This window comes from Pelobates fuscus, chromosome 3, assembly GCF_036172605.1.
Source record: "Pelobates fuscus isolate aPelFus1 chromosome 3, aPelFus1.pri, whole genome shotgun sequence".
NCBI classification, from domain to species: Eukaryota; Metazoa; Chordata; class Amphibia; order Anura; family Pelobatidae; genus Pelobates; species Pelobates fuscus.
Genome location: NC_086319.1, coordinates 62,965,444 through 63,037,532, shown reverse-complemented (window position 1 = coordinate 63,037,532; position 72,089 = coordinate 62,965,444). Strand labels below are relative to the sequence as shown.

The 72,089-nt window shown below is 38.6% G+C and overlaps 1 protein-coding gene across 1 annotated transcript; it reads left to right on the top strand.

Moving 5' to 3' along the window:
* Positions 1 to 46,496: 46,496 nt before the first annotated feature.
* Positions 46,497 to 71,692, top strand: NTS (neurotensin). The gene is made up of 4 exons (XM_063445164.1): positions 46,497 to 46,736; positions 50,919 to 50,980; positions 60,965 to 61,189; positions 71,507 to 71,692. Exons 1-4 carry the CDS (start codon positions 46,667 to 46,669, stop codon positions 71,654 to 71,656), a joined length of 507 nt encoding a protein of 168 aa, XP_063301234.1. The 5' UTR covers positions 46,497 to 46,666; the 3' UTR covers positions 71,657 to 71,692.
* Positions 71,693 to 72,089: the final 397 nt, after the last annotated feature.

Here is a 72,089-nt window from a genome sequence, read left to right as displayed (position 1 = left end):
GTATGTATTTCAGGCAAATCCCCAACTATTTTATATATATTTATATCTCCTTACTCCTTTCTCAGGCTGGAAGGAAGGAGGTCTAGGCTTGAGTTTCAGGGCCTAGGTCCTGGATCATGAAGATGGCTCCCACAGATGAACTGCTAGACTTCAACAGATAAAGGATGCAGAAAAGAAAGAATTTCCATGGCAAAACAAACCTTTTTAATGGTTGTACCACCGGCAGATAGTGGATGTGACTCACCTGCCAACTCCTATCAGTGGCTGGAAAAGGCAGGAGTGAAAGACAGCACTGAGGCACTAATCCTAGCAGCACGGGAACAGACACTCAACACCAGATCAATAGAATCAGGGATCTACCACACCAGGCAACACTCAAGGGGCAGACTGTGCAAAGAGGCCTCTGAGACAATCCAGCACATAGTGGGCAGTTGCTAGAGATGTCCCGAATAGTTCGCTGGCGAATAGTTCATGGCGAACATAGCTTGTTCGCGTTCGCCACGGATGGCGAACATATGTGATGTTCGGTCCGCCACCTATTCGTCATCATTGAGTAAACTTTGACCCTGCCCTTCACAGTCAGCAGACACATTCCAGCCAATCAGCAGCAGACCCTCCCTCCCAGACCCTCCCACCTCCTGGACAGCATCCATTTTAGATTCATTCGGAAGCTGCATTTTTTTTTTTTAGACAGAAGTGTGATATATTTGAGCATGCTAGGCTGAACGTGCGTATATCATGGCTAGTTGCACTGAGGGTATGAGTATATAGCAGTACATTGTTGTGAAAGATGTCTGTCATGTTTAGGGTGTAGCTTGCACGTTATCAACTGTGTATTTATATCAGCAGCTCCACCACTAGTTATAAATCAAGTGTGAGTCGCCCCATGAGATAAGACTAGTGAATAACATAATACATGAACGGTTAAGGTAAAGGCATGTAAGGAACTACGACAATAAACTCTTTAGGAGGTGTAATAATGACATGTTTAAATGCTTGCTTCTTTACGATTAGTTAATGTGCACAGAGCAGTTCATGTGATCAAAGGCATGGTGTGGAGGATCGGCTATAGTGGGACATGCTTGGCAGGCTGCTGTTTACTGCTTGTGCTCATACGATCCCTTCTGGGCACCAGGTGCAGACCCTGGGAGTCCCTGATACCTGGAACAACAAAGGCAAGTCTCTGGCTGAGTGCCGGGTTCGCGGCTTGAGGTGGTGGAAACTTGTTTTGTCGGGTGGTCGGATCTTTCCCGGTGGTGCTTCACGTCCGGTGCGGGATTGTGGTGGCTTAAGGTGGAGGCGAGTGCTTGACGTGGGGCAGGCTCTGCATTTCTGTTTGTGCCTCCGGTCCCATCTTCAACGCCTTTTGCATTGGTGGATTTTAATGGGGACTGCTTCACTTAGCTGTGGTGGAGCTTGTTGGGGCTGTGGTGGAGCTTGATGGGGCTTCCTGCTTATTTGCTTCCAAAATTGATTAAAGAGTCTGTCCAGCTTAGACTCAATTTCCTGCCATGCTTTGCTGATACCAGGAGGACACGCGGCTGCCGTCATATTGGGAGAGTCGCAAATGATTATGTCAGCCTGGGTGGCTGTGCTCTGTGCGTCCATTAGCTCCAGACAGCCTCTCAGGGGTGGACCGGGATAACCCCCACCGGTCCGAGGGGGTGTAACGGAGCTCCTGCCGGGAAGTAGCTGCTCCTGGGCATCCCAGGATCGGGAGATCGGCTGCCTCTCCCGCCCGGTGAGCACCAGGCCACACTTGCCACGCGGAGTTAAGTAAGACTCTGTCGAGTTGCTGACCGCTATTAAGCATGTCGGGTCGGTCAGGTAGGAGTAATATTGCTGGGTCATCCCCTTCTGGGGTGAAATTAGCTTGTTGATAGTTGCTTAAAGTGAGATATTGAGGGAGTGCGTCTTTCCTCCATGATAGCTAGGCCCCGCCCTCCGGAAGCTGCATTCTTAGTGAGAGGAGGGACAGTGTAGCTGCTGCTGATTTAATAGGGAAATCGATAGCCAGGCTAGTGTATTCAGTGTCCACTACAGTCCTGAAGGACTCATCTGATCTCTGCTGTAAGGACAGCACCCCAAAAAGCCCTTTTAAGGGCTAGAACCTCAGTCTGCTTTTTTTTTTTTCTGTGTAATCTAATTGCAGTTGCCTGCCTGCCAGCATGTGTGTCAGGCTCACAGCGTATACTGTGCCCACTTGCCCAGTGCCACCACTCATATCTGGTGTCACAATAGCTTGCATTTAAAAAAAAAAATAGAAATTTGACTGTGAAATAATAGCAGTCAGTTTCCTTCACACGTGTGCGTTTCATGGCCTGCCAGGGCACAGTGTCACACCAGTGCAACTCATATCTGGTGTAACAGTAGTGTACATTAAAAAAAAAAACTATAAATTTGACTGTGAAATAATAGCAGTCAGTTTACTTCACACGTGTGCGTTTCAGGGCCTGCCAGGGCACAGTGTCACACCAGTGCAACTCATATCTGGTGTAACATAAAAAAAAAATAGAAATTTGACTGTGAAATAATAGCAGTCAGTTTCCTTCACACGTGTGCGTTTCATGGCCTGCCAGGGCACAGTGTCACACCAGTGCAACTCATATCTGGTGTAACAGTAGTGTACATTAAAAAAAAAAACTATAAATTTGACTGTGAAATAATAGCAGTCAGTTTCCTTCACACGTGTGCGTCTCAGGGCCTGCCAGGGCACTGTGTCACACCAGTGCAACTCATATCTGGTGTAACAGTAGTGTACATTTAAAAAAAATAAAAAAATTTGACTGTAATAGATTGAATTGCAGTTAGTTGTCTGCAAGCGTGTGTGTCAGGCCTACAGCGTCTACTCTGCAAACTTCAGCCATTGCACAGTGCCACTCATATCTGTTGTCACAGTAGCTTGCACGCATAGTACCACTAATCAAAAAAAAAATGACAGGCAGAGGCAGGCCACCCCGCAGGGGCCGACGTGGTCGTGGTGCTGTGATTCCCTTTGGCCCTAGAATAATGCCAAGTGTTCAGAGGCCACGTACCCTGAACTCGAAAAGTTCTGAGGACATAGTTGACTGGCTAACACAGGACACCCAATCTTCTACAGCTTCCGCTCGGAACCTTGACGCACCATCCTCCTCCAGCTTAGCTTTGGGCACCTCTCAAGTTACTACTCGCCCGCCTGCCGCCACCACCAACACTATCACCACAGCCGCTTCACTTGATCTGTCAGAGGAGTTATTTACACATCAGTTGGAAGAAATGAGTGATGCGCAACCATTATTGCCAGAGGATGTAGATAACAGGGATATGTCTCAGTCAGGGAGCATTACACACATGGACGTACGGTGTGATGATGATGATGTCGTACCCGCTGCTGCTTCCTTTGCTGAGTTGTCAGATACAAGTGAAGCGGTTGATGATGACGATGCGTCCGTGGATGTCACGTGGGTGCCCACTAGAAGAGAAGAAGAACAGGGGGAAAGTTCAGATGGGGAGACAGAGAGGAGGAGGAGACGAGTTGGAAGCAGGGGGAGGTCGTCGCAAGGAGCTAGTGGCACAGTCAGACAGCATGCATCGGCACCCGGGGTCAGCCAGACAGTACGCCAATCAACGCATGCTGTTGCCACCACCAGAATGGCGTCATTGCAGAGCTCAGCAGTGTGGCATTTTTGTGGTGTGTCTGCCTCTGACAACAGTTTGCGGTGTTTGCGGTGCGTTAAATGGGGAGTTTGGCCTGTCACTGTGAAGCGGGCGTAACCCTTACACTACCTGATCGATACAACATCATACCTGACGTTTTAAAGCACGTTATTCCAAACAATTTAGGAATGTTAGGTTATTTATGCCCTTTATGTATTAAAACCAGACTCTGCATCAACTATGTAATTTTCCATGGGAGTTTTGCCATGGATCCCCCTCCGGCATGCCACAGTCCAGGTGTTAGTCCCCTTGAAACAACTTTTCCATCACTATTGTGGCCAGAAAGAGTCCTAGTGGGTTTTAAAATTCGCCTGCCCATTGAAGTCTATGGCGGTTCACCCGATTCGCCCGTTCGCTAACATTTGCAGAAATTCGTGTTCGCCATTTGCGAACGGAAAATTTTATGTTCGCGACATCTCTACCAGTTGCAAGATGTTAGCAGGAACAGGATACACTGAGAAACACAACCTAGTTGCTTGGTATTGTGTACCAAAACATCTGCTCAGAATATGGGCAGGACCTGCCTATGTTCAGATGGTTGATACCACAAAGGGTAGTTGAGAATGACAGGGCTAAGATCCTGTGGGAATGCCATATCCAGACAGACAAGCAAGTACTGGCTAACCAACCTGACATTGTTGTGGTAGATAAGGAACAGAAGATTGGCATAAACTGACATAAAAACACTGAGGATAAATAGAAGCTCTTCAAACAAATATTAGACAGGTACATTTCTCAGTATGTACCATTGGGTAATAAATGTAAAAGAAATAGATTGAAACCAATGTGGCTTAGTAGAGAAGTAAAACTAGAGATTAAAAATAAGAAAAGGGCATTTAAAGCATTTAAATCAGACAAATCAGAGACATCCTATATAAGATATAAGGAAGCCAATAATGCTTGCAAAAAGGCAATTAAAGTGGCTAAACTTGAAAATGAGAAATGGATAGCCAAAATTCTTTTCAAGTACATCAATTCTAAAAAAACAAAAAAGGAAAGTGTAGGTACACTGGAAACAGAGATGGGGCTGTTAGTTAATGAAGACCAGGAAAAGGCAGACATTTTAAATAACTATTTTTCTTCAGTATATATTAATGAGGATCCCAAGGCAATAGATTTGCAAATGATTGCTGCAAAAAACTTGCAGATAACTTGTGATTCGATGACTCAAGAGAAGGTGATACAGCAGTTAAAGAAAAATGAATGTAAATAAAGCTCTGGGGCCTGATGGTATTCACCCATGAGTATTTTAGGAGCTAAGTGGGGAAATACGTTTTTTTTTAAATTATTTTGTTTCAGGTATTGTGCCGGAGAATTAGAGGAAGGCACATGTCGTTCCTATATTTAAAAAGGGTTCAAAATCCTTGCCTGGAAATTATAGACATGTGAGCTTAACTTCTGTGACTGGGAAAGTATTTGAAGGGCTATGAATGGATAATATTCAGGTATTCATTGGGAAGAACTTTATTAGCAATAATCAACATGGTTTTATGAAACATAGGTCATGCCAAACTAACCTGATTGCATTCTACAAAGAAGTAAGTAGAAGTATAGTTCAGGGTGTTGCAGTGGATGTGATCTACTTCAATTTTGCCAAGGCATTTGATATGGTTTCTCACAATAGGTAAGTCTTCAAACTAAAAGAAATTGGTCTAGATGAATATTCTTGTTCTTGGGTAGAACATTGACTTAAAGATAGAGTAGAACGAGTTGTCATTAATTGTACATTTTCAAGCTGGACAAAAGTAGTAAGTGGCATCCATCAGGGTTCTGTTTTGGACCTCTTCTATTTATATAACATATTGACATTAACATATTTATAAATTATCTTACAATGGGCATTGAAAGCCATGTTTTACTGTTTTCAGATGACACAAAACTTTGTAAAGCAATAAAATGTGAGCAGGACATTGTTTTGCTGCAGAGGGATTTAGATAGATTGGGGGACTGGGCACTAAAATGGCAGATTAAATTTAATGTAGAGAAATGCAAAGTTATGCACTTCGGGGCCAAGAATGCACAAGCAATTTACACCCTAAATGGTAGTGAGTTAGGGATAACCCCACACGAGAAGGATTTGGGAATTGTTATAGACAACAAATTAGGCAGCAATATGCAATGTCAAGCTGCAGTTGCTAAGGCCAGTAAGGTTTTGTCATGCATAAATAGAGGCATAAATTCTCAGAATGAAAATATAATTTTGCCTCTTTATAAATCGCTGGTAAGACCACACCTTGAATATCGAAAAAGCTAAAAGGTATTCAGCGCTAAGCAATAACTAGAACAGTCTAAACGTCTGTGAAATAACCAGAGCTGGGGTCTCTCATCCCGTCCACAAACAGATGAAAGTACAAGGAGTGGTGCAGCGCCTAAAGTGTCCTTAAAAATATATATATATATATAAAAGCAGTGGGGAAAAATAAAATAAAAATAGTGTAGTATGCCACTGTCCAAATAAATAGAAAAAAAAACAAAAGAAACACACTCACAATTTCCTGCAGCTAAAATTGTAGCTGTAACTTGAACGCCTGGGTGGAACAATCACCGCCTATTGATACAGTGTGGTTATTGGTGGTTTTGGTCACTCAAATGGTGGAAACAAAAGCAGCTCTGCGGATATGGGCTTAGGATATTATAGTGTAGTGCCCAATTGGAAGTATAGATGGTGGTCTCTCCCTCCAGAAAAAGAAGGAAAAAGAAAAAACAAAATAGTGTGTACCGTAAGGCACAGAATACAATTAAAGTGATCAGAAATTTACTCACATTTGAGGGAGAAGATGTGGACTGCTCTTTCCCTCAGGCTTGGGTGGTACAATCCCCACCACGGATATGGTAGTTCAAGCTGAATAGCAGCAAAGGTTGGTCCAATGAAAAAGTACTTTTATTTAAAGGTAATTAATATGAAAATATAAAATAAGAACTAATACACTCAAAGTGAGGTAGATAAAAACAAATAATAAATACACTTAATGCATTTCACCTGGCAAGAGGCTTTCTCAAAAGTGTTTTACAGACATTGGGAACCTAAGCTGCTTAAATGGGGAGGGGGGGGGGGGGAATAAAAAAATACCAGTTCTGTTACATCACAGGACACATGACCGGAACTAATTAACATAATGAATTATGAAAAAATATTAAAACAACTAAAAACTTAGCAAGGTAAAAAAGAAGGGTAGTGGGGAGCAGATGGAATTGGAATAAGTAAAAAACATATGTTTTTAACGCTAAAAATTACTTTATTACTAAAAGAAATGTATTTATGATGTTTTTACACATCACATTTACTTTTCTTTTAGTAATAAAGTAATTTTTTGAGTTAAAAATTCTAGCTTTTACACATCACATATACATTTCTTTTAGTAAACATTGGAAGCAAAAAGGTTATGGTGGGGAAAAAACTGTGATTGAAGACTTCAGGTGGAAGGGGTTTTCAATCACATTTTTTTCCCCACCATAATCTTTTTGGTTTTTCTTCCCAAGCACTACCAAGCCTCAATAGCAAACCAGTAACCAACCTCATGCTGATGATTTGAATTAACAAGGAAACATGTCCATGAGTGGTTCACTGACTTGGCATCTTTCCCTAAGTTGTGTATCAAAGCTGTAGTATACAGCAAACACAGACTCAAAGGAATCCATGTTTAAAATGGAATGAGGCAAACATTTGATTCTTTGTTAAACTAATTTGCATATACCCACCCAAAATCCTTTGTAGTAGTAACATCACTGCAAATTTGTGATTTCTGTGGGAAAAGTAAGTCTTATGACTTGACTGATATATATATATATATATATATATATATATATATATATATATATATATATATATATATATATATATATATATATATATGATTTATTTTTTGATCTGATTACCTACTTACAAGTCAATACTTCCATATGATATTTTTTTTATTTCAGATTAGCACACTTGCTTATTATTATTATTATTATTCACTGACTGGGAAACTGTTCAATTTAAATGAAAATGGGCAAAATTGAAACCACAGAGTAAAATATATTTTCTGAGCAAGCTATATACCTATTATATGTCAGTAAAGGATTAATTTAATTAATAAGAATGCTGCACATAATATTACACACACTTCTGTCCATGGCACATGGGTTTTGGTAATCTAAAATATATCAAATTAAATGCCAAAACATTCTGCAGTGTTGGTGTGAGCAGGTTTATATCTTCAATCTATCAATTGATAACTGGGGCTCTTCTCTGTCAGCTGGGTAGTTGTGCTCAGCCAAGTTGTTTCTAGGCTTAACGATTCTGAACGGAGACCCCAAGGGTCTGAACAAACTCTGACAGGGTCTCCCTACATGTCCCCAAGCCAACTGTGATTGATGCTAGGCTTTGCCAGCTGCCCAGCACTGATCACAATGTAATCGGCTAGGAAAGCATGCTTTATTTGGTAATACATAAAAATGTTTCTTTAATACTGAAAAAGCCATTAGATGCCAGCAATATATCACTCTCTACTGGTTTAACTTGGAAACCCATCTGCTGATAACAGTACTGCAGAGAGTTTCCTCAAGGTTAGGGTGGATTGTAGGGTTAGGGGTAGAGTTAGGGGTAGGGTCAGTGCTAATTTTAGGTGTAGGAGTAAGGTAGTAAGGTAGTTAGTGTTTAGGTAGGGTTAGTTGTAGGGTTAGTTTTAGGGTATGTTAAGGGTAAATGCTGGGCTTGGGTTAGTGATAATGTAGGATTACAGGGACACTGCGAATACAATGACAACTTCATCTACATGAAGATGTTATGGTGTCAGATGGTCCCTGGGCACACTCTTAGCTTAAGGTGTTAAACATCCTTCCTCAAACGTTTTAACCCCAAAGTTGCCTCCAGCGCAAATCTGCATCCGACTTCTGAATCTGCGTTACCGGAAATGTGGAGTGCTTTCTTAAAATTAATTGGCAGTTACTAATTGGCTTAGAGTGTCAGCTGACTGTTCCAGCCAATCTGCAGCGCCCTTGCCTGGTAACACTCCACACTTCATGTAACTTAGATTCTGAAGCCATACGCCACCTGGAGGACCTAGAAAACAGCGATGGAGGCAATCTTTGGGGTTAATCTGCACAAGAATGGTTTAAACCATGAAGGGATGAGTGTTTCTATGGGCCACCTGAAACCATGTAAGCATTGGGTAAGGAGTATGGTTGGTATAGCATTAAAGGGTTAGTGGGTTAGTGTTAACTACTAAACATTAATCTAGATCTTAGATATAAGCCATATCAGATATAAGTCATATAAGTCAATTAACACTCTGGAATGATTTGTAATTTATTTTTTTATTTTTTATTATTCAGTTTCATTGGGTGTGTTGAAATTGTAATAAGCAAAAATATGAAAAGAATATATATTATCATAATATATATAAGAATATTTTTTACAATTTTTTACATGTGTTTTTCACACTTAATGTTTTGTTAGGTATATATATAGAATACTAAAAGAAAGCCCTTTCTGTCCTTTAAAAATCAATATATAAAATATAATGGTTACCTAAATCTCTTAAATTACTGTGGAACTTACACCTAGCGCCAATTCTAGGTTTAATTTTCTTCAGAACTTGAACAATTACCTGCATCCTTATCCCCTTAAGGACCAAACTTCTTGAATAAAAGGGAATCATGACATGTCACACATGTCATGTGTCCTTAAGGGGTTAAAGGGTTAATATGATCAGAAAACCTGTGGTTAAACTCAATGGATATTTGTAATCACTACACAAAATCCAAGAAACAAAAAAAGAAAATAGGAGAACTGTCACTGTATTCATATCTAAATTATAATGAAGCATTTTTTCTGGCTGAATGAGTACTTATATAACCCACAATGCATTTTCAACTCGCATGCTCTTCCAGGCATCCTCTTCCAGAATGTCATACATATATACGTGCATGCGCACATTCCTTTTTTGGTACAGATTGCATTCACCATATTCTCACAGCATTTGACTGACAGTGATTTACATTGCATGCCAGATTGTGCTATGACAACATAACATATGATTTTAATCCATCACCCCAACACACAAATCCCTCCCCCCCCAACAAATAACACAAACCGATTTGGTGAAAATGACTTGGAAGCAACTATCCCACCTTTAAAGATGTGACAAGAGTAGTATGCTGGCTGTGTATCAAAATATCTGTTCTATGATTGCTTTTTTTTTTTCAAAGAATCGTCTTTTGAAGTCAAATCTGATGATGGACGCCAACTGAATTTTGACTCAGATGGAATTGACTTTGATGTAATTCGCAACAATAACTCATTAGAAATGAAAATTTGAAACCTTCTGCTCTGCTATCTTTGTTAAACTTCTGAGCACTTTCCTCTTGATACAAAAACATTTGCTTTGTGCAAATTAATTAGCACATATTTGTTTACTTGGAGCATCTGGAACTATTTCAGTATATTCATATCAGATACATTTTTTCACATGATCCAAGATTGCCTATTCCACTTAGAATGTCTCTAGATACACATTTTATCAGAAGAAGGTAAATAGCTTTCCAAAAACATGTTTTACTTGCTAATCAATCTGATATTTAGCTGTATAAGTAATGCCTCTTTCCAGAATATTGCAACATTTATAGTAATTAGCTTAGCTATGCTTAGCACAAATATAATAGTTAAGTATTCTGTCTCGGTATCACTCGTTTTCAATCTTCAATGGTTCACAAACATTCCATATAAAAGATAGCACAGTGTTATTAACAGCCTGGAGAATGTTAATTATATTTTATAATAACATAATGATCGTTTATCAAGATCATGTCCCTGAGTGAAGGTCCAGTCAATTAGGTGACAGTCTAATAAAAAGTGGCCACAGGTTCCATTATTGAAAGCTCTTAATAGATCTACCATACTCAGTGTTGTATAAAACTGTATATAAACTGTAGAAGGCATCAATACTGTATAATTCACAGCAATTAGTTATCTACATAAAGATATAGATATCTACAAACATCACAATCAATCTTAGGTTTGCAAATTGTTGCATTTTTTTGGGAGCTCAATGTGAATCCAATCTGAATGTCAACTATAAGAATTACCAAACTGGAAAATGTATCCAAGTCAGCTATGTTTTTAGTTCAGCTATTGTTTTAAAAAATGTTAAATTATTTTTAAACTATTTTGAATTGCAAACAATTAACTCTAGAGAATAACTCTGTATGTGTTTGTTCAATCATAAATTATTTTTTTAAAGGCACATAGTACCTTTTATATTAGAAGGACACTACACTTTCTGTAGTTGTTCTGGTGTCTATAGCCTGTCCCTGTAGGTTTTTAATGTAAACACTGCCTTTTAAGATATAAGGCAGTGTTTAAATTGTTTCATAGTAGCACCTCTAGTGGCTGTCAAACAGACAGCCACTAGAAGTGCTTACTGAATCAGTGCTGCACAATGTGCAGCACTGACGTTAAACACCTCCACGCTCTGTATGGAGATGCCGAAGGTTCCCCATAGAGATGCAACTGACGATGATTTGCTGCACATGCACCATAGCCTCCCTGTACTCTTCTACGGGAAAGCATTAGATTGGACGAGATCATTAATTTTGATGATCTCAGTCAAGCAGGTGGAATGGGGAAGCGGAGCCAGCCACTTGAATAAAGTTAAGCTTATTACATTTTTAACGGGGACAACCTAAAATGGGTTTTTAACACTATTGTGACAGGAATAAATGTTTGCATTCCTGACACTATAGTGTTCCTTTTAAGAATTTGTTTTTATATTTTTTGCTGTTATAGTTTTTAATTCAGTGTGTGTAAAATAAAAAGAAAGAAAACAAAAGTGAACAGATTATTTTTTGCAGTTTGGTCTATAGTAATTTTTGCACACCGAATACAGCTATGAAAGAAAAAAAAAAATGTTTAGAAGGTTTAGGATTTCCTTCTGTTTTGGAAGTGTTTGGCCATTTTACCAAACATGTAATACTGTTTCTAACTGAATATTTAAGTATTTTTCATGGTTTTCCCTTTGCACTAATATGGACATTGCCTTCTTGGAGGCCCTTGATACTTCAGCCTGGCTACAGTAGCAAAAAGCCAAGGAATTTCACACATTTAGGATGCAGAGACCCTTGTTCCATTTGTAGCTGGCTGAGGGTGCTATATAAAGTCTCTTTTCTACAGACCTATTATGACCATATGTCAAATTGGCTCCTTTAAAACTTGACCTACCCCACTTAAGGGTTGTGAATAGAAAACCCTGTTATTCCCATGACCCTCTGTGTCAATTTATTATAAAAATGTATGACTTAAAAATGTGTTTTTGTGACATGCAAACTTATTCGGTATTTAAAGGGACACTATAGTCATCCAGACCACTTCAGCTCAATGATGTAGTCTGGGTGTCAGGTCCCTCAGGTTTTAACCCTTAACATGTAAACGTAACAGTTTCAGAGAAACTGCTATGTTTACGTTTGGGTTTAATCCAGCCTCTAGTGGCTGTATCCTGGACAGCCACTAGAGGCGCATCTGTCACGCTGGAGGCGAATTTGGCCTCCATCACGCAGAGCGTCGTTAGGAAATAGAAATCAACACTTTTTTTTATTAATCTAGTTACACTCCCCTTGGCTTTCAAGCAGACAACAGGTTTCGCTACTTCCTCCTTTGGTTAGCTCAGTGGAGCTAAACTCAAGAGGCAGCAATTATCCAGAACACCTGTCCTGCAAAGACTTCTCATTGAGCTGCATTGGAAAGTCTATGATTGGACAGCCACATAACATCTTAGTGGGGTTAGAATGATTTGAGTTTGCAAAGGCTGCAGACAAGAGAACTGCAGGTTTTGCAAATTAAAAAAAAGGGGGGGGGATCAAAATCTCTTATTCTAAGTAAAAACATGAATGACTAAGTTAAATATTCATATTTATATATTCCTCTTTCATCTAGGAAAATGGTTTCTCATAGATGATATATATGCAGAGAATTCTGTATGTCACTCAAAGAACAACACAATCATACTTATGTGAGTTCTCTGCATATTTATTCTGCATCTTTCAAAAATGCAAGTCAGTTTCACAGTTGCTATTGCTATTATATAGAGTCAACAGCTGATAGTATTGCAGGACTTGATAGTACATGAAAAAAACATTCTTGAACTGATTTTAGCAATTTGAGACCCCTGTAGGATATATGAATTATCCTCAGGCAATAAAGAAAAGTAGCTGTGCAAAATTACCCGACACGCAATTGTAGCTCGGAAACCAAGGCTTAAGGCTAAGAGTCCCTAAGAAACATGTACTTTTGCCCCCACTTATTTTTTGCTTAGTGAATGGTGACTGACACTATAAACAACTTATATCTAATAAAGGTATACTATATTCATATTAGATAAACACAAATTTACACAAACCAGGTGTGTTTTGTTTTTTTCTAGGATCCCAACATTAATTTGTGTGTGCATCTTGTATATTTTTGAAATTATTAAAGCATTTGTGATGGAGCTCCAGTACTCTGACTAGTACTTCCGCCAAGTCCACTTCCTCGTAGCAATCCGGGATTCTAGAGAACTCGCTGAGGCTTGACTGGGATCCCTAAACGCCTTGTCAACCCTGGACCAGGCTACTAGGATTATAGCCTTGGACACTCTTTTCATCAGCAGAGCAATAATCAGAGCTATTGTCCCAAACACCAGATGACACTTGATGAAGATTAAAACAGCAACTAACTGTAATATACATAGCATACATGTTTATGCCCCCAACAGCCTCATTTACATACAAAAGGGTGAATAGAGCACTAGAGTACTTGGAAGGTTGGGGCCAGACAATAGCAAGGGCTATACATTCAACATACCCTGACCCAATACTGGGCACAAGGTGCCAAAACTCAAGAGGAATCTGGGGACCGACACATAGCGTCTGTCTTCCATCCCCAGTGATGGTGACTACTGTCACATCATAAACTATTCAGATGTTTACCAAGTCAGTATTTAATGAATATTGCTCAATATATTTATTTATTCATTTATTGTTTATTTTTATATCTTGTAACATTTTATGACAAAGCTTTAGTGTTTAGTCTCTTGCTCTTCTTACCTATTGTTTTTGATTTATTTGCAAATGCTCTGTTTCTAAAAGAACAAAACTATTGAAAAATGTTGCAGGAAGAAAAGCTGAAGTCTTTAATTAGGTTCATATTCCACATTTATTTTCATGTACAATTATATTAATTGCATAGTGCATAAAGAATATTCAAGACTCGACAACGTGAAGAAAAAAAAACATATTTAAATAAGATATATGACACCAAGATATAATTAAGCAACAGCTCTAATCTATTTACAGAAAATGCCCTTTACAGCAACTTTTCTTCAGCTGCCCAGCATGGGTAATGTGAGGAGAACAACAATTAATGTATTATTCTTATCAAATATTTAATTACAGGCGATACAGAATTGGAGATACAGAATTGTTTATTTAAGTCATAATTAAAATTATCATATGAAAGCATTTGAGAATCATCTAATTGCACAAGATCATGTGATCTTAATAACTTGATACCCTACAGATGATATACAGCAGGAAGCAAGTTATGGCCCACACATTTGTACCATGTTTTATATTTGAACAGTCATTGTAAAGTAACTCAAGAACGTGATTGGTAGCCATATTGCAAAGGATAAATGAGCAATCAGATAGGCAAGGAATGGTCAAATACAACAAAAGGTGCCATTATGAGGTAAGAAATTGAGTGCATTTGTAAATATATTTAAAGTGGCACTGTCACCGTCTGGGGACTTTGCATAATTTGCATCGCTGCTGGGGGTATGTTAGCCATGAGGCAGGCAAAGGTGACTTCTACTTACCTGAAGCTGTCCCTCATGGGTGCTGCCATCTTTTCCCAGCAGCTCTTCAGCACTTGGAGTACAGCATTGCGAGAGTACAGCAATGAGGTATATGAAGGATCCCGTGAGACTGTGAAATTCTCCATAGATAAAGCCAATTCTCTGCAGCCGTTACTGGTGATGGCTGGGGCATTGACACATTTAGACGGCAGTAGCTCTGCCAAGTGTCTAGAAGTGTCAGGCATGGGAAATATACAGAGACAAAGTTTTTCCTATTTTTTCCTAGTATATCACTTAACTAGGTTGGAATTTTAATGAAATTCTAACACATTCAATATAAGTATTTCATAAAGATTGTATCTTTATGAAATACAAATTTGCTTGGGGTAACAGTGCCGCTTTAATTCACCTATTTATATTCTATACTTGTGCACAGCAAAATAATTTTGTTCGGCTGAATTGATTCATCAACCCCCAAAAATATTTTGTTTGGGTAGTCTGGAATTGTGGAATTTCTATTTGGACAAATTTTAACCATGCTATTGTTTCAGGGAAAATAATATTCAGACAAACAAAAAGGGAGAGAACATGGGTCAATGTACTGCAAAATATATTCATAACAGACTTGTACATGGCTATAAATTTGGCTCAGCCAAACCATTTTTCTCAAAAACAGAACAGTTATCAGGATACCCCAATTTCCGCCAGTTCAGTTTAAATGTCCGTTCAGCGCAGCTGAATTTTGGTACTGAAAAATTGGTTTGGGAACTGACCGAAAATGGCATGAAAATGACTCAGTGTGCTTCAAAATATGTATAATAATACTATTATTATTATTAGTAATAATAATAATAATAATAAATAATAATAATAATAATAATAACAAAGTATTTAACCAGAAAAGGTACATTCAGATTACTCTGGTTTTCAAGTACGTCCTAGGGATATTACCTTAGCCCAACATCCAGGGATTGTTACACTATGTATATATTTAGCAGTACACAGATAGGAGCATTTTCCTGCCATTTGGTCCACAGGTCAAGTGAGAACATTTAACCCCCAGAGAGAAAAACAGGCGAAGCAGTAAAACCAATATACAGCTTATTTATAAATATTTTATAGATTTACTATGTAATATAAAAATGTCTAAACACAGATTTTTTTTTAACCTTTTAGCCTTTTTTTTAAACGTCTATTTCTTGCTTCTCACCTGATCTGTGAATAAAATGAACATTTAGTGACTCTCCCATAGCCATCAATTACCTTTTTTTGCCATCAATTATTTCTTTGATTTTGGTGCCACAGGCGGATTTAACAAACCAAAGCAGACATGCTCGGCCATTGCACATTTCGGTTGGTTCATAATCCAAGTACATTTCGGCTTGGAGTTGGGGAATTTGTCCGATCATCCAACTGGTCCAAATTCTGACCAATTACAGAAATGAATCTCCAAGTATAATGCATAATATAAATTTTATGTATATTTTGAAGTATACTCAGCATTTAGTTCATAGATCAAGTGAGAAGAAATAACTAATAGAAAGAAAAAAGGAAGAGCAATGAAAATATCTATATTTATATATATTACATACTATATATTTATTAAATATGTAATATATAAATATTCAAAAATAGATTTTTTTTTTACTCCTCCTCCTATTTTTCTTTCGATCTCTTTCTTGTTCACCTCTCACTAGATCTGTGAATATAATCAACATTTAGTGCCTGTCTCCTGATTATCAATCATCTTTTTTTTTCATCAATCATTTTTTGGCAGGACAGAACTCTGAATTACAAAATTAAAGGGACACTATAGTCACCTGAACAACTTTAGCTTAATGAAGCAGTTTTGGTGTATAGAAAATGCCCCTGCAGCCTCAGTGCTCAATCCTCTGCCATTTAGGAGTTAAATCCCTTTGTTTATGAACCCTAGTCACACCTCCCTGCATGTGACTAGCACAGCCTTCCATAAACACTTCCTGTAAAGAGAGCCCTATTTAGGCTTTCTTTATTGCAAGTTCTGTTTAATTAAGATTTTCTTATCCCCTGCTATGTTAATAGCTTGCTAGACCCTGCAAGACAAGAGCCTCCTGTATGTGATTAAAGTTCAATTTTGATATTGAGATACAAATATTTAAGGTAAATTACATCTGTTTGAAAGTGAAACCAGTTTTTTTTTTCATGCAGGCTCTGTCAATCATAGCCAGGGGAGGTGTAGCTAGGGCTGTATAAAAAGAAACAAAATGATTTAACTCCTAAATGACAGTGAATTGAGCAGTGAAATTGCAGGGGAATGATCTATACACTAAAACTGCTGTATTTAGCTAAAGTAATTTAGGTGACTATAGTGTTCCTTTAACAATACTGTTAATCTAAAAAATGTGTATATCTTATATCACAGGGTAGTGGAATAAACAATAAAGTGGTATTTCCTTTATGAGAAGTGATTTGTGACAACGAATTCCTTGGATTTTAGTATAAGGATAGGCACAGGTGGAGCATAGAGGCATAGGAGATTTTGTTAATCAACATTTCCTTTGCCACCCAAGATAGAGTTCTCATTATTGTAGCTTCTACTAGAGAAACTTAAGCAGATAATAAATTATAGTAGGTGTAGGGTGGTATAGGTTAATGAAATCAGTGAGAAAGAGGTGTTCATAAATATAAGAGTCAGCTAAGCTAAGCTAATTATTGAGCACTTTTCTTCCTGCCTACCTCACTTCCTCTCCTCTAGCCCTCTTTCCCTTATACTTGGGGATTTTAATATCCCAATCAACAATCCCAACTGCACTAATGCCTCTCGTCTGCTCTCTGTAACCTCCTTATTTGGCCTCATGCAATGGTCTAATTGAGCAAGTCATACAGCGGGAAATACTCTTCACCAACCGCGGTACCGTCTCTAATCTCTCCAATATTCCTTTTCCTCTATCTGACCACCATCTGCTGACTTTTGATATCAGCACACCCAGGACACACACCCAACACACATAAGCACTCCACCCTCAGCATATCAATATCACAGAAAACTCCAATGTCTTGAACTTGAGCACTTGAGCACATACTGTTGATCATCACCAGCTTCTCATCCTCTGTAATCTCGGTCTATGAGATATTGCTCTCTCCTGGTGCTCCTCCTACCTCACCCAGCCCCCTTTTAGTGTTTCTTTCTCTGACTCTGCCTCTTTCTCCCAACCTCTCTCAGTTGGTGTCCCCCAAGGTTCAGTCCTTGGTATATATATTGCCTCCCTTCCAATATCTCTTCTATGCAGATGACATGCAAATCTATCTGTCTTCCCCTGATCTCTCACCGCCCCTCTTGACTAATATCTCTGACTGCCTCTCTGCTATGTCTAATTGGATGGCTTCCCATTTCCTTAAGCTCAACTTTTCCAAAACAGAACTTCTGGTCTTTCCTAGATCAAGTGTTGCTACTCCCGTTTCTGTCTCCTTCCACGTTAATGGTGCTACCATCAGCTCCACCACGCAGACTCACTGCCTAGGTGTTCTCTTGGACTCCGACCTCTCCTTTACACCTCATGTCCAGTCGATCGCCAAATCCTGCCACTTCATCTCAAAAACATTGCGCACATCCACCCCTACTTAATGCCAGATGCGGATAAAGTGCTGGTCCATGCCACTTTCCTCTCTCACCTTGACTACTACAAACTGCTTCTCAGTGCTCTTACATGCTCCCAACTTGCCCCCATTGCAGTCGATAATTAATGCAGCCGCGAGGCTCATCCTACTGTCCGTCTGCACATCCCACACCTCACCCCTCTGTCAGTCCCTGCATTGGCGGTAAGATACAGGGCTTAATTTTAAATTCTGGTCCTTGCTTTCAAATCTCTACATAATGCTGCTCCCACCTTTCTATCCTCCCTAATACACAAGTATGTTCCGATTAGGCCCCTACACTCTGCCAAAGACCTGCATCTGTCCTCTGTTCGTACTCCCACCTCTGATGCTCGCCTTCAAGACTTCGCAAGGGCTGCACCGTTCCTGTGGAACTCCTTTCTATTTTCCATTTCTTCACAAAATCATTAAAACTAATTTATTTATAAAAGCATATCAATTAAACTGTAATGGCTCAAAAAAAAACCACCTCACCAAGTCTTCATTGAATACTATTCTACCAATCTACTTCCCTAATACTTCCCTTACCTTTTGTGTCACTTTACCCCACTCCCTCTAGCATGTAAGCTCATTGAGCAGGGCCCTCAACCCCTCTGTTTCTGTGTATCAAGCTTGTCTGTAACAATTACATGTTTGTTAGTCCACCCATTGTGAAGCGCTAGGTAATTTGTTGGCACTATATAAATATAGTAATAATAATAATTATAATAATAATAACTACACTGAACAAAATTATAAATGCCACACTTTTGTTTTTGCCCCCATTTGTCATGAGCTGAACTCAAAGATCTAAGACTTTTTCTATATACTCAAAAGGCCTATTTCTCTCAAATATTGTTCACAAATCTGTCTAAATCTGTGTTAGTGAGCACTTCTCCTTTACCGAGATAATCCATCCAACTCATGCTGTCTAATCAGCATATCAAGATGCTGATTAGACAGCATGATTATTGCACAGGTGTGCTTTAGGCTGGCCACAAAAAAAGGCCACTCTAAAATGTGCAATTTTATCATGCAGCACAATGCCACAGGCCTTTTGTGTACATAGGAAAAGTCTTAGATATTTGAGTTCTGCTCCTGAAAAATGGAGGCAAAAACAAAAATGTTGTGTTTCTAATTTTGTTCAGTGTATATGGTATGGTGTTTTTTTGGTGAGCTTCTGCCCACCAAAATAATGTTTTCTCTATACAAAAAAAATACATAACCAGGCTTAAACGATTGCAGAAAAAGTATATTCAAATAAAACAACTTACTTTAAAAACTATAATGGTATATTGTGTAAACGTCCATCTGAATTCAGCCTTCAAGTATCTGATGTATTTCATATACCACCACCTCACTGAAAGGTTGTGTTAAAAAAGTTTATTAAATATGTGTATCAAATTATGGGTAGTGCATTCAGCTAAAGAGCATTTCCATGCTGTGGACATTCTCAAATGCATAGTCTCATCTGCAAATGCGTCCTAATAACTGGTGGTCCTACCAGGTGAGATGAATCAAAATAATTATGCCAATTTCAAGACATAAAAGTTGTGTCCATTTACATACTATATAGACATTACAGTTATTGGGAACACTGTGCCTGTTCATTCTGTTAAGTATATTATTAAAATGCTCTTAAATTTTGGCATGTAGTGTCCAGCTGTTGTGCAAATGCACGGAGCTCCATAGGGGCACTGTAACAGATAAATTACAAATTGACTTGATCATAATAAAATGTATTAATTTTTAATTTTCTCCCACTAGAAGTAACCTTAAAAGAGGTTGGCACAGGTGAAACAGTTTCCACACCTTTGCTTGGTTGGCACAGGTGAAACAGTTTCCACACCTTTGCTTGGTTGGCACAGGTGAAACAGTTTCCACACCTTTGCTTGGTTGGCACAGGTGAAACAGTTTCCACACCTTTGAAGTTCTGGAAATAAGTCCACTAAAAGTAGTTGGCTTTTTAGTTGTAGCCAAAACACCTGGAGCTATTTTGTGTGTGTGTGTGTGTGTGTGTGTGGGGGGGGGGGGGGGGGGAACAAAAAAAGAGCCAAGGCCAGGCGAGCAGGAGGTGTGTTCTTCAAGGGTCCATTAAACTTCCCATCCATTTCTGAGAAGTGCAAGAGGATAAAGAAGTTCATATTAATAAAAGGTACAAATTGGGACAAAGAGGAGCAACGGTATCCGTCCAAGGGTTACATGTCTTCAGGAAGTGGTCAGTGGTTTAATTCATAGCTGCAGTCAACTTTTCCAATATAATCATATACCAAATATTCATCAATCTGGACTTGGGAGGGTGTAGTTGCCTTCCAGCATTTAGTTAAACTAATCCTTAGAGCAGGGATGGGGAACGTCCAGACCGGGCCTTAAAAGAACACGGCTGGACTAGCTGGGAAATTTCCCTGTGTGCTGCTGAAGCTGGGGCTGGCTGGGGGCTGCAGGCATCATAAAGGTATATATATATATATTTTTTTTTTTTTATATATATATATATATTTTTTTATATATATATATATATTTTTTTTTTAATTTATAATCTTTATTGTTTTCTTAATAAAATTATTTTTTTTTCTCTTTTTTTTTTCACAGTGGACAAAAGACAATGTTACAACATGCATGAGGAAAAGTAAAACAAACAAAATAATACATAAACACAGGAAGTATAGAAATCACATCCAAAATTTACATATAGTTTGTATATAAATCCTGTGTGAAAAAAAAAGAAAAGAAAATAGAAAAAAAATAAATAAATAAAGGAGCACATCGAGAGACCATTTACCATTGATTGAATTTAAAATTGCAATATGTATTATTTGGTATATATCCTATAGAAGGGATCAAATAAATTATATCAATATGGAGATAGAAGACATTAAGTTATATGAAGCATATTTCTTTTACCCCCTCCTGTCTTCCAACCTCTCCGCTAACGCTTGACCAGATCAGAAAACTTAGCCTTTAAGGAAACCTTTTGAATGTTTAATCCCTAAGGGGGGTTTAAACCTTAATTTTCTCCAACTTGGAGACCCAATTTTCCCATTGTTCTATTCGTGGACTGAAATTTTTTTCCTGCCTTAAAATCCCTATCTCTCTTCTACAATGATTCTGAACTTGAGATTTTATCATTTCCCAGTATGGAATATCTGGGAGTTTCCAGTATCTTGCATGATATGCTTTAGTCTCCGTTAGTATAAGTATAATTAGCTCTTTTTTAGGCAATGGTTAGGCCAACCGAGATGAAGTATCATTGACTTACAGGTAAAGTCCAAGTCAACCTCCCCTTCTTCTCTACAGAATTTAATTACCTTCTTCCATAATTGTGAAATTGATGGACATGACCACCAGATATGAACATAATCAGCCTGAGATGACATACATCTCCAGCATGTATTTTGGGTATCTGGATATATTTTTGACGATTTATTAGGAACATAATGCCATCTATTAATAATTTTGTAATGGCTCTCAGTGATATTTAAACAATGTATGGCTTTAGTTACTGCATTATTTGCATTTATCCAATTTTTTCTCATGATGATCTGTAAATCCTTTTCCAAGGACTTAAGAGCTGGGAAGACTGGGATAATTTTAAATAGGTCACACAGGTTTGCACATCTTGATACCAATTTTTTATTACTCTTAATTTTTAGTATATTTAAGAAAGATTGCAAACCTTCTGAAGTTTCTTCCACTTTGTGTTTATTTATGAAATGTTTTATCCTTAAATATGTAAAGTTTTCTTTATATGGAAGGGAAAAAGATTGTCAAATTTTTTTCAAAAGGAACAATCTGATTTTGTTGCGTAATCTGATCAATTCTATGAATACCGTGAGCTTTCCAAACTCTAACACTTAAGTCTTCAATATTAGCTGTGAGGATATTTAATGGCAAATCTTTAATAATTTTATCTACAATCTTAAGTCTCTTTTTTCCAATTTTTGCAGTGTGACATTAGATTATTAATAATTAAACCCGTATAAAGATTATCTTTATTGTGAGTTTTCCAAAATATGGATAATAAATCCGGGACATTCATTCCTATCGCTTTTATTTTGGCCCAAGCTTCCTCCGTAGAACTCTCTTTCAAAGTTGTAACTATATGAGCACATGTCTCGTACAACTCCAGCATGTTAGGCAAACCCATTCCTCCTTTTTTAGAATTTAAATTCAATATTTTTCTACTGACTCTAGAAACTGAGTTTTTTTTTGTTTGTTTTTTTCCAATGTATCTTTTTATTGGTTTTGTACATAGGAATGAAAGGATATAGAGGTATACATGTACATCCATGAGTAAAGGAGGGTGGCAAATGGGTGTTCAGAAATACATTGTTACGTTACAACATGACAGGCAAGTAATGCTACGACATTATGAGTTACATATACACATATAATATACAACAACTGGTAAACAACATATGGTAACCACACATGTCAAGAGATGTACAGTAAAGCTACTTATAACACGGTTAGATGATCATGAGATCAGATACATAATATCTGGAATTCAGTCTTGGTACAAGGTGTGTGGGTGTTTGCGGACTGTATAGCAATAACGATTACATAACAATATGCATAGCATTTACATAACAATATGGATAACATGCTGATTTATGAGAACTGATGAATCACACAGTAATTATCACTATTTTGTGTACATGAGGAGGTTACTCTCCGCTTATATAGCTTATCCGATGTAAATCCTAGTACCCTTTACAATAACGTCTGCTACTCATAGAATGTAGAGAAGAAGGAAATAGTACATGTTGGGGAAAGTAAAGGAAGGGTGTAGGTCTCATTTGGAGTATGATCAGATACCGAATCTTAGGTGATGAAGTGTATAAACGTGTTTGTATACAGAAATGTAAGTGGGTAGGTATCATGAGTAAGATGCCACTCATATAATGGCTAGAAGGCATACCGAGTGCCCGGCTGGATTATCATCTGGGCGTCAGTGCACGCCTATTTGAAATAAGATTGTGTGAATTCTTCCCAGTTTTGCCATTTAGTGAGGAAGGATGAAACGCTACTCGCTTTTGCCCACTCCTTTTCGTGGTGATACGTGGCATCTACTCTAGAGATCACTTCCGAAATAGTGGGGCAGTGCGTACTCTTCCAGTGGGCTGCAATGCTTATTTTTGCGGCTAGTAAGATATTGAGTACCGCATGTCTGGATGGAATGTCTTTCAGGTTGGGTATGAGGTGCAGTAGATAATTGTCTAGCGTGAGGGAAATCGTTATACCACACACTGAGTGTATAGATTTTTGTATCGAAGTGCAAAATGTTTGTAATTCACCTCAATGCCAGAAAATGTGTTATATAGAGCCTGTATCTACATTACATCTCCAACACAGTGGCAACGTCGTGGAGTAGACTTTGTTAAGTCTGAGAGGCACCAAGTACCATCGCATTAATGTCTTAAAGTAGGCTTCCCAGTGTGTAATGCAATTGGAAGATTGTTTAGTGTAAAGGATGGTGCATTCCCAAATTGATAACGTATATGTACTACCCATAGTGGTTTCCCACTTGAGCATATAAGGTAGTTTGATTCCGCCATGAGATTCAATCTGTGCTGTGTAGCATGTAGAGAGAAATTTAATTGAAGAGTGTAGTTTGTTTGTAACGATCCACTTACTACCTATTGTACTGAGTGATGATGGATGTATATAGGAGATTGATTTGGACATTAAGATATGTTTTATTCTTAAATATAGGAAAATATCTCAAGGAGGTATTTTGAAGGAAGCTTGCAGTACAGGGAACGGACGAATGCCATCTTTGTCAAACAAACAGTGGACATGTGTTATGCCAAGGTCTACCCATTTATATGTGGGAAGGTCAGGGAAAATGGAAGAGAGGGCAGAAAACGGGGCAAGATAAAGTAATTCTTCACGAGGCCACAGCGATTGGATCCAGTTTGACCATTGGATCCAGTTTGAGTATATCAATAAGGTCGTAGCTGGTAGTATTGCTGGATTGCTGGGGGAGGAGGACGTCCATAAAGTGTTAGCAAGGGACAGGATCTGACCACACGAAGAATCGAGATCAAGCCATATAGGATTTGTCCTGTCTGTTATAATATCCAATCCCTGAGCCAGTTGTGATGCTCTATAGTAATTTTTGACATTGGGGACATTAAGGCCTCCACGTTTAAGTGGGCACCACATTGATTGCATGGATACTCTTGGGGGCTTTTTTCTCCAAATATGGGCGTTAATGGCAAGTTGAAAACGTTTGAGAATGGTATTAGGGAGGGCAATAGGCAGGGTTCTAAATAGATATAATATATGTGGTAAAATCATCATTTTTATGGAGTTTATTTTACCCAGCCAGGAAACGTTAAGTTTGTCCCATGAATCCATTTGCTTAGATAAAGAGGATAGAACTGCTATATGGTTTTCCTTAATAATAAGTGCTCTAGAGTGGGTGATTTTAATGCCCAAATAGGAGATCGACGTAGTTCTCCAATCGAAAGGGTAGCTGGTTTTCAAATTTTCCACTGTTGGCTGTGTTAAGTTTATGGGCAGAATTTGGGTCTTACTAGTATTGGTTTTATAATAAGATATGGAGCCAAAGGAGGTTAAATTATGAAGTAGATGAGGGATTGCATCTGTAGGGTTAGTGAGAAATAAGATAATGTCGTCGGCAAAAAGTGCAATTTTCCTTTCTCCCGCCGGGGTAGGTATGCCAGGGAGCATTGTGTCTTGTTTTAATTTTCTCACTAGGGGCTCCAAACAGAGGATAAATATCAGAGGTGAGAGTGGGCAGCCCTGCCTGGTCCCATTTGTAATACAAAAGTTCCTGGAGGTGAATCCAGTATTAAAGACTCTCGCAGATGGAGATGAATATAGTGCCATTATGCTAGTTATGAAGGATTGTGAGAAGCCAAAGGCGTTAAGTGTAGTTTCCATGTATTCCCAATTTAGGCGATCAAATGCCTTTTCCGCATCTAAGGCCACTAGAACACCACTGTGATTATGGTGGTTTGCCCAATCTATCATAACTATGCAATATCTCGTGTTATCCCCTACCTGTTTTCCTGGAACAAACCCTGCTTGCTCCTCTGAGACCAGTGTTGTTAAAAGGGGTTTGAGCCTGGCAGCTATTATGTTTGCATATAATTTTACATCGGCATTGAGCAGGGAGATGGGACGTAAGTTGCTGCATATCGTCGGGGTTTTATTAGGTTTGGGTAGTGTTATAATATACGCCTCCAGCATTTCTCGTGGGAATTCGCTAGATTGTTTGACTACATTAAAAAGCTTTGTAATATGAGGAACGAGTTGGGTCGCCATTTTTATATAATAATAATTTGAAAGGCCATCAGGACCCGGAGCTTTGCGCTTGGGAAGGGAGTTTATGGCCTGTGCTACTTCTTCCTCTGTAAACGGGGCATCCAAAGTATAATTGTGTTGCTGGGTGGTCTGGGGAAGCATGATTTGGGAGAGATAATTAGATATCTCTGGTTTGTTGGGGGTATGTATTGTTTGGTTTTGATTACGTTTTTTGTGTATGATTGAGCGTGTAGCTCGTGAATTTTATACTGAATAACAGCAATTTGTTTTGATAAAGTTTTGGAGGGGGAGTTTTTGTTACACTGTTCCAATGATGTCAGTTCACGGTGTAACAAGGTATACACTGATTGGAATTGTTTTTTAGCGGTAAATCCTATTTTGATCAATTCCCCCCTAATGACCGCCTTGTGTGCTAACCATTGAGTTGCAATAGAGGTATCCCCAGTGGAGTTGATGGAGAAGTAGTTGGATATCTCAGAAATTATTTTCTGATGGCTAGTGGGGTTATCCAATAAGGATTAATTTTGTCTCCATTTACCCCGGCCTTTTGAGGGATACGGTACCGCTAGTGTGATAGTAATAGGAGCATGGTCAGACCATGTCCTATGGCCAATGGATTTGTCTAATAAATGCGGAAGAGTCGATTTGTCTAGGAAGCACATATCAATTTGTGTATACGTCATATGGACTTGTGAGAAGTATGTGAATTTTTTTGCCAAAGGAAAGAGGTTTCTCTATGTATCATATAAATCGTGGGAATGTAATAGTTGTGAGAGAAGTTTGCTGTTGTGGATAGACGTTTTATTGGGCGGTCTATCTTTAGTGCGTTTGGTATCCAGTGATGGATCAAGAGTGCAGTTGCAATCTCCCCATATAATAACGTGACCTTGTTTCATAAGTGATATCTTTTTTATTGTTTTATTAAGGAACGAAAATTGTGCCTCATTGGGGGCGTAGATTGAGGCTATGGTAACTAGTATGCCATTCAATTCGCCTACCAAAATTAAAGATCTACCTGTCTTGTCTATATACGTTTTGTGGGATGTGAAAACCCAGTCTTTATGAAAAATTATCGCTACACCTTTGGATTTGTTAGGAGCATGGGCATAGTAGGCTATTGGGTATTTCATTGAACGGATGAGGGGTGCATTTTTTTATGCTAAAGTGGGTTTCCTGAGCACACACTACTGCTGCTTCACTGTCATGCATGGTACGTAATAAATGTCTCCTCTTAAAGGGGCTATTATGGCCTCTGGCGTTGATCGAGAGAATTTTCATTGAGTGATGTGTCATAGGAGTGTTATTGAGGGGTTTATGATAGATGGGACGCTACGAATCATTAAGTGGAGATTTGTATGGCCTATCTGTAGAAGTATTTTGCGGCAACTCGATAGTGATACATCAGGATACATTTAGGTGGTATCTTACTAATTGACCTGCTAGGTATAATGGAGTTTTCCAGACCTATGGGGGGGGGGGGGGGGGAAGAGAGGCAGAAGGAAAAAAGAAAGAGAAATAGAAAAAACAAAGGTATTTACATATGGCTTCCTTAGTAGGAAGGCACACAGAGGTCATCTGTGGGGTAGAAACTAAGAGGCTATCCCAAAGATGACTAGGAGGGACCCTGGTCTCCTCCCAACCTGAAATTGAAACATATTAACAATATAAACGAAAACTCGTGAGAAGTATGTTGGACATAAGCTTACTTGTCTAACAGCATTGAACGTTACAGCCAAAGCCATGAGCCAATGAATCAATGGTAACAGTGATCACACCTATCATTCGCAAGAACATATTTTTCCGTGGTAAAGTAAGATCATAGAGTGACTTCGTGCAGCGGGTTAATAAGTAGCCCGGTACTATAGTTTACCTTTTCCCTTCTTCCTTTTTTTTTTTTTGGTTTATAGTTAATGAGTATATACAGCAATGTAGTCCACAGAGATGGCAAATTAGACGGTTATAATGCGTGAAATGCGCCCGGATACGCCACTGACTTATACGCTATCACTTGTACAGCACGCAAAAGTTAAGTATCCACATTTCTACCCATGCATGTGCATGAATGCTTGAGAGCACTGAAACGGTACTTTCGTGGTAATAGGGTATAAGACACACATGTTGCAAGTGAGCACTTTGGAAACATTTGTGATCATTTATGTGCTTGTTTCGCAATTATTTAAAGTGTTTGGTAGTCTGTTGGCATTTGGGTAGTCAGTTACTTAGCCAGAACACGATTATGTGGACCAAAGATCGGGAATAGGGCGGTAAGAGTAAGTTAGTTTGACAACATATACCTGCACGTGATTCACAGACACAGACCGTGTAAAACGGTGCAACGTACAATACTGTAAGCGAATTGTGTTACAATGCAAGTTAGTAACCAGCTACCAGGGAAACGTACATAGCTGCGATATTGTATAGGTATCGTTAATAAGTTGAGTCTCGTTTGATTAAAGTGGAAATGACCTGAATAAGTATTCAAGCATTACTATAAGGTGTAGCTCAAGGTTGAAACATAGAGTTATGCTAAATCTAGGATTGTAAATGTACAAACACAACTATATAGTAATCATAGAACAATCTATGTAATTGGCTAGCATATTCCACTAGGGCACCTACATAGAGAATGCCATGGATAGGCTAGCTTAGATGCTAGATGAGCAAAGGTATATTAACATAGCACACATTACTTCTCAGCCTGAAAAAGTTAGCGTTTGACATCATACCATAAAACGGCAATAATGCATCGTGTGACATGGTGTACAAGATGTTGTCAGCATATTGATATAAGATTATCATGCATTTATACTGATAGTAAACGGGTACCTGTGCATATTGAATTACGCATAACTTATATCAGTAGAGACCTGCTTGATATTCATTATACAGTTCATGGCTTCTTAGGTGATGTTTTCACCATTTGTTATTCTGCTTGCAGTTTCCTTGGAGAAGTGTTGTTTGTCGCACTTTGAGGATCATTTGTGAAGTTCCACATGCCCCACTCTGTTAGTAACTTCAAACCTTCTGCTGGGTCATTTACAACGTGGTTTCTTCCTTGATTCCATATGATCAATTTGGTGGGATAACCCCATCTGTAAGCCACATTGTTGTTTCGTAGAGTCTTTGTGATTGTAATAATTTCTCTTCTTCTTGCCATCGTCGATGCCGATAGATCTGCGAATAGCGCTACACCTTGGTGGGGATCAGGTAGTGTCGCCATCTTCCTTGCCGCCGATAGTAAAGGGTGCTTGTGAGCATAATAATTAAATTTTACAATTACGTTTCTTGGGACCATAGCGGACAAGCGAGCTGGCCTTGGGAGTCGGTGCATTCTATCAAAGGCCCACTTGGAGTCCGGCAGGCCCGGAACCAGCAGATTGCAAATAGAGAGAATGTGGGCTAGAAGAGCGTCGTGAGATAGGTCTCGGGTATGCCTCTGAAGAGGGCATTTTGCCTCCGTGATCTGTCTTCAATGTCTGCTAATTTCAATTTTAGAGATTAATTTTCCTCAGACAGCTTTTGTATTTTGTCCACTGCTTCGTTGTGGGCCACACATAGTTCCTCCGTTCTGTTTTCGAGGTGACTAGTTCTGTCACCGATATTCGAGATTTCTCTTCTCAAATCACCATTTATTCGCTGGAAGTCAGCTGTAATTGTGGCCAGGAGTTCTTGTAACATTTTGTGGAGGCTTTGCTCCGACACAGGAGAGTTGGAATTGGTCGCAGGACTCGGTTCGTGATCAGATAGGCCATCTGATAAATTAGAGGCCTCGTCGCCATCTTGGTTTTCACGACGGCATTCCGTCTTCTTTGATCGAGCTGAGTCCGAGATTTTTAATTGTTTAATGGGTGGCATAGTATGATCCGGTAGCTGCGTTCTCGTGCAGGATGGTTCTTCTCTTAAATTAACGCTTATAGTTATGCTTTCAGTAGCTTAAAGGTCGGAATGGAAGCGGAGCTCCTAAACCATGCGACCACTCTCACCGGAAGCTGGACACGCCCCCCTAGGTTGTTTTTTTTAACCAGATATATTTATCTAAAGCAGACTGGATCATTGTGAGCCATGGTTTTCTAACTTTTAGAGGAAGCATACAAAATATGTAGCTCCATTTCGGGATTATGTAGGATTTTATTAAGTTTATCCTGCCTGTCCATGAGATCTCTGCATTTCTCAGATCTTTTAATTGTTTATTTATTTGTTTCATTAGGGGCAAGATATTATTCTCTACTATTTTATTTGGATCCCTAGAGATTTTTATTCCTAAATATTGGATGACTTTTACCCATTCAAAGTCATAATTTGCTTTAATTCTTGCTTGCATATCTTTAGATTGATTTTTTTCTAAAAACATGGTTTTATCTGTATTTAGGTTAAAGTTTGAATATTGGCCAAATTCTGATATTACTTTTAATAATTCCTCAATTGATGTCTCTGGGTCTGAGATGGTAACTAAGATGTCATCCGCATATAATAATGTTTTATATACTTCTTGGCCTATTTAAACTCCTTTAATCTTTGGATTTTCTCTAATTTCACAAACCAGGGGTTCAATATATATATCAGATAGAGTAGAGGGGAGAGGGGACAGCCTTGTCTTGTTCCATTGCTGATTTTAAACCAGTCAGATGTAACTCCCCTCCCTATGGTTCTAGCCATTGGGGCATCATATAGAGCCATGATAGCATCTAAAATCCATCCCTCAAATCCAAAGGCTCTCAGAGCCGCCCTCAGGAAATCCCACCTGACCCTGTCAAAGGCCTTCTCTGCATCCAATGACAAGGTCAGGAGTGGGATGCCCGACTCATGAACAGCATCCATAATATCCACTATCGTTCTTACGCTATTAGTGGAGTATCTATCTCTAATAAAACCGACCTGATCTTTATGGATCAGGTTCGGTAAAATAGTTTGCAACCTGTTTGCTAAAATACTGTGAGTATATTTTAATGTCTGTATTTAACAGTGAAATAGGGCGGTAGTTCTTTATATATTCTGTTGGTTTTTCTGGTTTATGTATTGGAATAATATTTGCATATAACATTTCTTTTGGAATGTCTTTTTCCTTTACTATGTTATTAAACAAATCTTTTAGATGGACTAATAGGATATCCTTAAATTGTTGGTAAAATACATTTGAGTATTCAAATCTGGGCTAGGAGTTTTATTTTTTTAAGTATCTATTGCCTTCCCAATCTCTATTTCTGAAAAGGGTTCACTAATGGATTTTAATTGTTCGATAGATAATTTTTTCATAGATTTATTCTTCTCAAAATATGAATCTGGCTTATTTTGTTGATTAGGTAAGTTATAAAGGTACTGGTAAAAACTATTTAATGCTTTTCCTATATTTTCTGGAGAAAGTTGGAGCCCATCCTGCGTTATGATTTTCTGTATAGTCCTATTCATTTTTTTCCCTTTAATTTTATTTGTAAGAATCTTATTTGAACGATTACCTGTATAATACCATTTTGTTTTTAAGTATTCTATTTTTTTTAGAGTTTGCTGTAATAATATTTCATTTATGTTGTCCTTTGTATTTGTAATTTTATCAATTGTTTGTCTGGATGGACTATTTTTATTTTTTTTTGATAGCTCATGTAGAGAAGTATAAAGTTCATTCAGGGGAATTGCCTTATTCTTGTTTCTAATAGAACCCATTTTAATAAAGCAACCCCTCAAGACTGCTTTATAGGTGCACCAAACTAATGAGTCGGATGTGCCTTTGTTTTTGTTCTCCTCAAAAAATTGATTTGTTAATTCTTTTATATATTCAATGTCCTGAGGTTTGCTTAAAAGGCGATCATTTAGTCTCCAACTATTCCTTATTCTATTCTCTGAACTTAATATACACTGTGTGCAGAATTATTAGGCAAATGAGTATTTTGACCACATCATCCTCTTTATGCATGTTGTCTTACTCCAAGCTGTATAGGCTCGAAAGCCTACTACCAATTAAGCATATTAGGTGATGTGCATCTCTGTAATGAGAAAGGGTGTGGTCTAATGACATCAACACCCTATATCAGGTGTGCATAAATATTAGGCAACTTCCTTTCCTTTGGCAAAATGGGTCAAAAGAAGGACTTGACAGGCTCAGAAAGTCAAAAATAGTGAGATATCTTGCAGAGGGATGCAACACTCTTAAAATTGCAAAGCTTCTGAAGCGTGATCATCGAACAATCAAGCGTTTCATTCAAAATAGTCAACAGGGTCGCAAGAAGCGTGTGGAGAAACCAAGGCGCAAAATAACTGCCCATGAACTGAGAAAAGTCAAGCGTGCAGCTGCCAAGATGCCACTTGCCACCAGTTTGGCCATATTTCAGAGCTGTAACATCACTGGAGTGCCCGAAAGCACAAGGTGTGCAATACTCAGAGACATGGCCAAGGTAAGAAAGGCTGAAAGACGACCACCACTGAACAAGACACACAAGCTGAAACGTCAAGACTGGGCCAAGAAATATCTCAAGACTGATTTTTCTAAGGTTTTATGGACTGATGAAATGAGAGTGAGTCTTGATGGGCCAGATGGATGGATTGGTAAAGGGCAGAGAGCTCCAGTCCGACTCAGACGCCAGCAAGGTGGAGGTGGAGTACTGGTTTGGGCTGGTATCATCAAAGATGAGCTTGTGGGGCCTATTCGGGTTGAGGATGGAGTCAAGCTCAACTCCCAGTTTCTGCAAGACACCTTCTTCAAGCAGTGGTACAGGAAGAAGTCTGCATCCTTCAAGAAAAACATGATTTTCATGCAGGACAATGCTCCATCACACGCGTCCAAGTACTCCACAGCGTGGCTGACAAGAAAGGGTATAAAAGAAGAAAATCTAATGACATGGCCTCCTTGTTCACCTGATCTGAACCCCATTGAGAACCTGTGGTCCATCATCAAATGTGAGATTTACAAGGAGGGAAAACAGTACACCTCTCTGAACAGTGTCTGGGAGGCTGTGGTTGCTGCTGCACGCAATGTTGATGGTGAACAGATCAAAACACTGACAGAATCCATGGATGGCAGGCTTTTGAGTGTCCTTGCCAAGAACGGTGGCTATATTGGTCACTGATTTGTTTTTGTTATGTTTTTGAATGTAAGAAATGTATATTTGTGAATGTTGAGATGTTATATTGGTTTCACTGGTAAAAATAAATAATTGAAATGGGTATATATATTTTTTTGTTAAGTTGCCTAATAATTATGCACAGTAATAGTCACCTGCACACACAGATATCCTCCTAAAATAGCTATAACTAAAAACAAACTAAAAACTACTTCCAAAAATATTCAGCTTTGATATTAATGAGTTTTTTGGGTTCATTGAGAACATGGTTGTTGTTCAATAATAAAATGAATCCTCAAAAATACAACTTGCCTAATAATTCTGCACTCCCTGTAAGATCTAAAATAACTGGATTGTGGTCTGACCAAGTGACTTCATGAATGAAAACCTTCTTTATTTTATATGTTAGTAATGCTGAACCTAAAAATAGGTCTAGTCTGGAATATGTACAGTGAGCCTTCGAAAAACAGGTGAAGTCTTTTTCTTAAAGATGATAGATCCTCCATAGATCTATCAATTCATATTTATTTACTAAGTTTGAAAATTGTTTAGGTATTTTTTTCCCTCTTTTATCCTGGGGGACACATGCCAATGAGTTTCTGTCTAAGCTTCCGTCCATAATACAGTTAAAGTCTCCCGCTATTAGCACCTTCCCTTTCTTAATTTTATCTAATTTGATCAAGACTTTTTGTATGAAAGAGACGGAGTTAACATTAGGTGCATAAATGTTAGCAATGGTAAAATCTTCATTCTGTATTTTACATAAGACTATAATATACCTTCCATTTTTATCCGTGACTTGATAATTAATTTGACAATCCAAATCATTAGTTACTAGAAGGGCAACTCCACATTTATTTTTATCCTCAAATGAAGAACTTGTTTTGATGTCAAAATTATTTGGAATAAGACGTTTTAAATCTTTCTTTAACCAATGGGTCTCTTGTAGAAAAATGATCTTAGCTCCTTCCTTTTTAACATATTGAAATACCATATTTCTTATATAAGGGTTATTCAATCCCTGTGCATTTATCGTCATAAACGTAACCATTTGAAACAAACAATACATCATAGATTAGTCTCACGATTTGCTCCGAGAAGAAAAAAAAAACGAAATATAAAACAAAAACAAAATAACAGACTAGGCAAGAAATATAACAAGGTAAAAACCCATAACCTCATATGGAAAACATATGAGACTCTTTGTCCCCCCCAGCACACTTGTGGAGACTCTAGACCCCATCTCATGCCCCCAAATGTTGCTAGCAAACTCCAAATTAAATGGAGTCATTAGAGGGTTACAACCCGCCTTCAGACATTGCGAGAATTTTTTTTTTTTTTTTAAAAACAGCGATTTATCTGAGTATGAAAGGAGGAGGAAAAAATAAATAAATAAATAAACAAGTAAATCTAATAAAAAAATATATATATATATAATAAAAAAATATAAAAAAATATATAAAAATATATGTAAAATAATAAAAAAAATCAATAAACAGAGAAATAGGAACGGATCTCTCAGTCCCTATCTCCCTCATCTTACTCTTTATGAAATCCATCAACTTTAAATGTTGCACTTTCTCTTCCCCATTATTTTCTCTCCCCCTTCCGTTCCCTTCCCTTCGTTCGTCCTTTAGCTCCCCTAATCGAGGTTAGCATATGGAGAGGTATTATCTTGTACATGGGAGAAGAGAGGTCACAATATCCCTCTTGCCCATCCTTCTTCCTCCCTATCATCTTTCACTCCACGACTTCCTCATTATGGTAGAAATAGAAATAGAATCTAAAATAAATATTCTATATTAACTAAATTCATTCACCCTTCGAAGACTATTATATAGTAAACCATTATAATATATAAAAATGTCTCACTGTGATAATACCCCTCTTATCAAATGTGTATCATTCTATTGGGCCCTTAGCTATTGTGCAAATCCCTTTGTATAATGAAGAAGATGCCCCTTTATTATTTTAAACCATTTTTAAAATCAAACTTTATAACAAAAAAAAGAAAAAATTAAAATAAAGAAAAATATAATGATTGAGCCCCTCCCTTTTGTCCATCTTTCCCTATTATACTAAGTCTTATGTGTTAATCACTATCTGTGTAATTGCATCAGTTAAATCACTCTAAAAAAAAACTTCACTTCTAAAATGTGAGTCTCCTTCTTTAGATTCCTTCATTTAAGGTATTCTCTTTTTGGAAAAAGTAAATTACTATAGTGTTTCAAAATTTTACATTATATAATTATCCATTTTGTGTAAAACCCCTTTTAAGATGTGTATTCTCTTTCTTTAACCCCTCCGTAGTAGTGAGGTGATATTTTTGTACAAGGGATGTCATAGTTACATTAAAGTATTCATACTTTGTGAGAAACGGGGGAGAAAATGAGACAAAGAAAGAAAAAAAAAATTAAATAATAAGTAAATAAAATTGTTCTCTCCCTCCTACGTTTGATTATAAATTGTTTTGAATCTCCTCCCTGCTTAGACTTTAACTTGTTATAGAACCTTTTGTATCCAGATATTAACAGAATCTGCATTATCAAATGATACAGTTTTTGCTTCATGCATTATTATGAGTCTTGATGGAAATCCCCAATAATGTTTAACATTCTTAAAGTCTCGGTTGCTGCTGCGAATAGACGTCTCTTCCTTCTTGTTTCGTATGATAGATCTGTGAAAACCTTCATATTTGTGTATTCGTCCTTCTTGCTTCCCTGTTTTGACGCTTTCCTAATTTCTTCTTTAAATGAAAATGAATTACAGCATATCATTACGTCACGTGGAACTTCTTGGGATAAATTTCTTGGTTTTGGGATCCTATGGCACCTTTCTAAGAATTTATAGTTCTCATCTATACGGATACCCATATCTAGAAAGTAGGCTTTTAAATAATCCTGCAATTTGTCTTGAGTTATATTTTCTGGTATGTTTCTTATCCTTAAATTTTTTAACGTAGAACGGTCTTCTTAGTTGGTCAGTTTTTGTTCCAGGTCTTGAATTTTCTGCAGGAGATTTTCCTGAGATTCTTTTTGATTCTTAATCACTAATTCTGTATTTTCCAATTTTTCTTCTACTATTTTAATCCTTTGACCAATTTCCTTTATGTCGTTTTATAAGTCAGAATTATTATTAATAATCTCTTGCTGTATGGCTAGGAGTTGTTGATCCAGGCATCTTTTTAAATATTCTGTCGTTATATATGAGGATTCATATTCTTTTATGGGTTCCGTCTGGACTGCTTTACTCTCCTCATTAATCATGGCAGCATCCTTTATTGTCATTTCTGTTAAAGATTTGTCAGTTTGTGATGTGAAGAAATGTGATAGTCTCTTTTCTACTTTATGATCTATTTTTTCTCCCTTGTCTTTACTCTCCTTTTCTCTATTAGAGACTGGTTTTTGATCTTGATTTCTTCTAGTGGACATTTTTTTTTTCTTCCCTTTCTTTACCCTTCTTTTTCTCCTTTTCTCCTCCAATATCGTTTTGTCTCCTTTTTCTATGTTTCTCCCTTCCCTTTTTCCTTGCCTTTTCTCTTTCTTCTCCTTCTTTTTTTTTCTTTTTTTTCCATTTCTTTATTTATATATATTTTCTTTATTTCTCTCTCTCTCCTTCCTTTTCCCTTTCTTTTTTAACTTTTCCTCTTTCCTTTCTTTTTCTTCTTTCCCTCCTCTTTTTTTTCTCTTTTACTTTTGCCTTTTCTTTGCTGCCTTTTATCTCATTTAAAAGAAAAGGGATGGAAAGGTGCACACAAGAGGTAGGAGCATGTATGATGTAATTCCAAAATAAAAAAATAAAAAAAAGTTCCGGATTAATTTACAGTGGCTTTCCCCCTGCTTAAATCCTTTACTTAGTACACCTATTGTCCAGAATGTTTTTTTCTCCTTTCCCTTTTCCCTTTTTCTTTTGGTAGGAGAAAAAAAAAAAGAAAAAAAAAAAAGTCGCTTCCACCCTTTTCCAGCGGAGGCTATTTTTAATTAAATGCACTGAGTAAGCTGCTTCAGTAAGCTTGCAACAGGTGATATCAGCATTTCATAGAGGTTTTTTAAGTTCTAAAGTCAAATGCAGAGATAAGGAGTATCACATTAACTTGGATTGACTTTTAACAGATTGACTTTTGTTATTAGGGATCAATCTAACAATATAAAATGCAGAAATAAAAAATATCCATTAACTTAGGTTGAGTGTTGATATTGGAGATCAGTCTGGTAGTGGCTAAACTTCAAGATATATTGTAATCAATTATACGCCAGTACAACAGCGGAGTACTTATTCATCGTAACAATGTGCAGAAGAAGGCAGGAGGAATTAATACATCTGATGGACGACTAATTTCAATGAGGGGAGGAAGAGATAGTACGGTACAGAGATTCAGTCCGACCGTTAGTTAAACTTTGAATTGAGAAAAATAAAAATAAAAAAATAAATAAAATTAAAGCTGCAAATAAAGGTAGGGGTTAAATCTCACCCCTCTTCACTGTATCTCGCCCCTCTTCACTGTATATATTACAGCTTTTGTATAGGTGTCTTTCCTTTTTTTTTTCTCGTTTTCGTCATCCTCCCCTCCTCTGTATTCCTCTCCACTCTTTGCCACTCTTTAGTTTGGCGCCTTTTTTTTTTCTCCGCTTTCAGCGTCTCCTTTACTGACTCGAGAACTCAGAATTCCGCTACTTGCAAGTATTACAGGGTCCAGAGGGAGCTCTCACAGGTCAAATTATCTTTTGCAGGTCGATTCCATCTCAGGCATTTCAAAGGCCAGAAAGGCTTTCATTTTCCTCTCGGAGCGCTGTCTCCTGTCTCTTGTCTTTGGCGGGTTTACCCCCTCCTCCCTGACGTGCATAGCGTGCGTCACCCTACGTCATCATCCCACCTGCATTTACATTAATACCGGTATATATATTTTTTTACTGTGCAAATTGCTCAGAAGCAGTGAGGTGCGGCATCACAAAGTCGCTCCTCACTATGTTTGTGTCAGTTTATGTTAGTGTATGTGTGTGTGGGTCGTTGCATGTGTGTTTGAGTCAGTGTGTGTTAGTGTATGAGTGATTGTATGTGTGTTTGTGTCAGTGTATGTGTGTTTGTGTCAGTGTGTGTTAATTTATGTGTGTATGGGTCATTGTATGTGTGTTTGTGTGTGTGTGTGTTTGTGTCAGTATGTGTCAGTGTATGTGTGTATGGGTCATTGTATGTGTGTTTGTGTCAGTGTGTGTCACTTTATGTGTGTATGTGTTGGTGCATGGGTCAGAGTGTGTGTGTGTGTGTGTGTGTGGAGGGATCAGTGTGAATGAAAAAGGTTAATTACAAATTCAATAGTTTTAGCTTGTCTGTAGTGAGCATGTGTGTCAGTGAACCTTATTATGTAGTTGTCAGGATTATAGTTGATCCAGCATGCAGAATAGTATCACACCTAGGACTAAGGATAACATCTAACCAGACCTTAGAATGGCTGGACCTGAGAATAGTCAAAATACTTGCCGAGGTCAGGGACACAGAACGAGACACAGTGATGAGGAAAGCCAGAAGTCAAGGATACCAGAAATCAGGGAAGTCAAAGCGCAGCCAAAGTCAAATACCAGAAAAACGCAATCAGGAACACACTCTCAGATAATCAGCTAGTGGAAACTACGACAGGGCACTGACAAAATGGTAATTTGGGTTTAAATAACCCTCCTTAGGCTGTAATTGGCTGTTTCTGACCTCTGATCCCAAAACGTGCGTCCGCGTCTATGACGTGACATTGCATGCACGTAGGCGCCATCTTTGATGTGGGCGGAGGTAAGTCTCCTATTAAAACCGGAAATGCAGCGGCCAACGTCTCTAGGATTGCCGTACTAGCTGGGGACCGGGATAGAAGGAGGTCGGGCAGCGGTGTGCCACAACCAAGGTAAGTATCTGTTTTTTCTGTCCGCGTAGCCGCTATGTTTCAGTTCTTTCAGTGTGGCCACGCCGACAGAAATGCGGGGAGCCGTGACAGTAGTTGGGTATATGTTTTGTTTAAAACCTAAGGGATTTTTTCACTTTTAGGCTCTGAGTGCTTAAATGTGGGACTAAGGGAAGGATTTTGTGAAGGGTAAAAGTTTTGATTATAAGTGCTGTTAATAGGTGTCCCCTACAGGACAGTTTCCTGTAGGCAGGTGCTTAATCTGCCTAATGGGAAATAAGAGCACCAACATTGGGTAAGGAACAAAGATCACATTACGGCATTCTGATAACTTAGTAAAGAGGGAATCCCAAAAAAGGTCTGATATTGAAACATCACCACCGGGCATGCTGTTACATATCCTTATCACAGCAGCACCAAATGTCAGCACTAATTTCAGCTAATCTAGAAAGATTGATATACCAGCACACAGTACCTTAATCAGAGTTGATGAAGTGATATGCATTGTGTTAGCGACAATATCTGTCCTGTCACGCTCTTCAAGTTCCTCTCCTAGATCAGCTTCCCTTTTGGCAGCATAGTGTGGTCAATATGGGTAAGATAGTGAATTGAAGTAGGAGTACAAAATGGAAATCAGTTCTGTTCTCAAATGTGAAGGTCAACAACTGATTTCATAAAAGGTAGACTCCCACTTGAGGTAGGCTTGTTAAAATGAATGCACAAAGTGGAGAAGTAGATCAGTCTGAAATATTTTTTTTCCCACCAAGTACACTCTTGTAACTACCTAGTCCTGTGCCACAAGGTGTAGGATCTTGGTGATTCCCTTAGGGATCCGCTGTTGGAAGGCTGAATGAGATATCCTTCTGTAAAAAGAGGATATATTCTGTTGCCTTTAAAGGAGAGCATACACAACCCTGTTTCTTCTACAGAATCCTAGAGAAAGCTGCAGTGCTGGTCTAGGGTAGGACTGTACTGTGACAGATTCATTGTGTAGGTCCTATGCCACTGATTATCGACCTTGGGGGATAAGTGTAATCTTTGTGTATTTCAGGTATAAAGTAAACTTCTTCAGTCAGTATTTCACTGTCTAAACACTCTATTAAATCTTGCCACTTTGACCAGTTTTTTGCTTTTTTTCTTCTAGATGTTGGATGATCATCTTTGTGAATCCCCTAAGTTGTGTTTTTCTATTCCTTGCATGATAGAACTGAGTTTGTAGACCTGGATGTTTTGAAGAGATTTCATAGTTTGAACCACAATATGTAGATACAAGTTGTTTTGTGCAAAGGCATTTCTGTGTGTTTTTATTTACTTTTATATGACATGATGCCCCCACCCAAGTGTTCCCTATTATAGGTTAAAGGAACACTATAGGGTCAGGAACACAAACATGTCTTCCTGACCTTATAGCAATAAAACCATCATAGAGCCTCCTTGTACCCCTTTTGCCCCACCCCTTTCCCCCCCTTGCCCCACTAAATAGAGCAAAATCTTACTTTTATTCCAGTCTGCTGCTGCTGGCTCTGCCTGCTTGGATGACATCCTCAGAAGTGGTAATCTGAGCCAATCCCAATACTTTCCCATAGAAACCATTGGATTGGATTGGATGAGACTGACAAGGAAGCAGATCAGGGGCAGAGCCAGCACAAGTCAAACACAGCACTGGCCAATCAACATCTCCTCATAGAAATGCATTAAATCAACACACTTCCAAGTGGAGGGTGGAGACAATGAATGGCAGGGCTGTACAGTGTGCACCACTGCTCCAGGAAGCACCTGTAGTAGCCATTTGAGGAGCGGCCAGTGGAGTTATCACTGGGCTGTAATGTAAACACTACATTTTCTCTGAAAAGACAGTGTTTATTACAAAAAGCCTGAAGGGAAAGGGATAGTCCACAAAAAACTTTTTTTGCTGTTGTATATAAATTTGGACTGATAAATACTAAGCAATTTTTGATACAAAATAGTAGTATAGTTTGAATGCAGGTCTTATTTCTTTTTATTTGATTTTGGATGGGACAGCTTTGTTATAATTCCACCCCATATGTGCCCTGTTGAAGGTTAATTATTTTGTAGAGGTTCACATTGAGACCATTTTATGAGCACTGGGCTTATTTCTGTGTGTCCTAATGAAATATAACATGGGAGCCTTTAATGCCCCTACAACTGGCTTGTGTAATTTTTTTGGCTTGGCACAAGAGCAGACTATATATGTTGACCTTGGTAGTTCCCTGCAGGCACATGAGGGCACAGCATCCTCTGAACCCTGTCAGATTCTATTGGAGTTGCTTCTGCAATCCAAAGAACCAAAATATGGTGCCCTGTACATTCTCACTGATGTGAAGGCCTTAAAGGAACACTATAGTCACCTAAATTACTTTAGCTAAATAAAGCAGTTTTAGTGTATAGATCATTCCCCTGCAATTTCACTGCTCAATTCACTGTCATTTAGGAGTTAAATCACTTTGTTTCTGTTTATGCAGCCCTAGCCACACCTCCCCTGGCTATGATTGACAGACCCTGCATGAAAAAAAAAAAACTGGTTTCACTTTCAAACAGATGTAATTTACCTTAAATAATTGTATCTCAATCTCTAAAGTGAACTTTAATCACATAAAGGAGGCTCTTGCAGGGTCTAGCAAGCTATTAACATAGCAGGGAATAAGAAAATCTTAATTAAACAGAAAATGCAATAAAGAAAGCCTAAATAGGGCTCTCTTTACAGGAAGTGTTTATGGAAGGCTGTGCAAGTCACATGCAGGGAGGTGTGACTAGGGTTCATAAACAAATGGATTTAACTACTAAATGGCAGAGGATTGAGCAGTGAGGCTGCAGGGGCATGTTCTATACACCGAAACTGCTTCATTAAGCTAAAGTTGTTCAGGTGACTATAGTGTCCCTTTAACTCTAATAAAGCCCTTTATTATATATGTCCTCCAGGTGCCTCCTCATATCAAGCAGCATGTTACCTTGACATGTTGCTGCAGTTTCAGCTTGTCAGTGTTCCACTTGAGAACATTAGGCAGAAAACTGCAACTCCTGCTGCATGTTAAAGTTTGCAAGTTTAGACAAGATGGTCTCTGTGTTATACAATATCATTGCTGCTAATTATATTGTATAACACCCAAAACAGCTTGTGTATGAAAACATTTTATGTTTATATTTCCCTGAGGAGGTCAATGCATTTGAACAAAAATGCATAGGGCTGCTTTTTATTTCTTTATTTACATTGTAACTAATTTTTACTTTTTTTGTGTGAATCTGGTTATCCTTGATCCAGTCTGCTTTAGTGATATGCCCATGCTCTTTTTAATCTGCACTATGTGTCTGCCTTCCTTTTTTCCCTACATGTCCAAATAACCATTAGAGTGGGGGAAGACATGTGTACCCATTATTGGGTGATAGACCTGTAATCAATTTGCCATCTGTGAGCACAACATTCCACTTTTTGTTTATAGGTGTATCATTATTACTACACTATATTCCGCTTCTTTGTGTGTTCGAGGTATTTATGTATGTATTTTGATATTATTGCTGCTAAGCCTACCTTAACCCCTTAAGGACACATGACATGTGTGACGTGTCATAATTCCCTTTTATTCCAGAAGTTTGGTCCTTGAGGGGTTAATTGTTATAGCAGCAATGATAGTGATGTTTAGGTACTTGGCACCCCTCAGATTGCAGTGAAAAGATTTTTAACTTTCCTCTGTTTAGCGCCAGTCTCGCTATGCTGGCCCTGCTTCCATGGCTGAGATCATCAATCTTGATGATCTCAGCCAATCCAATGCTTTCCCTTAGGAAAGCATTGGAAAACTGTTGTGCATGTGCTGAAAAACACTGTAGTGTGCTAATAAGCATCTCCTCATAAAGATGCACAGTATCTATGCATCTCTATGGGGAGCGTTCAGTGTTCCCATGCAGAGACATGGAGATACTGAATTAAAGTGCTGCACACCATGCAGACTTGAACTAAGAATCACCTCTAGTGGCCATTTGAGTGACTGTGCCTAGAGGTGCTACTAGGCAGCAATGCAAACACTGCATTTTCTCTGAAATGCAGCATTTATATTGAAAAGCCTACAGGGACCAGGGCCGGCGCTACCTGTAAGGCGGACTAGGCAGCCGCCTAGGGCGCCCCTTGGGAAGGGGCGCCGCCAGGAGCGCTGGCCAGCTTAATGCTGCAGCCGCCCGAGCGGTCTGTAAAGAGCCTCAGCGACTGCAGCTCTGCCCGGGCTGGTGCGTCCATGAGGGTGCACCGCCCGGGCGCAGCATGAGGAGAGGGACTAACAGGAGTGAAACGCTCAGCGCTCCCTCCTGTCACTCCCTCACTGTAGCGTGGCTGAGCCATGTATAGTCCGCGGGTACAGGGTACAGGGAAACAAAAGCTCCCTGTACCCGCGGTCCATACAGCGCTCGACCACGCTACATCATAGGTAGGGGAGGGGGGGAGAAAGAAACAGGGAGGGAGGGGGGGGAGAAAGAAACAGGGAGGGAGGGGGGGAGAAAGAAACAGGGAGGGAGGGGGGAGAAAGAAACAGGGAGGGAGGGGGGGAGAAAGAAACAGGGAGGGAGGGGGGAGAAAGAAACAGGGAGGGGGGGGAGAAAGAAACAGGGAGGGAGGGGGGGGAGAAAGAAACAGGGAGGGAGGGGGGGAGAGAAAGAAACAGGGAGGTAGGGGGGAGAGAAAGAAACAGGGAGGGAGGGGGGGAGAGAAAGAAACAGGGAGGGAGGGGGGAGAGAAAGAAACAGGGAGGGAGGGGGGAGAGAAAGAAACAGGGAGGGAGGGGGGAGAGAAAGAAACAGGGAGGGAGGGGGGAGAGAAAGAAACAGGGAGGGAGGGGGGAGAGAAAGAAACAGGGAGGGAGGGAGGGAGGGAGGGGGAGAAAGAAACTGACAGAGGGGGGAAGAAACTGACAGGGAGGGGGAGAAAGAAACTGACAGGGAGGGGGGAAGACATTGAAGGGGAGAGAGAAATTGACAGGGAGGGGTGAGTGACAGGGGAGGGGGAATGAGAGTAACAAGGGAGGGGGAGAAGAGAGTGACAAGGGAGGGGGGAGAGATTGACATTCATCACACACACACACACAATCACAACCAATGCACCCCTTACACACAAAGACAATGCACCCCTTGCACACAGAAAAACACACAATGCATTACACACACAATGCATTACACACACACCCACACAATTCAACCCTTACACACAATGCATCCCTTACACACACAGAAACACACAATGCATTCCTTACACACACTCAATGCACCCCTTACACACACTCAAAGCACCCCTTACAGACTCACACACTTCATCCCTTGCATACACAGAAACACACCTTGCAGCCCTTACACATACAAACACATATTCACACAATGCATTCCTTACATACAAATCAGGACATCCCCTACACACTCCACCCCCTGTGAACAAACTCATTGGTGGACCCTGGGAACCAGACCTTGAGCTGTGTAAAGGGCCCCAAAAAAATGGAGCTGCTTCACGTTCTCCCAGAACATTGATTTTTGTGACCACAGTTACAAACAGCCTCCATAGATCCTGTTCTACACCAGACCAGTGGAGCCAGACTGCAGCTAGAGCCCATCATCATCCTCATCTGGTTGTAAGTAGGCAATCTAGTATATTATTTGTGGCACTAATCTCTAATTTACCTCACATTAAAGAAACACTATAGTCCCCAGAACCACTGCAGCTTAATGTAGTGGTTCTGGTGTCTATAGCCTGTCCCTGCAGGCCTTTTAATGTAAACATGGCGGCACTGCAGCACTAGCGTTAGTTAACATGGCAGGTCATATGAGTGGGGCATTGTGATGTCACGGGGGGGGGGGGGGGGGGGTGCAAACTTTACTTTTGCCTAGGGCAGCAAAAATCCTTGCACCGGCCCTGACAGGGACACGCTATAGACACGAGAACCACTACACTAAGCTGTAGTGGCTCTCATTACTGTAGTGCCCCTCTAAAATGACTCTTGCTCCCCATTTTTCATAATGCAAGATTGCAAAAAGAAAAAGATTACAGTCACTCATTATAACAGTTTCTTATATTTCCTATTTTTTTATTTTATCCAGATACATAATATAATTTCGAATTGGCATAGCAAAAATAGCTGATATTTCAAGCCAGGCAATATTGTAGCTTTTTTTTGCATGTCAGTGTAGTCATATCAAGCATTTTTCCTGCTGTTTTGCCGTCCCATATGTCTTTCTTTAGTTTTGTTTCGGTACCAAAAAGCGTCAGAACGCAACAGCATTATTAAGTAATTTCTGCTGACCCCCCAAAAATATTTTTTTGCAAAGATATTTGAAAAAATAAAAAGAAGTCACCCTGCACAAGTCAATAACTTAAATACAATGCATGGGTTAATTCCTCCAGTGTTCTTCCAAATATGCTTCTATATATTTATAGTTTAAATATGCTGCGTGTAGTAGACATTTATATTTTTATTAACTGTCTTGATTTAAAAATAAACTCGTGAAATTCAAATGAGAAGGTAATTAATACAATTTTATTTAATACATGAATACTCATTACACATATTGACAGTGCAAACCTATATTTTAAGTGACACTAATCATTTACTTATCTGTTGCCATCTACTGGTAAAAACTGACACTGTATTTTGTCTTATTTGATAGGATAAAGACTGTACCCAACAATAATTATTTTTACCCTTCCATTAATGGAGCTAAAACTTGATAATCATACTTGTAGATGGACCATATCTCTTATTTGATTAAATATATAAATATATTGATCTTTGCAGTTTTCTGTGCAATGCTGAACATTTTCATATGTTAAATTATATTATGATTTGAATTTTTTTGTGCATTTGCACAGTTGTATAGATGTTTTTTTTTAAATTAATTTTAATAATAATAATATATTGGTCATACTTATGAGAATACAAATTATAGTACGCTATTAAAACACCTATACCGTTTCTGAATGTCAAGATGCAAAAAATCATTCAGAAATATACTGTATAATAAATACATTGTGATATCTATGGAGAGAATTAAAGGGACTCTTCAGTGCCAGGAAAACAAACCGTTTTCCTGGCACTGCAGGTACCCTCTCCCTCCCACGCCAAAACCCCTTCAGTGACTTACCTGTATCCAGCACCGATGTCCCTCGGCGCTGGTTCAGGCTCCGCCTATGCTCCTCACCCGCCATCAGCCGGCGGGGGAGACCTATTGCGCATGCACGGCCGGCGGCGCGGGAGTCCTAATGTGCACCGGCATTAGACCTCCCCATAGGAAAGCATTGAATAATGCTTTCAATGCTTTTCTATGGGGGTTTTGGCGATGCTGGAGGTCCTCACATAGCGTGAGGATGTCCAATGTCGTTATAACACACTTTTTGTGTTCTATGTTCTAGTAGACAGCCACTAGAGGAGGACTTAACCCTTCAAGGTAAATAATTCAGTTTATGAAAACTGCAATAATTACACTTGCAGGGTTAAGGGTAGTGGGAGTTGGCACCCAGACCACTCCAATGGGCAGAAGTGGTCTGGGTGCCTGGAGTGTCCCTTTAATGTTTAAACTTGTCTGCTGGTTCTATTTGACAGAAATTAGATCAGTGTGGCTAAAAGTGTTTGTGGATAAAAGTTGTCTATTAACTTACTAGTTCTGTATTACCACTGCAGGTAGTACCTGAAAAAACCTGTCCAGCATAATACTGGACAATCTAGCTGTGCTGAGAGTGATGTGAGTTACATACAAAGCAGTTTGATTGCCAGACTCTGTCCATGTTTTTAATTCAATTCCCATTGTATTCTTAGTATAACTTTATAGCTCTATACAATGAAAACGAAAAAAAAAAAAAAAAAAAAGAGCAGTTATTTTTTGTGTGTGTATGAAATGCAAAAGTGACTTATTTTAGATTTTCATGAATAATTAAACCCCAGTAAAACAAATCTAATGTAAGCAATGTAAGCATTAAATGTTTGATGTCCTTTCAGATAAGTTATTCATTATTAACTATCGATCTGCACGATTTACTCATTTTTAACGTCATTGTTTTGCGTGTGCAGCCATGAAGGCATGGAGAGGTCCAAAATAATTACCAACCTGCGTCAGGGGGACTCTATAGGGAGCTCCATTAGATAGCAGAGGAGTGCTGGGGACTTCTTACCAACGTGACATCACCTCCCTGCTTATATAGTTAGGGAATGGTCCAGAGCATCTCTTATGGCTCAGAGACACAGACAAGCCTAGTCAGCAAGAGGAGAGCTTCCTTCTCTTAAAGCTCACTGCTGTCTATACTGTTATATGGACTGTACTTTCTGATATATTTCGAGATGGCCGGCCAGAGAATCCAATTGGTGTGTTTGATACTCCTTGCCTTTACCTGCAGTGGGATGTGCACAGGTATGTTACCTGCAGGTCAATAATGACAGACTTTGCTTATTATCTCATGCCTTCACGAAACCTGCAATAGAAGCAGACTTTCCTTATATCTGTATTGCTTTGATTTTATTTTGGGATTGATGAAATTGTCAATGTGTTGTCTTTTTAACCCTCGAGGTCCCAGACAAGCATTTTACCCAGTTACCTTTCTGACACCCATTTGTTGAAACGTTTAAAAAGTATATTTGTGGCAGTCATGCTTATGGGCATATTCGGAAACAGAATGCTATTACCTTTTAAACTGAATGATACTTAAACGTCTTTTTAACCCTCAAGGTCCCAGACAAGCATGCTACCCAGTTACATACCTTTCTGACATTCCTTTGTTGAAACGACTAAAAAGTATATTTTTGGCAGTCATGCTTATGGGCATATTTGAAAAAAGAATGCAATTTATTGCCTGTTAGATTGACTTGTACTTAAACGTATGTTTAACCCTCAAGGTCCCAGACACGCATGTTACCCAGTTACCTACCTACCAGTTACCTACCTTGAAACGATTAAAAAGTGAATGTTTTGCTTATGGGCATATTTGGAAACCGAATGTTATTGCATTTTAGACTTATTGTTACTTAAATGTAAGTGACTACAGCAAGTTCAGCAAAACATCATTAAATCATAGTTGATGTGTGCACTACATACTAACGATCTATGAATTGTACAGAAAAAGTGCTACTGTAGCAGATTAAGCTGGTTTATATTTTACACTGTATATTTCCACTAGAGTATATAATAATGTGGTGGGTGTTGATTTATACATTCACTTTATCTCGTTTCCTCTCCTAGACATTATGTTTTTAGTTGCACTATATTAGGTGCAAACCCTGTATTTATCGCAATAGGGGCTGTAATTAACATTCGACATAGTTATGGTGCCGAGAGTTGGTTTATGGTGACTATCTTAATGGTGTCAGGCTGTGACTTCTGTCTTTCCTTAACCCCATAAGGATCTATAACATACCAAGTTTTTCACGAGAAATAAATTAATTTCTCTAACTTCTGATCTTGTGAAGTGGTCAGTTTTTGAGGGTACAATTGAATTATTGATAGCACACGTTTAACATATCTCTATTTGCTCAATATGTGTAATTCATAAGCTGTATCTGGTCCAAACAAACTATGGGAGCTGTGGGACATATTTTGAGACTCTTATGCCCAGAGGCATCTTCAGACCTAGATTTTAATGTAATCAGGGAGATTTGCCAAGGCAAACAGGTGCTATTTTGTGTGCAAAGACATTAATATTGAGATGCATCCTAGTGGTTTCCATGGTGACTGCTCCTTAGTGCTTTGATTCAGAATAGCACCTGTTTTTGTCTTGATAAATCTGCACAAATAGAGTTCAATTACAATTGCACCCAGCAGAGCTGAAAAGCAGTCATAAAACATGGGGAACATTTATCTTGGAAATTAAAAAAAAAAAACCATGGTATTTAACATTAAATTACCTGGATTCATGAGTCTTGTTTTCATTACAGCATTTGAATGCTTTTGATTTTAATGTTGGAAAAATAACCAACTTTGATGTTCAACTAGGATTATAGGTCCAGGCTTGTGAAAAACTGCTGAAATAGTCTTCATGTAAAACTGTATTTAATAGCATAGTAAAACTATATTGAAATACTAATCTAGTTTACTCTATAACACAGCATGTACCATTGTGTACTGTTCTTCAAAAAATCCTTAAACTATTTTATGTGCTTTAACATTTATGCATGTTAGGGAGTTTACATTTTTAAATACTATATTTCAGTATATTAATATAAATAAATATTCATTAATATGAATATATAGATTTACTTGGATATAATACATTTTAATATACAGGCACATATATATTGATACATATGTTAAACTTTCAGCATGCATTCTTTACGCAATTTTGTTTCTTTTATTAGTTGTTGTTTTTAATTTGATTTTGCTTTATTAAGATCTCAAACATTTATCAGAAAAGGGTAAACTATTGGCATGTTCTGTATTGATCTGAATTATTGAATTTGTCTATTACCGCTAAAGGATTTTGCCATAATTTAAAAACTTCATATCACATATATATATCATTTCTAACATTGAAAACGGTTTAATTCACACCTTTCTTTTTATTCAAAATAATTCCATAACATTGCTCTGGGTCAGAATAATTTACTGACACTTCATTTTCAGAATTGTTCTTTTGACATGACTTAGATTAATGGGAGTAGAAAGGTAATATTAATCCTAATCTATTCTTAATGCCAAACTAAAATGCAATTTACTATAATTGCAAACATCATTCCCTCTATTTCTAATGCTTACCACTGATCCAAATGCTAGTTTACCTTAAATTGCAATTACCCAGCAACATCCATTAATCTCACCAAAAATAGCAACATTCAGTTCTGCCTCTATACAGGTGTAAAAAGTTTACCTGTAAATATATATATATTTTTAAAAGCTGAGTAGATCCTAAATCACCCACCATTCAAATTAATTCTGCCATCATTCACAGCTATAATATCCTATACTTAAAATGTACACAGACATAATCTAGGTCCTTCAAAACCATATTTCTGTGTAAGAAAAGGCATTTAGTCCAATGTAGCCTCAATGTCTTTACTGTGCAGCCAAGCAAATTAACAGCAGTTAAAACATCACAATTTGTTTTCGAGAGATCTGGAAACATTCTGGATTTATGATCCATCAGAATTGTCACAAAAATATATATATATTTTTTTACCTATGTCTGTTTGTAAAGTGGTTACCACTGAAGCCCTTAAAATGAAATTTATACTGAATATATCTTTGGTACGTGTGGTATTGAATAGTAGATTCTCAGCTGTGAACTAGAAATTACTTTTTTTTTTTTGTCAATCGTTTTTGTTGAGGCATAGATTAAGACAGTACAGAATGCAAAACAGGGGGTTAGAGCATATCAGCGCATGGTATACAAGACATATTCAGTGCGTAAACTCCCACTTGGGTCAGCCTCTTTTTATATTTTAAGGTAACAATGCAGGTTAAACTACTAGCCAACAGTGATGCATCCGTCTAATTGTAAGGGATTTATAGGCTATTCAGGCATCACTCTGTGCTTAAACTGTGTGTAGAAATTACCTTTTTTATATAGAGTCTTCTGCACACTGTTGGTTGAGCCAGGCACCTAATATTTTTGATATTACATAAATAAAGCTTAGGCTAACACATTGAACACCATGTGTACATGTGCATATCATTATGCTCTGGTTACATCAAAATAACAAAAAAAATGCAATAGAATACTGATGCACTCAAAAGTTTTGCTATCACATATTTCCTTTATCTTCAAACCCATATGCTTCTATCTATCTATCTATCTATCTATCTATCTATCTATCTATCTATCTAATCACAAAACCATATCCAGTCCTTCTCCTGAAACTGATTAACACTGATATGAGGGGAGAGAGGGTGGGAAACACAATATAATTCTCTCTTCCCATCTCCTCTCCTGACACATCAGTAGTAGTAGAGATACTGAACTAAGCACATCAGCAGTAAGAGCAGCTGCTACCTGTAGGTGTATATTCTAATACTGCCATAGGATTAAAGGTGGAAGCCCTAACTATAATCCTAACTTTAAGAACTGGAGTAATCTAAGAATGGCATATCTGGGTACACACACACACACAGACACAGACACAGACACACACACACACACACACACACACACACACAGACACAGACACAGACACACACACACACACAGACACAGACACAGACACACACACACACACACACACACACAGACACAGACACACACAAACACACACAAACTATGTTTCTGTCAGTGTCTCATATGCTTAACTATTGTATATTTTTAAATGGATTGATTTTTTAAATAACACCATCTTTGACTGACATCTATACATCACACAACCCTACGTCTATATTTTACGATTGTATTGGTAAAGCAATTTTGTTTCCAGTAATATAAGCGCCACCATTATGCATCCTCTGTCTTTCTCACTCCATAAAAATATGTTCTCTGATAGCTTTTTATCATAAATATATAGAATATATACCTTGTTTTCTTAGCTGAATCTGAATGTGACAGATGAAAATATGTTCCTGCACAGCTGTGCTACTTCTTACAAATTTTCACTCTCTTCTTATTTGCATTTACAGATTCCGAAGAAGAGATGAAAGCATTAGAAGCAGATGTACTGAGCAACATGTACTCATCAAAGGTGTGTATATGCTTTATGTCTAATTATGTGTTGCAAAGTATTCTTTTAATTAGGTTTACTGGTATATAATTAATTTACATTTTATGATGGTAATTATCACATCATCAATAAGTTTTCTGTCAACAGAATATAAAAAACATCTATACCTTACTTCAGTCCATGTGAGTTCTAGTCTGTCAACAAGTAGAGTGATCCCTCCGTGTACTTTTTCTTAAATCATGGCAACATTGCAAGCATGTCTTGGTTTTGCTTCAGGTACAAGGATGTCTTCTCACTCTATATATAGTTATTATTAATAACTATATGTAGAGGGAGAGAGGGAGAGAGGGAGAGAGGGAGAGAGGGAGAGAGGGAGAGAGGGAGAGAGGGAGAGAGGGAGAGAGGGAGAGAGGGAGAGAGGGAGAGAGAAAGAGAGAGAGGATTTCGTGTATTCCTCATTCGCGGGTCCTCTACCAAAGTCTGGGGGTTCTATGCAATATCTTAGCTATTCCTATTACTGCAATCTTCTGGATAGAGAACCCAGTTATTCTATCTTGAATTTGCTAAAACCTCTCTTCCAACTTAGGGGTTCATATATACTATTAACACATTTTAAAAATAGATGAAACATGTTAGTACATAGTAATAAAGCTGATTAGATTAAATAAAAACATGGACTTAATCAGAAGAGGGAATTAATATTAGAACTTTTTAGTTTTTTTTTTTTGCCTCACAATAAATCAGGTGCTATGTGTTTATTTCTTTAGAACCAAGTATTTCCATTTTCACAAGGAGATCTTATTATCTTATTGTCTAAGTTATTAACTGCATCTATCTACTATACTTTATAAGAAATGAGTACATGCTTTGTATGCAAATATTAAATTAGTATTATAATATTAATACACTTGTTTTGGTGTTTAATTTGATACATCACATATTTTAATTTACATATTCACCTTGTTTCTTTCCCCACTGTGGTGGAGTCATTTAGGGTCTGGCAACATATGACCAACATTTTACATAAAACAAACAAGGCAACGACTTGGTGCACCACATTTTTTTTATGGTGCTGTTGACTGCTTGGCAAACACAATATCAGCCCATGATATTAGCTGTGACCCACCCACTCACAGAATTCCAAATGCTTGAATGGCACAATTCACTCCAGGCACAACTACAACGTGCTGTGAAAGTGGGAGCAGGATCTCTCAAGAGTTTAATGATTAAGAGTGGGAAATAAATGCTTAGTTCCCAGAAGGATCCAGGAGACATCCTATAAATGAATGACTAGATGATACAATTTGTCTATCTCACGTCATGCTAGACTACCTGACATTTCTCCAGTGTGTTGGTGCTTTAGTGATGCCATACTTTGCTCGTACATTACTTCACATGTGTTGAGATCATCATTGACTAGTAAAGTTCTAGCAGTAGATTAATGAGGTGATATGTAAGCCCTGGGAATTTTTACCTGAACCATACAGAGATTTCCCTCAAACTATATTAAAATTGAATTACCATACGTCTGATTACTGTTGCCAGAAACTTTACACTCCGTGTGGATGTACAAGGATCCTCCAATATTAATGGCAAAGGTGGCCGTACTCGATCGAATCAGAACTCTTGAAAAATTCAGATTTTTTTAAGCTAACCAATGGCCTTGTTGGATGTCCGGCGCCATTATCTTCTGAACTTTCTTTTCATCTTTCTTCATAATAATCCTAATTTTTCCTCCTAACTGTGTTGCATATTTTTTGTTTTGTAATTGTTCTGACTGCCTACGTGCAAAACAGCCAATGAGAAAGCTGAGATAATACAAACGTGATACCATGAAATCTCAAGGTTGAAGGCCATCAAAGGAGTTGGAAGATTCACTGTTTAAAAAGCTAATAGTGTTACATTAGTATGAATAATGGATTGAGAAAAAGTAAAGATTTTATATGGATGAAGAACCATATTGATATTTCTATCACAACATTTTGATGTAGACGTTTGTTGCCTAGGGCACCTGCACTGCATACCCCAGTTTTACATGACCTTTAAAATAAGTTTGAAAAATACATGAAAGTCTCCTTGACACTCAGAGACCATCCCGTTCCAAGGTTAATTATTGATGTGGAATTTACTCTTGCACATTATCAATATTAATGTTATTCCACCTGGCCAGTGGTAATTGGTTTAGAGTACTGGGATGGGTTAGCCGAGCCTCTCAATCTATTAGTGCTGTTGAGGATGTAAATAATTAGCATTGCCAATGATGAAATCTTATCAATCTCAATGCAAGAAAGATCTGGAGAGTTCTTTACTGTTGCCATCAATAAAAGGCAGTAAAGTCCCTTGAGTGCTGACCATGCTCATGGACACTATTTTGTTTTCCCACTTTAAAAAGGACACTATACCCCTTACTATTCCTTATTATTGATCACTAAAACTACAAATGATACACTTATACAGTATACCACATTGTTGTTTGTTTGTTTACATGCAACAGTTTTTTTAAATGATTAGTCATAAAGATAGACAGACAGGCAGACAGATAGATAGATAGATAGATAGTGTCTACAGTAATATCTCAAATCAGCATATCTTACGACAGATTGAATTACCTTCCTTTTTATTGTTGAATCAATATCCACAGACACATTGCTTTATTTTTATAACTATTTTAGTATGAATGGATGTTTATGTTTTCTCTTCTTTTTTAATTCTATCAACAACACACATTTTGTTTCCTTTTTGATTTCTGTTTCTGAATCAGAATATGTTTCTTTATTCTGTGCTCTGATACCGTACACTTTTTTTTTTTGTCTATTTCACATATGAAGTACAATGCTACATTTCTGTATAGACTATAAAATAACAACTGGATGAAAAAGTGAATTTCAGAAATATAGGGTCTGCAAACTTCCTTTGTACTATGAAATAACAGTGATTAGTGCTTTTGCTGTAGCCTCACAAAATCATTTTGTAAGACAAAGGTATGCACACTGGGCAGACTAGATGGGCCAAATGGTTCTTATCTGCCGTCACATTCTATGTTTTTACACAACTATTGTGAAATAGTCAGGTTATGTGCCTGCCATGCAAAACTAGCATAACCAAAGTCACCAAAAATTTGATCTGGAGTTTCAATAGTTAAAGGTATTTAGATAAATAAAGATTCCCAATTTTAAAACAGGTGTTCTGAAAAAAAATTAAAGGGACACTCCAGGCACCCAGGCCACTTCTGCCCATTGGAGTGGTCTGGGTGCCAACTCCCACTACCCTTAACCCTGCAACTGTAATTATTGCCGTTTTCATAAACTGCAATAATTACCTCGCAGGGTTAATTCCACCTCCAGTGGCTGTCTACTAGACAGCCACTAGAGCAGGGGTAGGCAACCTTCGGCTCTACAGATGTTGTGGACTACATCTCCCTTGATGCTTTGCCAGCAATATGGCTGTAAAAGCATTATGGGAGATGTAGTCCAAAACATCTGTAGAGCCGAAGGTTGCCTACCCCTGCACTAGAGGGAACTTCCTGCTTCATAGCACAGGAAACCTGTGCTAGAGCGTTGCTGGACGTCCTCACGCTGTGTGAGGACCTCCAGCGTTGCTCAATTCCCCTGTCACGTTCACATAGAGTTTGATGGAGCTCAACTGCAGATTTCTGATTAATTAGATGTGAATGTGATAATTTGAGGAAATAAAGAGATGACAGTTCACCAGAGAATTCACTGATACTTGTGTCTTTAATATATTGATTGAAGAAACATAGGTACTGTATCTTTAAATACTTCAGGATTGCTGAGTGGATTCTTAGACTACTTTATACAATTAATTGCAACAATAAATTGAAGGAAGGTAATGCAGATTAACTTGCAGAGATTTGAATTAGCTTAATTGATAGAAAACTTCTCCTCTGGAGACAGAAGGGTTAATGAATATGAATTACTCCTATAACGATGGGAGAATGTGCGAGCAGGCTAAAGCTTGAGCTTAGTAGTCAGGGGAAAAGTTCGTATAACACAGTGAGGTAACTTAGCTTCCAGAGGATTGAAATTGGTCCCAGAGTTCCCTCCGGGGAGGTTCCGTTGCAGAGAGGTCGAGAGGAGTCAAAGTGCTAGCCGTGGTCGAAGGAAGGAGAAGGAGGTTAGTCGAGTACGAGTCTGGTTCGGTACACAGGTAAATTGTAGAGAAGAGTTGCAGCCGGTTTAATTCCGCGGTACGCTGTTCATTAATCCAGCGTCTGTTGTCAGGCGCGGTCGCATTATGTAGCGCAATGAGACCACGTCAGAGAGGGGGTGTGGCCACAGTCCGTCAACCCGGAAGAGACAGGATTTACAGGTAACGGCCATGACATCCACATAGGAAAGCATTGAAAAGCATTTTCAATGCTTTCCTATGGAGAGCTCTGACGCGCATGCGCATTAGGTCTCCTCAGCCGACTGACGTGATAAAGGGGAGGAGCAGCGCGGACCCGAAACCACCATCGAGGGTCATCGGCGGTGGTCTCAGGTAAGTCACTGAAGGGTTTTTCACCCCTTCAGCAACCAGGGATGGGTGGTGGGAGGGAGAGGGGACCTGCAGTGCCAGAAAAACGGTTTGTTTTCCTGGCACTGGAGAGTCCCTTTAAGAAACACTTAGTCTTCTTAAAGACATGAAAATGTTCCACAAAAACAGATGATCTTATAACTGCAGGCTAACAAGTAATATAAATCATAAATAAAGAAATACTTGGAACATGAAGGTTCACTAAAACTAATAAAAAAGAACACAAGGAAAACCAAATATGTTTGAAAAAAACACAGCTATGTCAGAAAATAGTGAATGCAATACTTCAACAATATTCTTGAAACACATGGTGACTCCGAATCCAGCCTGTGGCAGCACAGAAATAAATGATTTCTGGAAATAAAAGATGATTGGTGGCTAGGGAATAGTCACTAATTGTTTATTTTATTCACAGATCAAGTGAAAAGTGAGCAATAGAGAGAAAAGAAGGAACAGTAAAGAAAAATCTCTAATATAAATATAGATTTAGTTTGACTGCTTCTCCTCTTTTACCCTCTATTGGCTACTTTTCTCAAATGCCAAGAAAATGCTCTTATTGGCGTACTGCAAAATATATACATAATATTTATAATATGTACAGTTATAAACAAAATTGTTCAACCCGCATTGAAAATCAGGTTTAATGTCAAAAGATACAGACTTTCAGCTGTTTACAATGAACAAATCAAACAAAAGCAATTGAAATGACTCAACACAATGAATGCTTCAAGTGGTTTCCCAAATTCAACTGAAAATGCAACTTAATAATGACTTCTCCGGTCTCAAAATTATTCAACCCCTTCATGGCGAGCATCTTTAGTACATAGTAAAGCATCCTTTTGCTGTTATGACTTTTTGGAAACAAGATGCATAGCCAGACACCAGATTCTGGCAGCATTCCTGAGGAATCTTAGTCCATTGCTCATGAGCAATGGCCTCCAGTTCAGTAATATTCTTGGGTTTGCTTGTTGCAACTGCCTTTTTCAAATACCACCAGAAATTTTGTGTGAGGTTCAAATCAGGTTACTGTGATGGCCACTGTAGAGTCTTAAAGATTCTGCTTCCTCACAGAAGACTTGATGTTTTCTTCTAGGATTTCCTGATACTTCAATGAATCAATCTTGCCTTCCACACTCTGCAGGTATCCAGTGCAGTGGTGTACATACCGGGGTCGCAGGGGTCGCGGCTGCGACTGGGCCTCCAGGGGGCCCGGTCACCCTGCGACCCGGTATGCATGCCAGTGCGGCCACATTTTGCCAGCCTCTTCTCCTGGGAGACCCAGGAGCTGGTAACTTCAGGGCCCCCCGAGGTTGGCAGTGGCTTCAGTTTGCCGGCGGGCGCACGAGGGAGTTTGGCAGAGAGCACTCAGGGGGAGAGTGTTCCCTCGCGCCCCCTGCAGGACTGGCCGCCCAGCAGCCCCACTGGACCCCAGGGACAGCAGGAATCCCCACAGCACTCCCAAAGGTAGGGAGGCTGGGGGATTAAATTAAAAAAAATATGTGAGTGTGTATGTGTGTCAGTGTGTGTGTCAGTGAGTGTGTGTGTTACTGAGTGTGTTAGTTTGTGTGTGTCTGTTAGTGAGTGTGTTTGTCAGTGAAAGTGTATGTTTTGTAAGTGAGTGTGTATGTGTGTCTGTCACTCAGTGTGTGTCTGTTAGCTAGTGTGTACAGTTAAAACCCCTTCAGCACTTACCTTTTTCCAGTGCCGGGCTCCCTTGGAGCTGGGGATTTCTCCACCCCGATCTGCCTCTCAGCTCCGAATGTGCTTGTGCGCATTCAAACCGCCCATAGGAAAGCATTACTTGCTTTTCCTATGGACGTCCAGCGGAATCACGGAAATCATGGAAGCACCTCTAGCGGCTGTCAGTGAGACAGCTACTACAGGCTGGATTAACCCTCAGTCTACTAGAGATAGCATCACCAAATTCTGTGGCCAGATGTGGTTCTACTGAATGATAGATCTTTTGGAATTCATTCTGTAAGTGCAATGATATACAGACGATGACAGAGTATTAATTTATAGAACATAATCAGAGTCCTATATTATACAACTACTGAATTTTAATCTAAAAAGCCTCCGTCATCTGTCTTGTAATATTCTCTCCCTATATCCATACATTCATCCACTGAAGTTAACTAACCATTTGAATACTACATGTTTTTGTTCAATGGCCATCATTTTAGAACATCGAGACAAGAGTTCTCTCCTTCCTTGTGTAGATTGGTATATTACAGGCATATTCACTAGCGTCAAAATAATAAGTGTGCAGCAGAATATACCTTCATTGTTCACTGTGAACTAATTTTGTCAATTAGAACTTGAATGGACAGCTAATGATCACAAGTGCTGTATCTATTGCACCTAAGTGCCTGGATCTTTATTATTTGAACTTGATGACTGTCAAGTTGATCAGATTATCTCTTTCACCTGGCATTTAATCAGAGATAACCTCTGATTAGTAGGTATTGAATATGAAGTCTTTGACAAATTCATTTCTTGCATTTGAAAAATACATTATATTTCATTCTTCTTTTCCAGCAATTGTTTGAGTTATCTCTTTAATTGACTGTAAAACTGAGGAACGAAATATAGATCTCCATATAAAACAATATATATTATATTTTAATGACATTATTAATATTATTATTTTTAGAAGAAAAAAAAATATATAGACACATCACATTTCAAATAGTTCTACTTGATGTTTTATTAAAATACTGTTTTCAATGTATTTACAGAAGGATTATGGGAGCAAATGAAATTTCAATTTAACCTGATTGTGCTTTCTTAATTAAAACTGTGCAGCAAGTTCACTGAAATAGTAAATAAAAGTGGTCTACATGCTGAGTACAAGAATTATATTTCTGCTAATAGCTGCTTGTTTCAACAAAATATTTAGTAAAAAGTCATTACAGTTGTTCAATACTTGCACCTCCAATGTTTCTATAGGAGTCAATCATTGACATCATATTTAATTGATACGTCGACGTCTGAAGTTGTAACATAAATAGAAATGCTTATATCCAATAATATGTTGTTACGAAGTGGGTATAATAAACTTTAATCCAATATATGATAGTGGGTGAAAACACATGTTTACGCATGTATATATAATGTTTAGCACATCATAAGTTAGGTAATATGTAATGGTTTCATCTAAAATCATGTTTAGAGAAATACAATTGTCTCTGAACCAACCACTATTGCTGCTGCTATTTTATTACTGTGGACAGTGAAGGCAATTATGATTTGTTTCATTGTTCAGACCAGATACGAAACATTTATCAAAGAAATACTGCCTGGTTATTACTTGACTTTCCCCCCATTATTTGGAGTTCTAAAGTTGAACTTTCTCAGTTAAAGAAGTTCCCTGTTTGATTTTGTGCATATCAGTGGGTTCATGCTTCTGCACAAAGAATGTCCGTGAATGTGGACTCAATGTGTAACGGCACCCCCAGGCATAAAAAGGGCACAGCTACTGTAGACACCAATGCACCGAACCGGAGAAGCATAGGAATGCCATAAACAGCTAAACTGGAACCATACGAATGCTGTAAATAGCTGAATAGGAAAAACCATATGAATAGGTTTACACTCCTAGCAGTCAAACTGGAACAGCATACAATGAATCCCCCCAAGAACGAGACAAGGCTCCGTTTTGAGGGTCAAGCAAGAACAGACAGAGCTGTGGGTTTATTGTTCTTATATACACATTAGTACCACCCACAGGGTTTTGGAAAACAACCAATAAACACGTACAATACACTCAGACACCCCCACACAAAATCCTCCCCTCTGCCTGTGATACAATTACCTTACACAATGCGTAATGTAATTATCACAAGCAGAGAAATACAGTTTATCCACATTATTCATAACTTAAAAAGCATGCATCACATTCACATAAATCAGCTTACTTACATTTTCAGAATCAGCATACTCCAAATACAAACATACGTCAAAATCATACAAATTGGTCGAGTGGTTCAAAAGATAGATCGTAGTCCTTTGTGACCAAATGAAGCATGGCTTTTCTGCCCAAAACCAGTTCCACATAGTCTTCTATCCTGGAGATAATTGGGAAGTAATCCAATTATCTCCAAGAACAGAGGCAAAACTCCATTGAACACGTGGCAGCAAAAGACAATAAAATACATAAAAAAATATAACTGTGCAGCCATTGCATAAAACAGGTACATTCAACATATCCCCAGACACATTATTACTGAATGGCGCTCAGATCACACACATACAGTTCAATTACCATGGAGCCAAAGTCTTTCCCATAGTTTTTCATTATACGAATGGGCTCCATGGCATAGCTATCTGGGGTATCACCGCTCAAACAGGGCAAGCACCGAATGACCCGGCTTTCGTGTCTTTGCAGGGAAAAATCAAGCTTTTTAACATGGGGCCATAGTCCAGAGGCAACAGGCGGGCAACCAAGCTCCTCCAATGCAATGTGGCGAGTTTGGTTTCGTCACACAATGCAATTCTTATAATGGTGTAAGTTAACCTTTAAAACCATTAAAGGGTGGTGGCACACAGTATTATTGTGGTATTGATTGTCTTCAACAAGAATTCAGCCAGTTTACAGAGAACATTGTGTATCAATTGTCATGGTGCCTAGAGTTTCTGGGTGTACATATTTTCAACTGACTGTCTCTATATGTAGAAATTACACTTTCTGCATTGACTTTTCAAAAAGTGAAAGTCCTTATTCTTCATTGTTCTGTCGAATTGAAGATATGCTTGTAACAGACATTGACTTGGCTGAGCCAACTATTCTCAATAGTATTGTCTACAAAATTAAATAAAATGATGAAATGTGTTCCAAGAAGCATATGACATGTCATCTAGAACACATTGTTGCTGTTTTTTCCCCCAAATCATGCCATCTTAATGAACACTGTTCTTGAAAATAATTCTGTATTCCTATATCATCATCATTATAATCTTTATTTCACATAATCTATTTTTCCACCCTGCTAAGATTGGTAAAAGTTACATTCCCAAACCGTAGTTATTTGTTGTTCCTAATTCAGCCCTCTTACTTCAGGAGTATGCTAGAAGACAAGCTGGGGAACTTTTTCTCAGCTCCTCTCCCTGCATATCAGCAATAGGCACACCAGTATCAGGAAAGGGACTGAATTAATGTCAGCAGCTACAAATTACAGTTGCTCCTGTGGAATGTAACTCCCACTTATCTAGATACTGTCTTCATATAAGGGGCACCACACTGCACAATGCAATTTATACTGCACATTGCAATTTTTCCTGCATTTTGTAAGATCTCCCACTGTACAGTATGAGAGTTGTTAACATTATTATTTTTTTTGTTAAATAAATATTAAATGTGTTTGTGCATACATATGTGTGTGTGTGTGTGTGTGTGTGTGTTTGTATGTGTGTCTACATACTGCTTTTCTTTGGATATGATTTATAAAGTTGATGAAAACTTTCTTCCAGGTGAATAAAGCAAGAATTCCATATTGGAAAATGACCCTACTAAATGTATGTAGCCTTATAAATAATATAAATACGGAAGCTGAGGAAACTGGTGAAACTGGGGATGAGGAAATCATATTGAGAAAACAGTTTCCTACAACTACAGATGGATTTAACTTGGAGGCGATGTTAACATTATTCCAACTACAGAAAATTTGTCAAAGCAGAGTCTTCCAACAGTGGGAGGTAAGATATCTTAACTAACTTTTTTTTTTTTTTTTGGAATTCTTTATTTTTGTTGTGCATTGTATAACAATCGGCTTGGTCAGCCACAATAGCTGTCTCAAGCCAGCGTAACATGGCATGCATGAGTACAGTACATTTGTAGTTATGTAGTAGAGATCAAGGCACATTAATTGAACTCCTATGGCAGAAGGGTGTCGGCACATTTTTAAATATGGATTACTTGAAGAACAGGTTAGTCAGAAAGGTAAAGCATATTAACAACAAATGAATAACAAGATAAGGTCTATAGCCCTACGGAAGATAAAGTGGTGACACTTGACTAGTGCGCGGGCCATAATAAGGTCATTATTCTTTTCTTGCTAACCACATTGTGGGTCAATTATGCATGTTTTTAACTAGGCTAATTAAGCTAGGCCTATACAAACAGGAAAACAAAGACAAAAATAAAAATGCGAGTCTGTAGCTACCAGTTCGTATGGGGTGTTTGGTTTACCGTGAGGGGTCTGCTGCGCTGTCACTCTACCTTTGTCTACGGTGAGGTGTAGTTGAGCAGTGGCTTATGGGCTCGGTATATATGTGCTATGGGGCCGCGCGTGCATAGTCTAAGGTATGGTTTATAGTGCATACTGGATCCTCTATGGCAGGTGTGTCCCTGGGACTCTTCCCCCGACCACTCGCTTATGTCTTAATATTTTACACTAAGTACATATTTGGAAATGCAAACTGGGAATATTAATTAATTAAAGCATAAGAGACAGGTAAATGCGAACAGTAAGGCAGTTGTATCATGAGCAGCTTTAGTGGTTGGACAGTCCTCTCCCAAAGGATTCAGGTGGTGGTGACAGTCTGCATAGTGCGGACGGGTCCGCCTGGAACGAAGGGTTCGGAGGTGGCAGGATTCCATCTGTGAGACTTGTGGGTCGTGTGCTGTCACCGCATGGTGTCCACAGGTAGACCCAGAGTGGGTAGGAGGGCTTCAGCCTCCTATAAGTCCGCTACTAGATGTGTGACCTCTCCATGCAGCACTTGGAGTTTGCAGGGTGAGCGCCATCTGTATTGGATGTCGCTCTCTCGGAGCAGAGTGGTGAAAGGCTTCAGGGTAGAGCGCCAGGCCATAGTTCCCCGTGATAGGTCGGAGTAAATTGATAAGGTCATGTCCTTGAAGACGATCGGCGTGGTATTTCGGATTGCGGCCATTATGGATTCTTTGTCCTGTCGCTTGTGGAATTTAATGATTAAGTCCCTGGTTGCTGCTGGTGGGGCCGTGGGTGGTTTAGGTATCCTAAATATGCCCTCAAAACCCACTCCTTTGGCCTGCTTTGGCGGTAATATTGTGCTCACCAGACGCCTCACTAGGTGGGGGAGTTCAGCATCAGGGACAGATTCGGTTATGCCCCTTACCTTGAGGTTCTGGGCGCGTCTGGAGTCCTCCATTGCTGCCATGGCCTGTTCCACCTTTGTTTGCTGTTGTTGCAACAGTTTTGTCTCCTGCTGGAGTGAGGCTATCTGCTTAGCATGCGTGTGGGAGTCGTGCTCCACGGTTGCCACGCGGTCGGTGAGGCCTTTCAAGTCCCTCCGCATGTCTGCCACGTCCTCCTGAAAGTTTCGTCGGAGTTCTGCCAGCAGCTCCTTCATGTCCGATTTCGTAACCGGAGCTGTGTCGGGCTGTGTAGCAGGTTTCACGGTAAGTTTCTCCGGTGCCCGCATCGTGGGCAGGCAAATCTCGTCCATGTAAGCGGCCATGACAGGCTCTGGGGCGCCATGCGCTCGCCTCCACAGATCTCCTATGCTGGTGCCCTGTCGGGGTGGATCGGGCTTAGGTTTCTTGCTCTTTCTGCCCATGGCCACTACTTTCTCAGGTGGCTGGTCTGCTTTTGGGGGGGGTTATTTCGGATTTTTGGGTTCTTTTAGTTCAATTTCGCCGGGAGCTCCCTGTGCATGCGACCTGTCGGTTCGGCAGTTGGCTCCGCCCCCCCGTTAACTAACTTTTTAATGTAATAATTGTGTTTATTCTAATATTATAATTACAAATCATATTCTATTACATATTATAACATATGAAAAATGATTGTCAACCAATTCTTCTAAAAGAGACACATAATAGTCTCTCAACAAGATAGAACAAAAGACATTGGTAATTGAGGGAGTCATCAAAGAAGAATATTACTTACCTGTCTTGAAGCGTGGGCTGGCTTCACAGTGCGCACCGTGGTACAGGAACTTAAATTTCAGGTTCCGGTTTCCGGCAGGACTGAAAGGAAGTGTGCACACTGAGTGCGCACTTCCTTTCAGTCCCGCCGGAAACCGGAACCTGAAATTGAAGTTCCAGTACCGCGGTGCGCGCTGAACACCGGCCCACACTTCAAGACAGGTAAGTAAACCTTCACATTCGCTCCATAAGACGCACAGACATTTCCCCTCACTTTTGAGGGAAAAAAAGTACGTCTTATGGAGCGAAAAATATGTATATCGGCATATAACACGCACACATCATTTGCCCCCTATTTTCAGGGAGAAAAAGTGCGTGTTATACGCCAATAAATACGGTATATATATACACTACCAGCATTTAGGATTCAGCAAAAAATAATAATGCCAGTCTTTGATGATCTGTCAACTACGTGAATTTGCAGCCTGATAGGTGATTGATGTGAAAAGATGAGGCCACGGACAAAAGTCAATTGCTTTGATAGTTCACCATCTTCCCTTTTGTCTAAGGATGGGAAATTATATTCAGTTGTTGTTTATGGGGATGGGTCAGATACACAGATCTTGCACATGCATCGCCTGAGGCTCACACTGAGGTCGAAAGGTAAAATAATAAATAGTAATAGACTATTTATTATATTACCTTTCTATATTAGATTTTGGGTCCAAGCCCTTTATTTGGTGGATCTGGAACCACCATACTGACCTCTGTGTGTCTGGTATTCACCTCATGTGAGATTTGGACACATTGTTTCTTTTTTGTATTCAATTAAACTGAGGTCGGTTCCTGTCCATATTGTACATATGGACTAACTGATCAGTGGCAGCAAAAAAAAAAATGATGACTACCATGGTGCCAGAGAAGACAAGCTAAAGGGCACATTGCTGCCAACATTTAAGGAAATAGGCTAAAACTCATCAATTGTGATGATAAAGCAGCACAACACTAAATAAAGATGATGGGCCTCATTTACCATCATCTTTAATGATCCATTCAGAAGGACCTCTTGTGTTTAAAATAACAATGATAAGGATAAGATAATCTCTACCAATTTGGAAAATAAGCTAGAACTACAGCTTCATCCCTATGTGCAAAGTAACATCTTACATCTCAATCTAACATCTAACACTTATATGTGAACTGTAAGAAACTAGGACACCATAAAGGAGAATAATAGTAGTGAAGATCTTTGTCTCTGGAATAATCGGAGAAAAAGAAATGCCTCATACTGCAAACAGTCAGAAATAAACATGCAAATGTTTACTTTAGTTGAAAATGTGGTACTTTTTTTTTTTAATTCTTAGAATGCTAACATATTTTTTTTCAAAATGTATATTAACATTTTTTTTTTTAAAATGAGTAATGGAGTTCGATTATGTTCCATTGGAATAAAATTATTATAACCAAACACAGCACGAAACCATGAATAACAATTGCATTTTCACAATGAACAAAAAATGATCAAGTAGTCTATGATAAAAGACTTTTTTTCTGAAAAAAAATAATAAAAAAATTTGTCATATATAAAGGTTAATCTCAAAAGACCATACACAAGACTATATAATGCATATAAAACACGTTGTCACCCCTATAGGTATTTTTGCTATATAAGGATTAATGCTTACATTTTTATTTGCTTAACATCAAAATATAAATGTTTCTTGCTTTGAAAATCCAGATAGTACTGTCTTTCAATACAAGGATGACGTACAAGAAAGATCTTCAGTTTGCATTCCAAATATCACTGCATGCGTGTCCTAAATACATATTTTTAGTTATTTACTAATTTTAACTTTCTTGTGTGTGGTTTTGTCCCATATGCCACCGTATTATTTGACGTATGTCTGTCATTTCAATTGTGCATATCATGTTTTCATAACCAGAACTGCATTATAGTAGAAGACACACAGTACATAAAAAAAATAACGCAAAATGTGACTGACACTAAACAATCTGAATCTGAATAATTTTAGAGCAGTTAAACACATTAAAGGAACACTTCAAGCACTATAATCACTAGTAGTGGTTATGTGGATATGGTATTAGAAGTGCCTTGATACCCCCTATGTAAGTAGTCAAACTGTTTGCTAACAGTATGACTTCTTTACTAGATTCAGGGGGTGTCCAGCTGGAGGCGCTTTGCATTGAGCTAAACCCAACAATACAGGGCTTAGCTTATTAGCAGAGAGTGATTAGCTGATATTATCAGCAAATAAGCAGGTTCAGAAGAGCTACTGGAAACTCCTTGCTGGAATACTGGAATCATAGAGGCAGGAACTGGTGAACAGCGGACTCAAGGAAGGAAGTCAAATGGTTTGGCTACTTTTATTGGGAGGATGCCAGGGCACCATAACTTCTAGCAGAAGCATGATGTAGTGGTTATGGTGCTTAGAGTGTTCCTTTAAATTTCCTATGTGTCAGAAGAAGAGCCGGGGAGATAGAGACAATGTGAATAAACTTTCCCAGTACTTTTAAAGCACTTCATTACTAGGACAGACAAAAAAGAAAGTCTCCAAGCACTCAAGGTATTCAAACTGCAGGCAGATTTATTGATTAAAAAACATGAAACAGCAGCAACTTTTCGACCTGTTCGAAGGTCTTTGTGAAGTTAATAGGACAGAGGCTGAATAAAAGAAATACTCCAAAATGAAACTTATATATATACACTGAACAAAATTATAAACGCAACACTTTCGTTTTTTTCCCCATTTTTCATGAACTGAACTCAAAGATCTAAGACTTTTTCTATGTACACAACATTTCTTTCAAATATTGTTCACAAATCTGTCTAATTCTGTGTTAGTGAGCACTTCTCCTTTGCCAGGATAATCCATCCACCTCACAGGTGTGGCATATCAAGATGCTGATTAGACAGCATGTTATTGCACAGGTGTGCCTTAGGCTGGCCACAATAAAAGGCCACTCTAAAATGTGCAGTTTTACTGTATTGGGAGGATCAGAGGGGATCCAGGGGTGTCTGAAAACCAGTCAGTATCTGGTGTGACCACTATTTACCTCACGCACTGCAACACATCTCCTTCACATAGAGTTGATCAGGTTGTTGATTGTGGCCTGTGGAATGTTGGTCCACTCCTCATCAATGGCTGTGCGAAGTTGCTGGATATTGGCAGGACCTGAAACATGCTGTCGTATACGCCGATCCAGAGCATCCCAAACATGCTTAATAGGTGACATGTCCGGTGAGTATGCTGGCCATGCAAGTACTGGGATGTTTTCAGTCTCCGGGAATTGTGTACAGATCATTGCAACATGGGGCCGTGCATTATCATGCTGCAACATGAGGTGATGGTCATGGATGAATGGCACAACAATGGGCCTCAGGATCTTGTCATGGTATCTCTGTGCATTCAAAATGCCATCAATAAAATGCAGACAACAATAAATATATTGGAAACGGCTGTTAAATCTAAAATGAACATAAACAAATAATAGTGTAACACAGTTAAACAATAAAAGTGCGCTATCATTGAATGCACTCACAGGATGGAAATGTTGGTTGCGCTTAAGGGTGCCTCCCTCAATGATGTTGGGGGGCTTTGAACCACTCTGTGTAGCCCACTCAAAATTAGGACTCCAGATGCGAGTTGGAAAAAAATCTTTATTGCAATATAAAAAAAATTAGCGAATATGGTGCTACGCGTTTCGTCCCAATGAGTTGGGACTTCCTCAGGGACCCAAGATTAATATAAAATCACAAAACATGCAACAAAGAAAGCAAGAAGCCTTACCAAACCCATCCCTGAGTCTCTTTAAATAGGGCTAATCCTCAATTCCAATTGATAATTCCAAGGGTGTCGTCCATTCTTTGGAATTCAATTGGTCCGGAGTTTTCATCTGTGACACCTGAAGCGTCTCCGTGATTTTCCCAGTCATTCTATGTTAACTAATTGTAGACTGGAAGCGGAAATGAGGTCTGTTCGGTACTTCCGTGCGTTCCACTCGTGCGTTCCACTCATGCGTTCCACTCGTGCGTTCCACCTGGTAAATGCGGATATCGTGTACTCCCTCTAGAGGTCTCCAGAGGGAATCACATAATATATACAATCCAAAATAAAGAGCAACAAATTATATTATGTATCTGCTGAAGAAACATTATGTTATTAACTTGGAAAAAATAAATAAATGGAGTCTCAAAAAGACGTGAGAATCAAGAATGGTTTTAATACAGAGTCAGGAAGGAATTATAGTAATAATAATATAAGCAGTGACTAGTCGGAAAATAAACACTGATTTTAGGTAAAGGGGGGATTATAATCACAAGCAGTTGCCCAAAGTGCAAAATAATAAATACTTTAATTATACGTAATACGTATGTCTTTAAATAAAGGCACAGATTTCTACAGCAATCCATCAAACCCAAGCAGGATAGAAATATAGAAGTATTATAAAAAAAATTACTAAATAGTGGTAAAGCTAGTACAAAATTGAGACCAGGAGGTCAGTAGATTTGCACAGATAGGATTGTCAGCAATACTGGGACAGTAGTACTAGCTGGAGCATGTCAGGATCTTAAAATATTGACAAGGCATAAGTCATAGTTAGGAACGTTGGAAATGGTAAATGGACAATTTAAATCGAAATGTTCCAAAACTTCAGCGGTTAGCCAACCGTGCTAACTATGACAGGTAGCTCCAAAGGAAATGAAATCACTAAACTAGATAAAGATAAAGATAAAGAAAAGATGAAGCCTTAGGGGTCAAGCAAAGCTTGATCCTGAAGTCAACATATAAATGGACTTTGTGGGTATAAAGGGTCCTAAACCCTAAATAGTACAAACACCAGAAAGGTTGCCTAAGAGGGTGAAAGAGTGAAGGGCGACCTTCCTTTCCTCTAACACTCCCCCTAGGTGTATTCATGGCATTATATTGCTTATAACTGTATTCCATTTCTACACGGATATTAGCTACAGTCACCCTAATAAACCTGCTTGCTAATTGGCACTTTTTGCCATTAATAAGCAACAAGCAAGTGTAGCCTCTTACCACTATTAGGCGTCTTCGCATTTATTTGATGTAAGCTAAATTTATACTAGTATTGATAATAGCACTATTAGAGAGAGATTACCTGAATATAGTTCCATATTAACAGGGAAGGTAGAGAGTATTTGAACATAGTCCCATCTATCTATTACTAGTGGATATATAGAGGCTTTATCAATTTGTGCTCATTTCATATACTATCCAACTAAGTTCAACTTATTGACAGTTACTAGCTTTTGACCTTTATCTCTTAAATATATTCTTGACTACTGTGTCTATTGTAGGTCAATTCATTAGTAACAACTTACAGTTAGTTATACTTCTATATACAAGAGACTACCGTATTTTCCTGTATAAATCAATTTATTAGCATCTACTTACAGTTAGCAACATATACATATACAAGAGACTATCTAGACTGCATCGAACCTTTCCTTTTTTTTTTGTGATTCACTTATTTCATCAATTTTTTACCTTAACCCCTTAAGGACCAAACTTCTGGAATAAAAGGGAATCATGACATGTCACACATGTCATGTGTCCTTAAGGGATTCAAGAGATTTTAAAATAGAATTTAATAAACAAAAGTTTTTAATTTTTACTCTATTCATATCCTATGAGCTATTTTCACTACTGTGGGTATACCTAGGGGGAGTGTTAGAGGAAAGACTAAACTAGTAAACCCTGCTGCTCCTAAGCCAAACACCTTCAAGGGTGTTCTGTGCTGTCCCTAGTAAGGTATAGGCTGACACCTCAAAAGATCCCCCCTTAAACCAAAAAATCTCTCAGAGCTTACAAAAAAGAAAGTGTTAAACTCGCGTTTTAGTGCATATAGTTGCACCTTTGTCAGGGAAAAACCTGACGAAGGTGCAACTATATGCACCGAAACGCGCGTCGGGTTTTCTGTTTTTAATTTCACTTATGGTAGCACTTGGTGTTTAACATTTTCTTTTTTGTAAGCTCTGAGAGATTTTTTGGTCTGAGTATGACATCGTGGGATGCTGTCGATAGGGCTTGTTTCGGTTTTGGGATACAAAAGAATCCCTCAAAGGTGAGTTTCTTGGCCTGGGTGTGTGGCAAGAGGTGAGGTGGTTGAGTAGCCTGAGGTAATGGGGCAACTCAGGCATGCTGATGGAATCGGGTATGCCCCAGATCTTTATGTTAACCCGGCTGTGGCGATCTTCTGCCGTGTCAGCCTAGTTCATTATGTTAGCTTGGGAGGACTGCAGTTGGCGTATGGATTCCTTGAGGCCTTGGACTTCTTGTCTTAAGTCCAGCATGTCTTCCTCAGAGGCTTGAGTGCGGACTGTTACTGCTGTGATTTCTGTCTTCAGTAGTTCTAGGTCCGCTGCATGTAGCTGTCTCATTTCTTGTTGGAGCTCTGCTATATCTTGTCTGGTCGCTGGGGACTGATTGCTTTCCCTTGCCTGTTCTGTTTGGGGTGGTCGGGTGTCTGGGGGTTCAAGATGCTCCCCTGTGGGTCCCTCAGAGCCGTCTTAGCACTCAGTGTATTCCGGCTCAGCCGCCATTTTTGCGGCAGCAGGGCGCTGCAACATGGTACTTATGTCTTGTGTGTCTTTGCACGCACCTGTTTGTGGTTTTTGTGTTCTTCTGCCCATGGTGTTCGGGTCTTGTTGGGGCAGTGTGTACTGGACTCAAGACGAGTACTCAGGTGCCTCCGTCCGCTCTGGTATTTTCAGCGCTGTCAACATATGTAAATTTAAAGTGACAAGTGCATACATTGTGAACACACAATTAAAAATGTTAATTATTTACACGGTAATTATTTTCTTTACTATTAATAGATGAAAAACAATCAAGTTAATTCAATCTAGATAACCACATATACCTATCATAGATGAGTTTTCTAACATCTTGTTATGAGAACTATAAAGCTATATAGAGGGATATTTCATATGAAACAAAATGTATGTATTTCCAGAAGAAAAAGCATTTAACTAGGCTAAATGCAAGAGGTGGAAATTGGTCCATAAAAATAACTATGATAACAGTAATAAACCCTCTTTATAAAAAACATAAAGAGTCAAAACCTACACAGAAACAGACCTTTACGCAGCATAACTATTAGAAACAAACAAGGTTTATGTCCACATTCAGTCCCTTAGGTTCTAACGTTTGTAACTTATGAATCCAAAACATTTCACACTGGGAAAGTTTCTTTTTTGTTCAGTGTCTATATATATATATAAATATGTATATTTATATATTATGTATATGTATATATTGTTTAACATTGCTGTTTCCTTTTTTGTTATAATGTTATTCCCCCACCTCCCCTCAAAATGTTTCAGCTAGACAGTCTCCTTAACGCCACCAGATTAACGCATAAAAGCAAACAGTGTTCTTTTATTGGAAATGTCCAGATATCCAATCTACTAACTAATATAAATGAAACAGTAAATGTAAAGTAACTGATATGGAGTATACTCACAGTTCCAGCAAACTCGGTGCCAATACAGAGAATAGCAGCTGGTTCATTTAAAATATGCATTATTATTAAGGGGTTGCTCCAAGCACCATGACCACATCAGTGTTTTAAAGTGGTCATGGTGCAAGAAGTCTGTATGTGCATCATTGCAGCACAGAAGATTGCATGGTGGGTAAAGTTACGTAACTCATGGAACTCTCTATGTGACAGGAGGCTAGTGGTTATCCCTACTTGTGATCCACTGATTTCTGTATGAGAGCAGCATGGGAGGACACACACATGTGAGTGCCCCTCAATATGTGAGGTACAGGGCTCAAAAGACAAATTTGAATGTCTCGTTCTCATGTATACAACTTATAGACTTTCTAGTCATGTGGTTCTGGGTGCGGATCAGAAAATATATAAGCAGTGGAATCTCATCATACAGAGAAATGTACAATATACCTCAAACTTCACCCATCCATATAGTGTTAGCTAATCAGGTTTAGTCTTGAAAAACTCAGTACACTTATTGACACTTAGCTATACGTAAAGGAAGTATATTTACCAGCCCCCTGCTGATATAAAGAGACAACCAATCAGTGGAATGTAAGTATAGTTAAGTGTGTGAACAGTGTATTTATAATGCTCAATACTTTTGTAATACTTTTGTGTTCCAGTTAATGCAGCAAGACTATTTGGATCCAAACAGCGCAAACATCGAAAAAGAGGAGATGGTAAAAAGAAAAACCCCATACATTTTAAAAAGACAGACACATGTGAGCAAAGCAAGAAGACCCTACATACTCAAAAGAGGTTCTTATTACTAACAAAATAAATGATAAAAAAAAACGATGTGTTTATAGGTAAATGTGATTTATTGTTATTTTGATCACAATTAAAATTACATTTGTGTCATAAATATATTCAAAAAAATATTATCATTAATATATAGTAAATGTGTTTTTATTCATGTTGTTTCTTAAACGTGATTATTTTTCTTCCAATATCAAATTTAATACATTTTGAAATAAATACCATTTCTCTGCACAATACTTGTACACACATGACAATTCAAACAATGGACCAATGAGATTTTACTTAAATGACTATTCTAATTTATTTATCAGGCTTATTCAATAAAGTGAGAATTACCAGGAATTAAAAGTACATTTTAACATCAATACGAAAATTGACAAATTGGAAAAATCTTCCATGTCAGCTGTGATTCCAGTTCACTAAGTTTGGCCTTGAATTTGAAAT

Bases quoted from the DNA above. Each gene is read 5' to 3' on its own strand.
- NTS (XM_063445164.1), top strand. From the start codon at position 46,667: ATGGCCGGCCAGAGAATCCAATTGGTGTGTTTGATACTCCTTGCCTTT. The intron at 46,737-50,918 runs GTATGTTACCTG...TTGCATTTACAG, and splicing joins CTGCAGTGGGATGTGCACAG to ATTCCGAAGAAGAGATGAAA. The intron at 50,981-60,964 runs GTGTGTATATGC...ACTTTCTTCCAG, and splicing joins GCAACATGTACTCATCAAAG to GTGAATAAAGCAAGAATTCC.